The sequence below is a fragment of the Olea europaea genome, chromosome 1, assembly GCF_002742605.1.
Source record: "Olea europaea var. sylvestris chromosome 1, O_europaea_v1, whole genome shotgun sequence".
NCBI classification, from domain to species: domain Eukaryota; kingdom Viridiplantae; phylum Streptophyta; class Magnoliopsida; order Lamiales; family Oleaceae; genus Olea; species Olea europaea.
The window spans coordinates 5,224,921-5,297,009 of record NC_036237.1 but is presented as its reverse complement, the minus strand read 5'-3'; the positions used below and the strand labels follow the sequence as shown (position 1 = coordinate 5,297,009).

The window sequence follows — 72,089 nt, the reverse complement described above, 5'->3', positions numbered from 1 at the left end:
TTGACAGAAAGTAAAATTTAGTTCCAAAAATAAGTTTAAAAAAATAGTTAAGAATTATCCAAATATGTTTGAAAAGAAAAAGTTACAAGTTACTTTAATTAAGCATGGCCAACATGCCAGACGATGTTTGGTAACAAAAAGTGACTTAGAAGTCCTTTTTTTTTTTTTTAAGCTTAAGCCAAACATACTCTTACAGTCAATAACCCTGTTTTATTTGAAATTTTGTATTTAATGATACTGAAATAAATATTTTATGTATAGAATAAATTTAAAGAGTAGAATTCCAAAGAAACAGTTTCATTATATATATGCCTCCATTTGAGAAGATTTCATGAACAATTTAATTTTTAAATAGATAGAAATGAGTAATGGATAAGTAGGTAGTACTTGTGTGTCAATTAGAATGTGCGATTGAAAATGAAGTTTTACCATTTATGCTAAAAGGATTCCAAAATGCTACCTCCTTGTCTGAGGGAATTAATTATATATAGAATGCCACATCTTCAAATTATATATATTGATTTACGCTTTTTTCTAATTGGATGGAAACTGATAGGAACTAGCAGGAAAGAAAATGCATGGTCATGCAATCCATTATCAGAAAAATGACATAAAAAATCCAATCCATGTCTGTGCCTAAGGACCTATTTTATAGACGGCACAAAGGTATAAATGCAGTAGATTCCCTTCTATTTTCTCTTCCTAATGACACCAGAGACAAACTCTCCTCCCAATTAACACCTCTAATTCTACCCCAACGAATACTTGCTTGTATCACATATGCAGTTGCTCGGTGTTCTAGGAGATAAAGAAAAGAAGCAACGACACAGAATTTATGTGAACAGTATTTCAGCTTATTTTTCTTCCTCAATCTTCATTTCACCAAATGAGACTAAGCTCAAGCACATCTCAAAATCCTATGAAGAAGACCAGAACATTACAAGTCCCATTTCACATCTTTTTTTGAAGTATCAAGAACAAGACCTTCTAACAAGGCAACTCCGAAGGTGCATGGCAACAGAATTGCTCTCTTTCTTGTTTTGAGTTTTTACTTGCCGTAGAAAACAATCCCAGTCATTCCAAAAGATTGACCACCATAATCTCTTTCTAATTCATAAGGTATTAACTACCAATTACAAGGATCTACATCCTGCTACACCCTCAACTACCCCCCTCAACAACCTCCAGTCCTACCCCAGCGAATACTTGCTTGTATCAGATATGGCTCAGTTGCTTAGAGTTTAAGGAGATAAAGAAAAGAAAAAAAATGCAAGGACAGCTTATTTTTCATTTTTCTTCTTCAACACCGAGTATTCTCACTACCAAAAATTGTCATACATGTTGAATTATTCATTTGGCCAAACAATATTAAGCTCAAGCGCATCAAAATCCTATGAAGAAGACCAGAACATTACAAACCCTATTTCACATCTTAGCTTTTTGAAGTATCAAGAACCAGACGTAACATGTAAACCTCCAAAGAATGCATGGCAACAGCATCTCTCTTTCTTGTTTTGAGTTTTACTTACCGTGGAAACAAACCCACTCATTCAGAAAGATCGACATCATAATCTCTATCTAACTTGTAATGAATTAAGTACCAACTACGAGGATCTACATCCTGTTACAACTTCAACAGCACCCCACCCCAAAAAGGGGGGGGGGGGGGGGGAATGCTGAAAGAAAGGGGAGGGGGGGGGGGAAAAGTGAAAGAAAGAACCACACACATGCTACGTTGTCCAGAAGAAGAATCTCTGAGTAGAAGAGACAACAAAAGCCAAAAAAATTTATTGACGGCTTGAACCTAAGAAGCACGGATACAGATACGTAATTCGGGTATGATACGATACAGATACGTAGATACAACTTTTTTGAAAAACTTAGGATACGTCAATATGTGTTATAAAATTCAACGTAAATTTATTAATATTAAAAAAATTAATACAGAAGCATGATAATGAAAATAAACAAATTACCAAAGCACTTTATCTTAATCATTAATTGTAGAAACTTCATTTCCTTCAACATCAAAAACAGTTTCTTCATTATTATTAAAAATAACAATCTTCAACTTTGACTGATCTAATGATAGATTAGCAACTTCAAACAATCTAACACCTTCAAGAGTATGAAAAGAGTTTCCAACAATGTCCCACATTTTGGATTCTCTTTTTGAACAAAGATATAATTTATTTATTTATTTTTTTTTTTATAAAAGACGTAAATTGCTATGAATGAAAACCAATTCTTCAACTCGTTGTAGGGTTATTTTATACCTTCTCGTAGAGTGTATAAAAGAGTATGGCACTAGATGAAGAAGAAGGTTGCACAAGAAGTTTCAAAGCAGTATTTTATAGTAAAGGTGCTTGTTAATCATGAAATATCGGATACGTATCAAAAATCATACAAAAAATATAAAATAATTAAAAAACATGGATGGGATACGTAAAAATATATAAAATAATTAAAAAACAACTATCAGGTAGGTATCGGAGGGTATTGGAGAGTATCGAAGAGTATCGACGTATTGGATATGGGTACGTAACAAGTTTACAATTATCGATGCTTCTTAGGCTTGAACCGACTGCATGAAAGTAACATAAAGAACGTCTCAATGAGTGCTTAACAAATCTGAAAGCAGATACCAATTCACTTTTGTTTTCTTCTTTCAATTTTTTTGAAAAAGATGCAACCATGGTCTAAGATTCCATTTCCAACAATCTTCTTTGAATGCTTTAACCACAGACAAGTATGTTAAATATGTACAAGTACACATAAATTATGACAATTCTGATACGGGATTATAAAACTCTTAATGTTCAGGGAATGCTGTTTTAATGGAAAAAATGAATGGTATAATCTGAATAAGAGTACCTGATTAAGATTTCTCCAAGACTTCCACTGAATTGTCCATCACTGTACTCTTCAGCGTTTGCCAGCTGCCAAAAATATTTTACATCAATCATAAGATAGGCCTTAACAAATATGTACAGAATGAGGACAAAATCTCCCTCGAGGTGCTCTCGCTCCATTCATTTTTATTTATATACATGTTAAATATCTTTTCTTTTTTACTTATTTGTTATGTTAAATATATTATCACTACTGTGAAGTTTTACATGAGTAGTAAGTAGGTAAGTGAATGCTGCAATAGTCAACAAAGCTTTATAAAATCACCATTTTTAAGATGGGCAAATAATAGTTAGAATTGATTATACAAACATGAGTTTAATTAGTCAAATTATTAGTGAACAAGGAAAAATATTATCTAGATGAGTGCATAGACTGACCTTGAAACAATGATGATTAACTACTAATGAGTACACAGATGTTGAGCATGGTTGGGAGTGCTTAAAGCCCAATGGGTGTTTTTTTTTTTTTTTTTTGCAGCACCAACATTGTACGACTTTCATATGTTACAGCATGAAAATGACAAAAATTATTGAATATGAGCCTGTTTGGTAGCCATTTTCTTCAAAATGCATTTTTCTCTCTCTTCTTTTCAACCACACATTATTTATTAAAATAATATTACACGTAAATCAAAAACTTTTCCTTATTTTTCAACCACACATTTCACATCAATTTACTATTCTAAAATGCATTTTTACATAAAAATGTCTATCAAACACCCCTTATATTATCAATTTTATTACAAACGTTTTATAGAATGCAAATGTGCCAAAATGATTGATAAAGTTATACAAGTTTATAATCCAAGATGGGCTGAACATGGTAGCTCAATATCTGCAAATCAGCCCCATAATGTGAAGAATATTTTGCCCACTATATGTATATACATACTTGATGTCAGAAACATGTTATGATTTGAATAAGAGTGGAGATTACATTATAAATTTGAGGTTGGTTCCCATTACGTTACAATGAGACAACACTGTTGCCATGTAAAACAAAGATAAATTAAAGCTTAGACATATGAATATTTTGCCTTTTACACTTATTCTGAAATCATGAAACTTCAAAGCCAACACCCATACATAAGACCATATAGGCATGACCTAATAAACATAAATCTAAATGTATTTGAAAATATATAGAAATACCTGCAAGTTCATGTATGAATCCACAGAGACAAGAAAACCTGAAAGGAAATTTCAAATGAAAATAAAAATTATCTCATTATTAACTAGACAAATGGGATATAATTGTGCATATCAGTAGTCACACATACTATATATAAAATTAAAAAATTAATAGTGGAATGGTACCTTTGTATTCCATTCCCCACTTAAGTTTTACCATGACAGGCTTCCCAGTCAGATTGTTCAAGAAAGGTTTGGGATTGACAGGAACAGTCTAACAGTATAACGGATAAAGAAGTTTCAGAACACCACAAACTAATGTTATAGGGAACTAAGAAAATTACTTCATAATGCACTAATCAAAAGACAAGCAATTATTAAGAAAAATGTACTATTTTTCGGGCAGAAAAATTCAGCTGTGATAACATACCATATCTCGTCCCAGGCAAAAATAACTATCAGAAATGAAAAAATTACAAATCTTAATCAATGAAATGATAGAACTGTCATGTCAGGAGCTTAATATTCCTGTGAAGTTTGTAATCTGAAAGCAACAGCATACACTAGATACATCCTTTTTTGTCAGATGCAATTTCCAAGAACAAATTAAACAATTCTAAAAAAGTAGGAAAAATAAATCATAGGTTCTCTCCTACTTCCTTGTATGAAACAAAGAGGCACGCCAAAGACATATTTACCTCTCACTCTAAGTACCTGACCTCAATTTTGTTTGAGTGGAATTAAGATAAGAATGAAGAATATGTTTACAAGAAGACGAAAGTGGGTGGGTACGAACCTATAATACCCCCAAAATCTTTTATAGTCTTAATTGTGAAAATTAGGGCCCTAGTGCAAGACGATGAAAGTTAGGGGATCAAATTGCATATCGGCCAATAGCTGAGGGGCTACTAGTGTAATTTCCTGAGCTATATATACATACCACATTATATGAAATTCAACTTAAGTCATTCCTAAGGGAAAGGTTAAGAGTTTGAATCTTGGGGAACGCGACAAAAATACCATGAGGGGTAAGATAAGCTTATGCTCTCCCAAAGCGGAGAGTACGTAAATTAACGGCTTGGACACATATGTCGGATCATTACAGAACTCAACCCCTAACGCCCCAAAAATGAAAGAAGAAAAAGAAAATTAGAAGAAGAAAGACCTCATGATATGGGAGATTGGAAAACAGATATTCTCCAACAGGTTTCTACCCATTACTACCATACGGAAAATAACAACTCGACCTTCTGTCAAGTGACTGCAATAATAACACAAAGAGTCCGAAATTTTAGGTGGTTACAACACAAAAGTTTCAAACATTCTCTGACACAGCCTTCTTATGTAGAGCTAAACATGATTATAGAAGGCAAGAAAGCACAAATTATTTGATCTCCCCAAGTACTTGAAGAACAGGGCCCAAGTACTAGAAGTCCGCATTCCCCAACCCTTTTGAACAACATAGTGGACTTTCAAGAAATTCTACAAAGCTGGCCCCAGCTCCTGTTGCCAAAACACTAGAACCCAGAAATGCCAAGCTGTAATATGCTTACACATATATATTTAAATTCTCCATGCTTAAGTAAACACATGCTCTGTACAATCTGCTCCCTTTTCTCCCAACAGTCACACTCTCCATCTCCCCACCCCTTAAAACAAATACTAAAAAGCATAACTTGTGTGAAGTCGTTTTGCTTCCACAAGGCAAAAGCGCAAGGTTCAATTAAATTTGACTCTTCAGCCTCAACACAAACCAATAATGTAATTAATAAAAAATTTTAAGTATAAAATTGTTCTTACCGTAAACCATAAACATTAATAAAATATTTCTAACAAATTAGATGTATTATTGCAACTAGAAAAGTTGAGGTGGTGTAAAAGAGAGCCCAGGAAAGGCAAGAGTAAGGAATACAAGCCTTACCCGCCATGAGTTCTCATGCCTTGAGGTGTGCTTCAGTAATTCAAAATGTAAGCCTTGACAAGGGGCTGTAAGGCTCCTAATGAATCCGAACTCAAGAAACACCTAAGGCTCAAATCTCAGGACATCCGAAAGCGGCTGTAAGGCTCCGAATGAATCCTAACTCAAGAAACACCTAAGGCTCAAATCTCAGGACATCCTAAAGCACTGCACCAAAAGGGCACAAAGGGGAAAAATAAAAGGTTCAAGTGCTATCCTTTCCCCACATATCCCACTATTTTAATTCAGTTCGCACTAAAAAGTCCGTCAATTCCATTATCACTCGCACTGAACCCTGGAGCTACCTAATCAGCTGGAACTTTCAAGACTCTCAATTAACTGTTGTGGACCTAATTCTCAAATCAATAACTCCAAAGGCAAGTTGCACAAACCCCCAAAAAAAGGAAAACACCGATTCATTTGTGGAATTGCAAAAAGACCAAACAATTCTGAATTGCAGAAAAAAATGCAGCAAATTGTCTAGTATTACTAAAATAGGCAGAATCCTCACGAAGTCTTGAGACCAAACTAAAAAAAGTAAAAAGAAAATCTTGTACGACAAGCATGAAGCCCATACTCATGACAGGAATCGAAGTTTAGTAAATGCGGAGGAGCACTGACGAGTACTTACAGCCATTGGAGTGTTTCCGGTGGAGGGAAGACGAGGAAATATTTCTCTTCTGCAAGTTTTGAGGTTTCGAGTTGGCGTAGGGTTTTGGAGGGACCAAATAAGGCTTTGTTATCGGATTATTATTTCGCAAGTCATTATCCCTTGTTTGGTTTAGCTAAACAAGTGACATAAATTTAAATTTAAATTAATAATTAATTTAAGAAGACATTTTAAGGGGTTCATACATTTTATTAACTTTTCAACCCTTGTTTGAGCCCATTATTGAATTGAAAATGCATTTTTTAACATAGCAGTGATGAAAAATGTGTGGTTAAAAAAATAAAGAAATGTTTTAGATTTACGTATAATATCATTTTATTGAATAATATGTGATTGAAATAATGTCAAATCACTATTTAAGAATATATATATATATATATTTTTTTTTAAAGAAAACGGGTCAAATAGGGACTCAATTCATTTATTTAACATTGGAGGATTGGATTGCCACGTGACGTGTGAAAAATTAAAATCGCCTCGTTAAAAATTAGGAGAATATGAAGCAGTTTGACAATTTCGCTGAACAACAAGAATGGGACTCAAGGGTTAAAACCCTTAGTTGGACGTCGAAATAAGTTACATTTTAATTAAAATCTGCAAGGAGACACATTATGGTGCAGTTCCTGATCAGAGTTCTGAATATTTTGGTCAAAATTATCGGAAAAGTTTTACCAATGTCTCCAAATTTCATTAAAAATAGAAAAATAAAATAAATTTGAAGTTGGGTCACTTTGATAACATTTTAATGCAAGTTGAATGACCAATAACATAATTCTCCCACATCTACGACTTCTAGAAAATTTTCCCCATCCACCAATGTCGACAAATACCTATACCAAAACTTGTCTTACATTAATGACAGAAGAAGAGGCACGCTTTCTGCATTTATACATTATACCAAAACAAACTCTACCGGAAGCCTAAAACCACTAATCTAACCACAGCAGCAGAAATGCAGAGCACGAAAGTTCTGAAAGAAAAACGCCTTATTTAGTCCAAAACTTCACAAAAGCCAACAGGAATGCTATAAGTAGAGCCCAAAGAGTATTGGTTTCAGGTGCAGAGGTTTTCTTCGACGACGTTCCTTCTGCTTTTTCCCTACAACAAAAATGCAGAACGGAAACTTATTAGACGAAAGAACTCCACAAAGCACGAAAATCTGCGGAAAATGAGTTCTTTAAAGGTAAAACATTTTGATACTGACTGAAACATGAAGAGGTGCTTCATTATAGGTACTTACGGGTTCATAGTGTTATTTTCTTTCAGACAGTTGTCATTATAGGAGATGCTAAGCTTTTCCATGACTGCAGTGGACTCCGCAGAATTCAACCGTTCAGGAGAGTCACTGGCCTGCAAAAGCAAAAGAGACTGGATATAGATACAAGTACAACAACAGAGCTTCAATTCCAGTACCACAATGTCTAGTTCATTTTATTATCCCAGCATTCCGGATTAACAAGTCCATCAGTCCATATATGATTTTCAACCATGTTTATACATGCAATTCAAGAAATCTGTTTTTGACCATCAAATACTCCCTTCGGAGACTATGCGTGCATCTCAAAGATATGTTCTAAAATACCAGAGACAAAGAAAAAGGCAGATGACATAAAGAATGTATAAAGACACAGGACATGAATACAATACAACATGAACATGCGGACACATATTTTTCAAGAATGCAAGAGACAGATACCTCAATTAAAGTTATATGATAATATTTTTTTTATCATTTTTTTTAATTTTTTCAATAAAATTAAAATCCATTTTAGCTTTGATTTTGAATTTCGGAGATAAAATCTTCTGAATATGAGTGAATATTTGTTGTTGCTCTTTATCACTAGTGAGATGATATAAATATTAATGCATTAAAAACTGCATACAGTAGATACAATCATACATACACATAAACAAGAAGTTTCTATAATTTTTTCTCCCATTATGTTGATTCTTTTACGCAAATAGTTTAATAATTAAAACTTTATATTCCAAAATTTAACAAATCAGGCTTGACAGGTCTGATGTGCTATGGTATGTACTCAGCGTGTCACAAATGAAAAACATAGACGCAGAGCATGCTACATGGCGTGTCAAGAATGTAAAAACAACATTTATAGAATAGGACACACCATGTGGCATGTTAGAAACGTGATCCTGAGTATTCGAGGAGTGTCAATGTCCATATTGTTGGACATGAACACGGACATGCCACTCTAGGAGAAGCATCCGTGTTTCTCAGAGAAGATGACATACCAATTTCTGACTCCCAATTAAAGAAGACAAGAATTGCCTTCTACTACTTACCGTGGTTCCATCAGGCAAGGAGTGCTCGACTTCAACGTCTCTAATGCCATGGATATCAGGTGCAGTAGCTTCATCTGTTCCACAGCAATTTAAACTTTCCAAAGACAGGCCTTTGTGTTTCAGTGGTTTTTCATCCCTGAACTCACTGTTCCCTTTCAGCGTTGAACGGGGAAACTTTTCATCCACCTTTTCATCCATCAAACTAGAAATGCTTTCAAAAGATGTTCCGCCGTGTTGAGTTGCTCCATATCCCAAAGCTCCAGTGATGTCTCTTGATTCACTACATCCTCCATCTGCATCATGAGTTGTAGAAAGAGGCCTCATTGGGAATTTCTCCACAGCATCGTCAGCATTAACAGGAGATATTGCAGCTTCTGACTGTTTCAGTTGTTCGGCTCCATCTTTCTCTCTACCCAGACTCACCCTCACTACTGACTCCATACCTACTAGCTCTCCGTATTCTTCGGTTCTTCTTCCAAGTATTTGATCCTCATATGCAATTTGCTCATCACTAAGCCTCTTAGTCCCAGGTTCAGAAACTTCCCCACTAAATTGTGAAAAATTTTGCCTATCACATTCTTGATGAGTTCTGGGCCCAACACTACTGTTAGCAATATGTTCATTCTCGAACTCCTGACTCTTAGGTTGAGAAAACTGCGTACTAGCTTTTGAGACCTCTTCCATGCTGGTATCTTGAGGAATGAGTGCATCGTGTTTTGTACTCAGTTCACCTAATCCTTCTTTTTCCTGAACTGTCTGACTGTGCCAATTAACATCATTATCAAATGCAAAGGACTCAGGTCCACGGAATGCCCCATTAGAGATAGAAATGTGCTTTTCAGTTGTAACCTGATGATCATCAGGTGTGATATCAATTACAGCATGAGTTTTATCTGATAAGAAATCAATTTGGGGTTGAATAGAAATAGATCCCAGCGGGTATTGTTTCAGAAACTCAGACTTGTTATGCTCCTTCAGATATGACTCAGCTGGACCAAGCACTCTGTTCTCTTGAATAATCTCTCGAACAATTTCTCGCACTGTGTAAAAAGATCCACCAACTTCTTTGTGAGTGAGATTAAGTGATGGAAAATTCCCATTATTTGATTTCTGATATCTGCAAGCATTCAAGGAATAAACAAATCTCAGTGGCAATGTACTACTAAAAACCAAAACAAGGAGGCAAAAAAAACAACAGGATATAGAATGATCAAATTCAAACTACATAAAGAGTAGCAACATAGCAATCAGTTTTGGAGGTGTGCAAAACAGAAGTCTCACACTCTCACATTTGCTAGACATGTGGATGGACTTGGGTTTACAGGGGAGTTGGGCTACTCCACGCTATATGTTGCTTTGGGGATGGAATTCCATGTCCCACAAGTGGTAAAGATCCATGCCATAGGGAAGATACAAATTAAGTTTATGTACCCTAAATCAACACTCCGACCATCCAACTACCACACCCTCATGCTAATTGTTACACTTGTATGCAATAAAACATTAATCTTCTCGAAAATCTCATCTTAGAAAGTTAGCAGTTCAATCAGATTTGCTACATTCACATTGTGTTAAGATCTGCTTGTTGGCTTAGGATAACTACAATACTAGTAATATTTGACTAACTGTCTATGGTTCATTCACTGTTTTTTACTCAGGTATTTTTAAACTGTTCAACTCATGGCATCACATAATTGATATACCCGAGAAGGATTATATAAAAACAGCAGCTTGCTAGTTGTTAAAAATGGGTGTTTGTGATGGTTTGCACTTTGCAGGTTGAAGCATCCTGAGAGACAACAGAAAATAGAGAAATAACAAATTAATTGAGGAGCATGTAAGGCTAGTAAAATGTGATTGACCTTTAAAATGTTAATTGTGTTGAAAGCATCTCTTACCTCTAACTTACATATTTTCAACTTTGACAAATAAAAAAATTGTTCACTTAAAACTTATTTATTTATAATTAAACGATTTAAGATCAAACAAACGCGCTCTTGATAATGATTAAGGTCACACAAATACACGATCATCAGGGACAGAGAAATTACTTCGTTATGAAAGATTCAACCATTTCCTTCCTTTCTTCCTTTGAACGCCTGGTCCTCGACTTCCTTCCTCTTGAATCATCATTCACAGCAAGGGCAAAAGTTTGCCCAACCCAGCCACCCTTAGTCACATGCATGTTCTAACCACACCAAGATTTCAAACCTGCAAATATGAACAAAAAACTGTGACATGTTCCTTTTACTTGTAAATTTCTTGAGGGGGTGTCTGCTTATGCGTGTTTTGTGTGTGTTTGTGGGGACACAAATAATCCGGGGCAACACACACAAAAACGTTGTATATGACCGAGAGCGTTACTGCAAAGTCCTAGAATTCTTCACTAGATTTGAATCATTGATTTCAGAAAATAAATATATTTAGATAAACTGCAGCGCCAGCAAAAGAATCAACTGAATCAGATAACAAATACATAGCAAATAAAGTGCAGTAGCATTTTAATTAAAAATAAAAGAAACAAGAAAGAGTGAGCCAGCTAAGTACCAATATCGAATAATGAACATATCGAATAATGAACGAAACAAAAATAAATTAATAATAATAATAAAATTGAAATAATATACATTCACTGGCGGGACGAAGAATTTCATGTACAACGCAACTTCCAAACCCCAAAAGAAAACGAAGAAATAAATAACGAAGCAGATCAAGGAAATCATAAAGTAGCAAAAAAGCATAAATTTATTAAGGCAAAAATAATCAAGAATCACTTGAAGAAAAACTTACCCACGATTGAACTACAGCTGTAAATCGATATTCGAAAAAGGCAACTTAACACGGAAACGCAACTTTACCACCATTGCATATGTGGGAGAAAAAAAGTGAAAAACCCTACAGTCCAAAGAGTGAGCAACAGAAATCCACTAAATGTTGTAATCTGATTGGTGCTAAAAGTAAAGGCAGGCAGATTGTTGGTTATTTTAGAGGGAATTGGGAGCACATTTTACTGACTAAATCGAATTACAGTACAGATCGACAAATCCTAACTCTGATTTACGCGAAAATTATGCTATCTTTTGTTGATCTATATAATACTCATGGATGAAGATTTATGTCCGACTTTGTGTCGCCGATATTGGATTTAATTGATGATCCGAGTACATATACTACTTTGAATCTTTTTGAATTTGGATTAATTCTGTCTAGTTGTCTAGATTCAAGATATTAATATTTCTGTTCTACAATTAAATTCAAATATATGGGCCCGTTTGTTTTTCATTTTTGAAAAAATAAAAATAAAAAATATAATTTTTATAGGTCTCGCACAAAAGATGAAAATTCAAATTTGATTACTTAATGTGATACATAACGATCATATTTTTCATTTTAACGAGGAAAGAATGGGAAACAAACGCGGGCTATATATCCATTTGGATATTAAGCCAAATTTTTTTATTGATTTTGTTAAAAATGATTTATTATTATTATTATTATTATTATTATTATTATTATTATTTATTTTTTTGAGAATTTCAATTAAAAAATATGAATTATTTATTTATTTATTTATGTACAAAATTATTTTTTGAAAGCAAGGGGCAAAATGGAACTCAACGGGACTAAATGGGTCCATCAAAAGAATTGTCATTTTAAGCCCATATTTGGTGTAAACTCTAATGTCAAATTTCTAGTAAATTTTGATAAAATTGATAATTTATAAAATTAAAAAGTTACAATTATGATTAATTATTAACTTTAATTTCAAAATTTTATAGATTTTAATCAACATCAAACAAGGCTAAAATCACGTTCCGTTGACAATGATTATGCTGAACTAAAACTTGAATTCGTATAAAAGTAAAAAGTATGTATCAAGATACGAAAGAACTCATGATTTCTTTGATTTGTAGAAGGAATAAGCAAATTAAGTACAAAGCAAATAAAATACAACATACTAATCATCAACTATCCAGGGAGATTGGTAAATTTAGGGGGTGTTTGTTTTCCCTTTCTGTAAAAGTCAGAATGAAAAATATAATCGTCATGAACCCATACAAGAGATAAAAATTCAAATTTAATGACTTGATGTGATGGATAATAGTCATATTTTTCATTTTAGTAAGGAAAGAATACGAAATAAACAGGAGCTTAATATAATGAACCTGTTTGGAAGTGATTTTGAGAATTGATTTTTTGATCGTTAGGAGAAAAGTGGGGTCCACCTGTGAGAGAAGAAGTCAAACATGACGGTTGGAATAGTGAAATAACGGTCAAAAAATCAACTTTTTGGGTGAAAAAATCGGACCCAAACAGGCTGAATATCTTTTTCTTCTTTTTGCGTCTTGACAAGTAAAATACACAGTAACAATCATTATCACAACAACATACAAGCTCTTTAAAATGCCATAATATATAGCATATTTAAAGATGGTACCAGTCTGATTCAGATACTATGAAAGTACACAAATTTGCATTCAATTGGATAAGTGATAATTGTTGCCGCAGGTGTATCTTAGAGAAAATTCGGGGCCTCTGAACATAAAAGAATTCCAGGTTACACTTAGCAGAGGCCACTTTCAACGCAGAGAGTGACAAAGAATATCCAAGTAGCATATCAATTTTTGGTCAATTCCTTCCACCAGTTGCAAAAAAAGAAAATTGGTACATCTTCGATGAACCTGAATCACTTCTTTTCAGAGAAAATCTGCATCATAGAACTTCTTTTTCAGTGTGCTGCATAACACTTCTTTGCATTCCATTCAACCATATCCTTTCAGGTACTAAATGGCGAGGATCCAGAATATTTTAACTGGATTTAGTGAACAGAGAGCTCTTTTCTTCGTTTTTTATTTCCCCTGTTTCACTTCTCCTTCAAGTGATCATTTTCACAAGGAATGAATAACCATACTCACAAAAACCAATTTGGTCGAATAACACTGCCAATAACACAACAAACAATGGCTACAATACTGTTATAGCCAGCACTGATTAATCCATGATGTAAATTCCCTCAGTCAATAGAGCAATGCCATTATTGGACAAATATTTCGTGCATATCAATTAACTGTGAACCCTTTCATCCATAATGTTATATTGCCGCAATGTATGTGTTGGCTTCAGACTGTGTCAGAACCAAGCAAAAAGTCGGTCTCCAACTCATTGAACTTAGTAGAATTACACTGCGACAACACTTCAAAAATGTGGAATCGAGTTGAGACTTATAACTCTACATAACTGCAACCAGGTATCTTTCGAAGTCCCCTCTCGCTCATTTTGCCCCTTAAATGTGATACCTCCAACCATCTATTTGCTTCTGCATATATGTTGGACAAAAGGACATAACTACTAGCACTGTGAGGCTCAAGCTCAAAAAGTCGATGTGCTACTTTCTCAGCTAAGTCAGTGTCACACTGTAGCTGACAAGCCCCAAGAAGAGCACCCCAAGCACCAGCATGAGGCTCCACAGGCATCGATTTAATGAGCTCGTAAGCGGCATTCAGTTTTCCTGACTTACCTAGAAGGTCAACCATACATGCATAATGATCGGGAGATGGACTCAGAGAGTATTCATTAATCATTATGTCAAAATAACGAGATCCGTCGTCAACAAGGCCGGCACGTGTACATGCTGCTAAGATTACTGTGAATGCCACATCATCAGGCCTTAGCCCTTCATCTATCATCCTATCAAACAGTGCAACCGCTTGAACACCATTCCCATGCATGGAAAACCCCTGTATCATGGAACAGAACGAAATCAAATCACGTTTAGGCATTTTCTCAAACAAAAAACTCGCTCTCTCCATATTCCCACACTTTGCATTCATATCCACAAGAGCCGCAGCAACATGAGCGCGTCCAAGATCAAACGAGTTGTTACATATGTAAAAATCAACCCATTTTGCAAGCTTTAAACACCCCAATTGGGAACAAGCAGACATCAAGCTCACCATTATAAATTCATCCGGCCTAACATTCATGGCCCACATTTCGCCGAAAACTTTCATGGCCTCATTGGACTTCCCATTCTGCACATACCCTGATATCAATGCAGACCATGAAAACAAGTCCTTTTCTGATAACTCATCAAACAACAACCTTGCAGTAGCCATGTCACCAGCCTTGGCATACCCATCAATCATTGTTGTAAAAGAGACCTTATTTCTCTCCGGCATCTTATCAAACAAAATCCTAGCACCCTTTAATTCACCCAACCTTACCAACCCCTTAATCATGGCATTCCACGTAGCCAAGCTCTTCACAGGCATTTCATCAAATAGATATTTCGCCTTGAATAAATCTCCAGAATTTAAATAACCCACCATCATAGCCGTCCAAGAGACCTCATTTGTCACGTTCATTCCATCAAACACCTTGCGTGCAGAGTTAATCTCCTCACACTTACCATACAAATCAATCAAACTGGAGCCCACAAACACATCACCATCTGTCCCATACCTTACACTCAACCCATGAATAACTCTCCCTTCCCTCAAAGCGTTTGCATTAGAGCAAGCCTTAATCAAAGAGGGAAAAGTATACTTATCAGGACCCACAGTTGACTCCCTTTTCATTCTCTTAAAAACCAAGAAACATTCACTAATATCAGAATCCTCACAATGGGCTTTAATCAGATTATTCCAAAGATAAATATTGGGGCTAATAACTCGGTTAAAAATGCTGGTGATGTACTTAAGGTTGGTGGGCGGAAATTGGCTGCAGAGAGAAATAAATTGTGTAATCAGGAAATTGTCTTGCTCTAAGCCTGTGTAGATGACACGGGCATGCACTATGTTTAGTTCTTTAATGGTTTTGCAGGCTCTTAACAGGGATGGTATTGGTAATTGGAATGGTGATGACCGTCCGAGTGCAGAGGGGAAGCTCATCGGCGACTATATAATAAGGAACATTTGGAGCTGTTTCCGTCCTAGATTGTTGGGTGAGAAACTATGACAAAAGAAGAGTTAAAGGCCCAATTCCAATAGCCTATTCAAACCCAAGACAAAGGTCTAAACACCTGTTTGATTTGGTTAAAAAACTTGATAAAAATTTATATTAAAATTAATAATTAATTTTAACCATATATTTTATGGGTCCACAACTTTTATCAACTTTTAAATTATATATTTCATCAACTTTTATCAAAATTTATTGAAAATTTAATTTTTACAATACCAAACGGTGCTAAATATAAGCTAAAAAAATAAGAATAACGCTGTCCATCATCACTAGATATGTGATAGCGGGATCACAATTAAATTGTTGAGTACTTGTTTGGATTCCATTATTTCACATTATAATTTTTCTTTCTCTTATTTTCAACTACATAATTTTTCATGAAATAATATTTCACTTAAACAAAAAAATAATAATAATAATAAATTCCTTCTTTTTTAATCGTATATTCTCCCAAAAAAACACTATTTCATAAATTATAGTATCAAATAGGGTAATTAGCACAAAACATCCTTACCTTTCGATATTTTTGTGGAAAACGTCCATACCTTTTATTTTTTGACGGATTACATCCTTATCTTTACCTTTTTTTTGCGCAAAACGTTCTTCTGTCAACTCTACGTTAAAATGCTCCGTTAAATCAAAAAGGTAATTAGCACAAAAGGTCCCTACCTTTCAAAGTTATTGTGCAAAACGTCCCTACCTTTTATTTTTTAGCATAATTAGCAGAAAATGTCCCTGCCTTTCAATATTATTGTGCAAAATATCCTTACCTTTCATTTTTAGCATTTTTACCCCTACATTTCACCTTTCATTGTGCAAAAGGTCATTTTCATCCATTTTTTCAATAAAATGACGATTTTACACTCTTATTGAAATAAAACAAAAAGAAAAGAAAAAAATAATTAATTAATTGCAATCATAGTTCTAAATCTTTCAAAACATTACAAATAAATCCTAAATTCTCCACTACCGCCACTTTCCCAACCCCACCAAGCCACCACCTATAGATCCATATAGCACCACTTTTCGACTACAACACCTATCGGACTCCACCACCACCAGTGTCACCTCAATCTCCCCAATATCCTCCTCCATAGTATTGGTCACTAATCTGTCCGAAACAACTACATTTACGGTGGTGGAGTCCGGTGGGCATGGTGGCCGAAAGGTGGTATTATGTGGATTTATAGTTGGCAGCTTGATAGGTTGTGAAAATTGTGGTGGTTGAGAATTTATGATTTATTTGTAATATTTTGAAAGATTTAGAACTATGATTGCAATTAATTAATTATTTTTTTCTTTTCTTTTTATTTTATTTTAATAGGAAGGTAATATCGTCATTTTATTGAAAAAATGGATGAAAATGACATTTTGCGCAATGAAAGGTGAAATGTAGGGGTAAAAATGCTAAAAATGAAAGATAGGGACGTTTTATACAATAATATTGAAAGGTAGGGACAATAATATTGAAAGGTAGGGACTTTTTCTGCTAATTATGCTAAAAAATAAAAGGTAAGGATGTTTTGCACAATAATTTTGAAAGGTAGGGACCTTTTGTGCTAATTACCTTTTTGATTTAACGGAGCATTTTAACGGAGAGTTGACAGAAGGACGTTTTGCACAAAAAAAGGTAAAGGTAAGGGTGTAATCCGTCAAAAAATGAAAGGTAGGGACGTTTTCCACAAAAACATCAAAAAGTAGGGATGTTTTATGCTAATTACCCTATCAAATAATGGGGCCAAACAGGGCTTAATGAAAAAAAATGAATTTCAACTTTACTACATTGTGGCATAAACTAACGATGTACACAAGTGATGATAGTCCAAAAATAAGAGTATTGTTATTCGTCAATCTAGGTGACTGGGCTTCTCAATTCATTATTTAATGCAATACGATTTTATTGGACAATAAATTAAGAGTTCAAATATCACCTAGACTGATGTGATTAACAGTACAAACATTTCCAGTTTAACCATTGATTGCTTAAAAATTTGTGCCACATAAACTGAAATAAACGGTGTTATCCAATTCAGGTTAGACATATTAGAGAAAAATAAACAATAATAGAGATTTGCCTAGATCAAAACACTCTGGTAGATGACGTGAGGTAGCAAATTTTTTTTAAAAAAATTCTTTATCTAATATTAAATAAATTTGATTATGGTCATAAATCATTGGAGATTAAATTTTGAACTTGATCTTCTACTCAATAGATATTGATAATGTGAACTGAAAGTCTTTCTATTTAACTATCACAAAGATTGCAATTCATAGAATGTATTGAAGATATTCTAATAGTGAATAGGACTCTAGTGGTAATCACGTCTAGATGAATAAGATTATTTCAAAAATAAAAATGTAATTAATTAATCGAACGCAATAAGCAAAAGTGGACAACTCATGAGTACGTGCATGTCAAATCAACACAAACTCGTGGCAATTTTTCTCATGAACATTCTTGCAGTAAGTAATTTTTTCTCGTGAAAATTCTCAAATTTCATTCCTCCAATCCTTGAGATATTTTGTAAATAACAAAACCTTGCTTTTCTTCTCGTTTTATCTAAACAAATGATCCCTTAAAATCTAGAATATAAATATAATTATGAAAAATGTTATATGCCCATAATATACAAGAATACTTGGAGAAAGAGTGTCATTCAACATTTTTTAATATCTTGGTCAAAAGTTTATTTTTCCTTTCTTTATGAATTTTATAAAAGGCTACGTACAAAGTGCTAATATTGAAAATCTAGGGTTCTAGTTAACTTTCTCAAACGTTTTTCAATTGTAATTGAACTTTAATATATTTTTGAAATGCCATTGACATTTTCGAAATATTTCTCTATCATCATTGAACTTTAAAAATTATCCAAGTTACACCATTTTACCAAATATTATCCAATCCATCACTCTGTCTGTCTGCTTTTAAATGTTAACGAATTTGATGACATGAAACTTGAAATGGTGAATGAAATAATATTTTGTTAAGTTCATCAAGTTCGTTAACTTTTGAAACGGTAAGTAACAGAATGATGAATGAGATAATATATTAATAAATTCAACGGCAACTTGAATAAAGTTTAATGGCAACTGAATATATTTCGAAAAGTTCAGTGTAATTTAAAAAAAAAAAATAAAAAAAAAAATTAAAGTTCAACTATAACGGATAAACATTTGTGAAAGCTCCATAGCAAGATGGATATTTAACCTGAAAGTCCACGAGAAGTTCCAATACTGTAATTGCCATCCTTTTAACTCCACAGAAAATAAACAAGATAAAATCATCGGGATAATCTTTCGCACATTTGCTAGTTAGATGGCAATCACATGATTTTAAAAGGATTTATCAGCATGGAACCCAAAGAAATAAGGAAATTGGATCCATTATTACCAGGGACATTTACACTGTAAAGAATAAATGCTCAGATACTTGTGCAATGTCTAAAATAGTGACAAAAGAATTTCAATCAAATTTGCTTATCTGTTGGAGCTGTAATGCCTTCACAAGCGCTGGCTCGAGTCATGTATGTGCATTACTCGACCTCGTGTCTCCTCCTATGTATGTGTAGAGTCAGAATAATGTCAGTGGAAAGTATATCGATGCTGTTACAAAGAATGAAGCCACAGGTTTCTTCCAAGAGAAACATAGAAAGGCCAACTGGTTCAACTGTCGTATTAGAAGTCGAGAGGTTCATCAAGAAATTCGAAATCCTCTGGACAAGGTCTTCAGATTCCTATCCCTATCCTCCAAGGGTTTTCTGTTTGTATCCGTACTTCTGCCTTTCAAATAGTTTCTCTCTTGTTTTCCTCTTCTTGTCCATCTTTAGCCTGTATCTTTCTTCCCTCTCCCTCTCATATATTCCCTGCCAGTAAACCTCCCCCGTCAATGGCCATAACCATGTTTCATATGGATGGTCGTTATCATCTGCAGCCTCTGCAAGGTCTTCATCCATACTTTTCAATAAAGTAATATTGAAGTACTTCGTCCACATAAATCCTTTTCGCTGTTCAATAGGGTGTTGCTCTTCCAACAAACCTGACTGAGGATCAATATAAACCATCTTCCGTGCACTATGATAGGCCCAAACGTTGACTAGGAGTTCCAGAAGCCGACAGTAACAATGCTTCTTCTGGTTGACAATAAACAATCAAACATGAGAATCTTCTTTCCATTCGGAGAAAATTGTGATAGCTAGAGAAAATTGCACCATTAACAAGTTGGCCCCCACCCCCGATCTTTAAAAAGTTGATTCTCAACCTTTCATTATAGTTGCAGAATAAGTCTCCAATGACGGAAACTGTCCAAATCTCAGTTAAATTGTCATTCTTTGAAACTAGACCCCTTGACAACCATTATTTGAAAAGTCATTTTTCGACACACTTATTTTCAACCACAAACTCACATAATAAAATATTCTGCACTTAAACCCAAAACTTTTTCCTAATTTTCAACCACACATTCTCCTAAAACTCACTATTCAAATCATTGTTTTTACCAAATAATGGTTGTCAAATAGGGGCTAGGTTTTGTTTCATAATATAGCTTAGTACACAGAAAATAGAAACTATTCGTGTTTCCAAGAGGGCCATTGACTGTTTGACCAAGATTTGGATGATTTCTTAGTAGGGGTCTGATTGTGCAACTATAATCAAATGTTAAGGACCAACTTACTCCTTCAGCAATAGGTTGGGGACCAATAGTGCATCATTTTCCAACTCTTTTTGGCTCAAGAGTTTACCTCAATCACTGTAAACCCCAGCAAACAATCAGATGTGCTGCTTGAATTCACGTGCAAATGATTGAGAGAATCAACAAACATCCTGAGATTGAAATTTGTCAAAAGTTCATAATTAGTTTGATCGCCTTGAATGTAAAATGTTGTGTTAGGATATTAAGTATATCAATATAAGTAATGAATAAATATGCTTTCTGCCACCTTGAAAACATAACAAACTCCAGAAAGGAAGGGGTTGGCATCACCCAGCTGTGTAGAGCTGACCAATGTCCGCCATCTTCAGGCATGGGTGGAAGAGCTTCTATATTTGACGGCAAAGCATACATTAAGCGGAATGCATCTTCAAAGGCAGTTCTACACATTTGAAACCAAAATGAGGAAAAATGGAGTCGAATCATATACCAATCAAGAATTAGCAATTTATAACCGTAGAAGATAAAGAATAGTAAATATTTTATCTAAAGATTTACAGGATGCTCAGAAATCTCCTAATAAAACCCCAAAATTCCAAGGATTTTGAAATTAGTATATTAGTAATATTAGTTTTTATTAATTTAACCAACCAGAAAAATTCTTCACATGCCCTAAAAGGACTCTCCAACAGGGAAGGTAATAGAAACATATCCCTTGATTGTTAATTTATCTTTCCTCGTCCACATTAAATCTACTTTAAACGGAGACTACTTGCAGCTGGTGTCCACAGATATAATGTATTACTTAAAGAAAATCTTAATGATCACTAGATTGATTACAAGAACAACATATATTTCCCTCACACTTACCGGCACTTTCCGCCATTCATAATATCACACATGGACCAAAAAGTAAGCAGATCATTGCTTTCGACATGGCCACCATCCATGTCCGTGCAAGTCCAAAAGTATACTACATCCCCTACAGGTGTTTCTTGTATTGCTTGTTCTAAAACCTTTTCTGCTTTTTTGGATAAAGATACCTGAAATTTTTAAGATTCAGCAGTTGCAGCTAATTTGCAAATGGCAACATCGTTCATAGAATATTATATTCTAAGAAATAGTTAGACTAGAAGCAAAACCATCTTAGTTTTGCTGAGAACGTGACAAAATGAAGCACGTACCTTCCTCCCAGCAGCACGCCATGTCTGAAATCCTATCCAGGGACGCTTGTGAATGTTATCAACCCCATTAGCAAGTGCAAACATTCCTCCAGTCTCACAGAGGATATCGCGATAATATGTATCATTCAGGATAGGCAGCCGACCAACTGCATCCACATCATCTGACCTCATTCTCTGAGATCTAGTCGACTGATAAAATTAACAACAACAAATAAAGGAAGAAGACTTAATGATAAAAAAACACTAAATGCAAAAGAGAAGATAATTAAAAAAGTAAACTCGATTCTGCATAGTTGACTAGCAGTAAGTTACAATACCAAATAAGGGATTATTCATTCCATAAAGCATATATAAGTTGAAAATAGAGGGAAAAGTTGCAATTTAAGAAACTTATAACACAACGATCTGGTTCAGGGTAACTTACGAGACTTAGCCCACGGTACAAAGAACCGTGGTGTAGAAATGGCCAACCCCCAGCTCCATTGTAAATCTCATAAATGCATACTGGCTGCCCTGTTCTTTCTAGCTCACCTTCATCCCTCTCATTCGTTTCAAATTTAAGCTTTTCAGCTTTACGAGCAGTACGATATATCTCATCCCACACACCAATGTCTTTCTCCATTCTTTCCTCAATCTACAAGAGACGATGCAGGATTTAGAATCTGAAAGAAGAATGGGAGTGTAGAGTAAAAAACAGGGGGTCCAAAATATTGCATACATGTCTGAATATGGCCATACCTCCTGCGTTTCTAGCCTCTCCACTTCCTCAGAACTTTCTATTCCCCTCAAAGTATCCCAATCTAAAACAGTTGGGATATCCTCTTCCAGATCTTCAATGTCATTCCCAGAGATGTTCTTTAGTGGAACCAGGTTGGTCATTTCTTCCTCAAGGTCATCAACAATACTGGAAATTACCCCAGAAGAACCCTTAAGATACATGTATTCAGAATTACTAGATTTCTGCTCTATTTCATTCTCGAAAAGATTCCATTCCCATGAAGCCTGTTTAAGCTCTGAAATATGAACTGGCAGAAGAACATCAGATGGAAAATTAAAGGCGTTCTCCAGTAGCCTTGCATAACCAGTAATGCACTCTGCTGCCAACATGTTCTTGACTAGTGACTTTCCAGATGAAGCAATAGATTCTGCATCATCAGATAATTTTCCCTCATATATCAGAGTAGAGAAAGCATTCAATAATGCCCTGTCATCATGTTTTTGAAAAATTATCCCATGAACACCATCAACAACCTAAGGATTCAAAAAAAAATTTAGAGAAGTAAAGAAAAAGAGCATGAAGCTTCATACTTGAGCTAAAAAGACCAATGGCAAGGGAAAGATGAATAAAACTTACATATTTCTTTATTACAGGATAATCAGGTGCAACAACAGGTACCCCAAAAGACATGGCTCTTGTCAGCAATGGAGGAAAACCTTGCTCATCTTGGGAGGAACCATAGAGGATGATGTCAGACATCAGTATCAGACCATTGACATCATTATCGATGCCATAATGTCTCAGAGAACCATCAGGAACTCCCAAACGAGTAGCAATATCCTATAGACTTAAAATCAACGGTCAATTCTGAACTTATCCAAGTAAAAAGCAGACATCATGTTTTAAAAGCACCCATAATTTGATCTCAACTATTTGATTTGTAAAAGAAAACGGCTAATAAGGGAAGAGGAAAGAAAATTAAACATTTCAAATGAGGAAACCAGAAGCAACCATGGCCATCCGCCTGAAATACTGCCTTTAAAAGATGAGGATAATCCTCTAGCAAAACAGTTCCCAATTTTCATGGAAAGATTCCTTTAGTACTTTCATATTTTCCTAAGCCATAAAACAATGCATGAGAAAGTAAATAACCAGAGAAGTATTCAGGAATTGTATACCTGTAAAGCATCATTATAGCCGTTGCTGGAATTTCCACAAAGGAAGACAAATTTAAATGTCCCTCCATCATCTTTTACTGCCGCATATTTGATGAGCAAAGGTTCTATATCATGCATTGACACTGCATAATCCAAAACTAACTCATTGTAAAAGAAAGAACTTCCAATAACCAGAACTAGCATGTCATCCTTATCAAAACCATTTTCCTCCCGCAGCTGAAATTTAAAGTGGGATGCACTGTAGCTTTCTGCAGTATAAACATCTACCGGCGATCCAGGAATCACATAGAAGTTTCCAGTGTCAAGCGCACTATATAGCATCTGATGCAGCAAGGGAATAATAACTAAGAATTAAGAGTTTTCAAGACGACGACAACAACGCATAACAAATTTATAAGAGAACAAAAAGGACAAGCAGCGCTATAAATCATACAAGATGACAGACGAGGAACAAGAGATTTACCGGCAAAGAAAAATCTGGAAACACAACAACATCAGCCCTATGAAAAGCATTTGTCCAATTAGAAATAAGAAGGTCCCAGCCCCTGCTTTTATACAATGGAAGGCGATTTGCAAGTATATCTTCTTGAATGATCCATATGAGTGGCACAGAGCAAAACGGCTCCTGCATGAGGCTGCATAGATATAAAAACTCAAAAATCATAGCATCACAAACTATGTTGCACTGACAGGGGCAGCCCAAACGTAATTTTTTTAAAAAGTAGGACATGAACACCTCAAAGAAAAGTCAATTAAACTTTTTAAAATTTTAAAGTTAAGACTTCGTTAATATAGGAAAAGGCACGTGCCATGTCGAATGTCCGTAAACTATCCATTGAGAATCAAAAACTTAGAGAAATATATAAAAATAAGGACGCGGCATGTGACTAGTCGAATCCATGTTATAAAGTGTCCAAGGAGTGTTTTGTACGACACGAAACTATGCCTGTTAGACACGAAGAAACCACCCTAGTAGGAGTGTCCGATCATCATACACCATGAATGAAACAGATGAAATTAACTCTTCAGAGCGTCCTCGGTGTCATGATGGTACTAAACAAGCTAAGAGAGAAGGACATAGATCACTAAACAAACACTATATTGTCACATATTTCAATTTTATCCATTCATCAGATGTTAATACTGTTGTTTGCCTTATATTTTATACCAATGACAAGAATTATATCGTTCAATTTTGAGAACACAAAGCAAAACCTTTTAAACCAGTTGCACAATGCATTATCCCCGCTGTTGAGATTTTTCTCAAATATTATCAAACTGAAATTATTCCATGGGAAACACAGGCCATGAAGAACTCAAATAGAAGGAACACTTCATGGTGAAAAAAGGAAAGAAAACATAAGCATGAATGGAAATGTCAATTGAGGCAGAAAGAGCTGAGATGGTGGAAAATAAGTTGACATATATATCATTTGCATTGTATGTAGATAAAGGGAATAGCCTTTCTAACATATATATTGCTCAAGATTATGTTCATATAATAAACAAGCTTTACTATACAAGTAATCATAATTTCTCTTAACAAAGATTCAATATCCAGCCGAAGTCTAAGCCCCCGTTTTTTTTTTTTTTCTTTTCTCTTATTTTCAACCATACAATCTTCCATAAAATAATATTACACATAAATCGAAAAAATTTCTTTCTTTTTCAACCACACATTCTTCAAAAAAACACTATTCCAAATATTAAAATTTGGAAAAAATACGGATGCTAAATTCCTTGAGGATAAGCCAGATAGACTTGAATTGTAGCAACATGATTCAAATTGCTCCCCAGTTAGTATCAAATATTTGATTTACTTGGCCTTGAAGGTGAAGGTGAAGTAATATGTTATATTTACGAAGGTTTTCAGTCCCTTTTAAATGAAACAGAGACATGTCAAAAGAGATTAACAATGGCGAATGAAATTACGAAATGGAGAGTGTAAGATGCAATCGTGCAAATAGTGCCTCACATCAGGCAAAGGAGGAGACCCTTAATAATATAATTTTCATGGGCCAGTTTAATGCTACGACTATTCCTTGTATAGACGGGTTGCCTAATTTTATGTTGTTTCTTTCTTGTATAAATTGATAATACATTTCCTGGGTATTATCCGTGATTAATAAAATATTTGATTACTTATAAATAAATAAATAAAAAAGAGGGAAAAAAAATCATTTTCATGGGTCCCTTTACAGATTCTGTATATTAGCTGGCGCAATGTCACTCAGACATATATATAGGAAGTAAAGTTGAGATCTAGAAATCATGCAATCCAGCAGCCTTGGTAGAGAAAAACTGGGAAGCCTGATTCAGTGTCTTCTACCCTATGTTGCATAAGAGGAATAAAGAAGGTATAATCAGGGTGGAAATCTGTTACAGACGTCACACGGTATGAAGCACAAAGCAGCCATCAGCTGGAGCTTGGCATTGCATTGAACTTAACCCAAGATCGATCTGCTCATACAGAGTCAATTGATTGATGGATTATTTTCCTGTCTGGTATGGTTGATTGATTGTAACAGATAGTAATCTTGTTATAACTGTTTAGACAAAATGCCCTCTATGTTCTTTCTATCATTTAGAGGAAGGCAATTTGACTTACTCAGGTTATTTTTGCTCATAAAGTCACAGCGGATTGACGGGATCTTTCTCAGAACTGTTTGCATTCTTGATAATAAGTTTATAACCGATTGCACATTTTCATGTTATATTAGTCTTTTGGCAATGACATCTTTGTTCATTGTAAATGTTCAGAAATGAATGCATCTCTGGGGAGGGTTACCTTTCATCTTTGAATGAAGAAATTAGACACGAGGGAGGGAAAAAAAAAAAAAAAAGGAACTAAGTTCTTTGAGAAACTTTATTGTTAATAGATGACAAAAGTAAAAAATTTCTACGCTGTGATGATGTTCAAAGACCATGTATTTTGTAGCCTATAACAATATATATCTTTAGCAATTCAAAAGATGCATTATAACCAAGGACGCTCAACACGTAAAAACATTCCCTGACAAGTGTCATCAGTATGCTTGGGCAGTTTAACGGCCTGCTTGGCAGTTATTTTTTTTCACTGCCAATTTTGAGTGGCACCATTCACAAGAGGTTAGAAAAATCAATGCTTGATAAGTTTTCTAGAGCACTGATTTTGGCTGATTTAAAAGCCACACAAATTTGGTATAGTTTGAGCTCGATTATAATTAAATTTTTGGAAAAATATATTTTATAATAATAATTTTTTGAAGAATGTATAATTAAAAAATTAGAAAATTTTTGAATATACGTGTAATATTATTTTATTATAGGGTGTGGTTGAAAAGAGGAAAGAGAAAAATGAATTTTAGAATTGATGGAGCCCAAACATGGGCATAATTTTGACCATTTCTTTCAACTCACCAAATAGATGAATTTTGATTGTTTCTTATATTCTATTCTAATTTTATCCTTTATAAAATAGTTAATACAACATATTTTGTTCAAAGCTAACTTGTTAAAAAAATGCATAAAAAAAGAATAAATTATTTTTAAGCAAAAAAATTACTTTATAATTAAAAAATTTACTTATAAGTAAAAAATTATTTATAAGATAAAAGTTCACTTTTGTGTAAAAATATGTTCATAATGTGAGTAAAAAAAATTTATACAATAAATTATAAATTGTAATTATTCTTTTAAATACTTTTAGAACCGGCGTTTAATAAACTTCCGAGCATGGATTAGACTATTTTAAAACTCGCTACTAAAACCACCCATAACCGGTCCACTAATAAAGCTCAAATCCTGTACTTTCAAAAATGCCCATAACCAGTAGCCCAAAATTCCCAAGCAGGCCCTAAAGAATTTTGTAAGAAACTTAGCAGAATCTGTAACTGATTTCTCATGTGTTGAGCAAGTGTCTACCTTGAGATGGCATCCTTTACTTCAAGAGAGTCTGCAATAATTCCTTCAAAACTGCAAGCATGAAAAGGCATCACTCGTGTATGCCAACTGAAGAAGACTAATTTACAACATACAGCCAAATACTGACTGAATATGAATCTATCTAGGGTAATGAAAAGACATAAAAGAGCAGACATACATTGACCAATCAATATAACCATATCTTCCAGGGCTTAAAATTGAGACTTGACCTCCAATTTCCTCCCATATTGGCCTTGCATTGCCATCCTCCATTGCATATATCTATTAAAGAAACAATGAAGAGATTAAAAGCTGTTGAACACCTGCATTTACCAGACATTACATGGCACGCATGATTTAACCTTTTCACATGCATTTATAGTTCAAGGGGAAAAAAATTTGAAAAAAAAAAAAAAAAAAGGTCAACCACAACCTTAGGTACAGAATATGTCCCTAATTTGGATAAAGATTTATATCATATCATATGTGACAGGAACAAAAATCCTATGCAAGCATGTGCATCAAAATCCTGCGGGAACCAGGCTAAAGCACGTGTAAATACTCTTATAGTATCAGTGGATGCGACACAAGTTACTCTCAGATAATGGTAGTAAGATAAGCCAGGCTAAACAAGTCATTTAGCATGACTGTTCTAATACAACCTCTGTAGAAAGACTTGAAAAACAGTTTCCACCAGCATCGAAGCAAAGACTGAGTCCTCTTAGTTTTAACAAATGAGCTATTTTATATGCGTATGACTAGTACCAAACAATTGATAGCCTTTTTTTCAACCACCACATCTGCCATATTAACGTATTCGCAGAAAATCCTATATAATACTGTAGAATAATTAGAACCAACAAACAAGTGTTCTAACATTAATTCTCAATACATAGGATGGCTTTTAATTTCCTTTTTTCCTTCCATTTTTAATCTTAACTTCTCTTTCTATATACAAGGTGCAAGAACAATGCCAAAGGATCTGACATTTCCGATGCATAATGTATGTATTTATTAATAGTTTAACATAGTACATGATATGTCGATTTTCGAGATACCACACTATCATCGGAATTATATGCTGCAATAATGCATATTGTTATCGAACAAACCAAAATCACTTATATATACATCTAGTTCCTAAAGAGTATTTCCAGTTTTCTATTCTAAGTTGTGAATATGGGATATTCTCTCAAATTAAAAAGATAATGAAAGCAATAACCAAGATAATTACTTCTGTGTTTACAGCAGCAGCTAGAGAACTAAAATGTTACACAGCATTGACTCTGCCACATCAATTGTCAGTACGGCAATACAATGCCAAACACTGTAGGATTGATGCTGAAGCTTTTATAATATCTGACCAAGTTGATACACTAAACGAAGGAACATTTTCACATTGCAATAGATAGAAATAAAATGTAATGCTCGTCAAAACAATGTTAACCACCTTATCTAAAAGCTTAAATGGTTTCAATTTTGTTTTCAACACACTCATCCACCTACACATTGGAGTCATCCTTAAATCAAAAGACTAAAACACGTACAATTTTCATAAATAAGTGGCACGAGATTTGTCAGGTCTTTTGCCTATATCTAATACCATGTTAATCATCTCATCTAATATCTAAGACCTTAAACTATTAGAGAGGGGCTACATATATTCATATAAATCTTGTATTGAAAAAATAATAATAATAAATAAATGTGTGTGTGTGTGTGTGTGTGTGTGTGTGTGTGTGTGAGAGAGACAAAGAGCAGCTCAACAAAAAGAATTTTTTTTCTGTTTGAATGTCCAGCAAAAATTTATCAATCTTGATTAACAAGAAAGGATCACCAAGACCTGTTAGACACCATCACAATTGGGGGGTCACAGAGTAGTCTAAATATCAACATCCTAAAATAGTGGATGCTTTTAGGACAACAATGCCAATATAATGATAAAGCTCATGAAATGGCAGGAAATTCCAGAAAAATGAAATGTTGCACAGAAACTTCAAGGACAAGTGAACAAAAGAAACACTATCTCAGAAAATAACTTATCTAACTTCAAATTACTAGAATAAAGCAAAAGTCGCTTCTCACATGAATTTACAAGATAAATAATGCGTGATATAGTTTGAAATACTGAAAGTTCTAAAGTTGCACAACAAACTCGTATAGAAACTTGAATGTGCTTGGTATTGTGATTCTAGCAAATCAATGCAGTCTTTAAATTGATTGAGCCAACCATAAATGCTATGCACAATACATTCACTAAAATTACCTTAAGCAGATAACCAAGGCCCTTCAAATTCTTCATCACTGTATACAGCATCAATGTCGATGGATCTTTCTTCATGTTTCCTAAGATCTTGCATTCACCAAAACAAAGAATATTAATTAATTCCTTACTTCAGTGAACCATACAAATGCACATATATTTGGTTGAAAGAGATTTAATTGGAAAAGGTAAAGGAAAGACAGCTATTCTGTACTTAAACACAGAACAGTTATGCCAATGAGTTGTGATCAACAGGTGCATGTAGGTTGATGTAATTGAAACATGTCTGCAAGAGATGCTACACGAACACCACTACATACATAAGAATGAGAGGCAATTCAGGTGTACATTTCCTAACAGAAGATATTCATAGCACAACCTTTGCGGATAAAATTAGACTTCCCAACATATTGAGGTAGCATTAGTGGAAGGGAGAAAAGAAAGCCACTTGCACTTATACTCATCCTTTCCATTGTACTTCTAGAAGCCATAAGTGCTACAGAGAGGGACTGCAGAGACAAAGTAATCTTTTACCCCGAGAAAATGTGTGTGCGTGTTTAGAGAGACAGGAGGGGTGGGGGTCTAATTATCTGTTGTTGCTTAACGCCTCTGACTATAGAGTAATAAATCCTATGATGGACCGATATGGACACGTGTGTCCGCCACGTATTTTGTTGTTTCTTAGCGCCTCTGACTATAGAGTAATAAATTATAAGTCATTTAGCTTGATGAATGAACACAGTATAAAATGTGAACCAATACTCAACTAAAAAAGATGAATCAATAATTAATTTATAGAACGCCAATGATAGATTGATATAAATGATTTTCTCCCCATTTAATAGAAACTTTATTGTTCCCCTCCTAATTGCACCATCATGCACAGAAGACCATGCCTCTCTTATTCCTGTCGAACTCTAACTCATACAACCAACAGCAATCACAAACCATAAATTTAGCAATATGTAATCAATCTAGATGTTAAAAGGAACACTAATTGAAAGAACAGCCAGATGAGGTATGAGATACCAGTGGGTGCTACTGCCCACAATGAACTTTGGAAAGACTACTGAGCAATTCTTTTTCAGTTACCTTTAAACTGAATTTGATTTCAAAGTGGTTATTCAGAAATCTTAGAGGCAGGAAATTCGACATCTAGAAAATTTAAGATCTCTGGGATTTCTCCACATTCAGATACCAAACAGGTCCTGAACCTGTTGTGATGGATATTATGTCTTGATCGTAGTTGATTCAAAAAACTTGATCTAATACTCGGCAACAACGATGAACAAGCATGAAAAAACTCAAAAAATGGTACTCAAATGGCTAAATCCTCATTAGTTTCATTGCAAGAACACTTTTCTAAAAACACACTGTATTCAAAAAGGTTCAACTCTGCGAAGTACTGATTTGATAAAGAGGCTGTAATGGAATTTAAGAGGAAATCAGATGATTTTTCTTGATGGTTCGCATGTTGATCTCTTGTAGGATGTTCATGATTTGTTTTAAAATTCTCGATCCTGTAGTCTCAGATCATTTTCAGAACTATAAGTGGAATGGATAGCAGATTGTGGTTGGAATAGAAGCTCTGGTGCAGAAAAATCAAGAAAAAATTGAATTCTCATTAATGATCTACACCCTTGATTTTTGAGTTCATTTATTGTGCTTAAATGTGTACAGTATTCTTGAACTGATTAACTGCACAGAGCACCACTGCACACTACTATTGGACAGTAAGAGCGTGTCTGATGTAGGTTGTTTTGAGAATGGATTTAGTGGGAAAATTTTTTTTAAAAAAAATGAAGAATGTGTAATTAAAAAATAGGAAAAGATATGAATTCACGTACAAAATTATTTTTATCCGAAAATGGAAAATTGAAAATGAGTTTGACAAAAATGGGTTTCAAAGAATCTGGCTTGCCAACGGGAAGGGACTAAACTTAAAACACAATAAAAAATCTAACTTCGGTATACTTCCACATGGATACACATAAGCATAGAAATAAATATAGTCCATCACTTACAAGTCCAATCCTCGGATGCCGAATTCCGATCCTCAGCTGGTTGCGGAGCCAATGGAGCTGGCTTCCATTAAGCTGAAGCCTAAGCCGTGGCACGAACTCCAGCGAGCTACCCAATTTCAAGTCCTCCTTAACCGACCACCGCCGCCAACGCATTGTCTCGCTAGTCACTCCCTGTCGCAACACTGACATCATCGAGCTCTGTAAAACCATCGTCGCTATCGCGAATAAAAAAATGACTAAAATAATACATAAGATCCGCGATTTCCCTTCAAAGAAGAACAATACGAGCTTTCGAGCCAGGGGCTTATGGTAGTGAGATCGTGAGGATTTGTGTGAATACGGCAACGTTTTGGATGTCGAGCGTGAAATGGAGGCGATGCTGCTGTTGTTAGATTCATTGTGATTATAATTAACCGGGTTCCGTTTAAAGGGAAATCGGTCGCGGATCGAATGGACGGCGGCGGAAAAGGCAGAGGTGGTGTCATCGTCGTCGGAGTCCGTGGTGGTTGCTAAGTTGCGACCCATTTGGGAATTGGGGAGCGAGTTAACTGTTAACTCGATCGAATTGAAAAATGGGGAATGTAATGGAATCGGAAATTCACGCGGAGTACATTGTGTGAGTTTCTGTGGGAGTGATTAATCGTTTTTTTCTAAGCTTTGGGTAATGTGAGAGCGACGGATGACAGCGTAAATGTGCGAGTTTTTTTAGACTTTTTGGAGAGAGAAAATGTGAATAACGCGCTTTTAAGTTTTAGAAGAGAAGTAGAGGAGGATGAGTGACCAAGTCCATATCGGGGATTGGATTTGTCCGATATTCCTCGTATACGACTAAGCCTCATTCACCCCCATTAATTTTCATTTAATTATATTTTATTTTTTCCTTTTCTCTTTTCTATTTTCAATTACATAATCTTTGATAAAATAATTTTACACGTAAATAAAAAAAATTCTTTTTCAATCACTTATTTTTTCAAAAAAAATACTATTTAATTTTTTTTCATTTCCAAAAAATGGGGCCAAACGGGAGCTAAATAAGCCTACTTCTGGAAAATAATTTTAGCTCTTGTTTAATAATCATTATTTTGAGATTTTGATATTTCGAACAGTGATTTTTTGAAAAATATGTGATTACGAAAATAAAGAAAAATTTTAAATTTATGTGCATAGCATTTTATTGAGTAAATGATTGAAAATGAGTATTAAAATTAAATAATTTTGTTTTAAAAGAAGACAAACAGAAGCCAAGGGCTTGTTTGAGCTCCTTTTTGTCAAAAATGTGTTTTTGAATAATATTTTAATGAGAAATGTGCAGTTAAAAAAATAAGGAAAAGTTTTGAATTTACATGTAATATTATTTTGTTAAAGAATATGTGATTGAAATTGAGTCAAAACACTATTCAATAATACAATATTTTCCCCAAAAAAAAAGTGGCTCAAACCCATTCTTCTTATAATAATGCATTTTTGAATAATGTATTTGATGGAAAATATACAATTAAAAAATAAGTAAACATTTTGAATTCGCGTGTGATATTATTTTATTAAAAAATGTGTGGTTGAAATTATATCAAAACACTGTTTAAAAAATGTATTTTCTCGAAAGAATGGGGCTCAGCTAGGGGCTTAGTATACTGAGAGTTACTCCTACTATTTACTTGACTCATTTGATATTTCGAATAGTGATTTTTTGAAAAATATGTGATTAAAAAAAATAAAGAAAAATTTTAATTTTACGTGCATAATATTTTATTGAGTAAATGATTGAAAATCAGTATCAAAATTAAATAATTTTGTTTTAAAGGAAGACAAACAGAAGCCAAGGGCTTGTTTGAGCTCCTTTTTGTCAAAAATGTGTTTTTGAATAGTATTTTAATGCGTAATGTGCAATTAAAAAATAAGGAAAATTTTTGAATTTGTATGTTGTTGAAGGATCGACCTCCGATCGTGTATTTTTCGAGCTCAGTTTCACCAATCTCAACCTTATTAAACACACTCAACTATGGCTCCAACCCAAACAATGATTCTTACTTCGGTTGCTCAATTCAATGTGTTCACAAAGAACACAATATGGTGGATGCAATGAATAACCAAGAATAGAGGAAGACAGATTCAATTTTAAGGCTCAGGAGTCAAGAGAGAAAACAAGAGAAAAATGTGGGCTGCCTCTTTTCAATTGCACACACACGGGGCTTATTCAACAATGAGGCCGATATATAATTTTAGGGTATAATAATATAGTGGGCTCATGGACCAACTAATGGTTAAAGGGGGGCGGAACACAAATTGAATCGTCCAAGAAGTAAATGGGCCGCGAGCAACATTAACTATATTAAGTTACTTTAAACGACCCTCAAATTATTTTTCGGGTTGAGTCAATTAATCGAATGTGTTAATAAATATTTTAATCATCGGCCGAAGCCTATGAAATATAATCCGACTATCCGACACAGTTTAACGTCATCGCACGGGATTATTGGGTATAAAAAACCCAACAATCTCCACCTTGATGCCCAATAATCTGCAAGTAATCAAAACACAAAGTTTAAATTTGCACAATCAAGGTAATCCAATAAAATTGGTATATCGGACCTTACTTCGTGTTTCGAACCGAAACACACACCATACCTGCTCCATTACTCACCGGGGCTAAAGTCCAAAAAACTCCCAAGTAGGGACAAGTATCACAGCGAACAAATAATTATGCAATGAAGTTATTATTTAGGACACTACACATATCTTTTAAGAAAATCACGTTCACAAAGAATCAAAGATTAACACCAAGTTAATCAGCACACGGTCAAACACATATGCAACAAACGCATAAGTGACCCCACGCAAGATCTCACCACACTTATCCTATCTCATTTCGTGTTACTCCCACCTCGAGAACACATATCTCCTCTCATTGCCTACTATGCTCACTAAATAGATCGCTCAACTCATGTCCACGGGATAATCCTCTATCACCATATCACTTCTCCCAACCTACGTGGATAATGGGACTCCACCTTACAGAAGTGATAGAAGTGTCTCTCTCGCACTCCACCTGATCAAGGTCTCTTTCACAGATAAAAGATTCTACACATTTGATCACATCTCCACTCGTGATCCAAATGTCACACTCCACATCCCCCATGCATATCACCAATGCACCTCTAGGCATCTATACTCCACCTTACCAAAAGACATCTAACACACTGCTAATACATCCTAACCCACTATGTATGCAAACGATCACACCAAGTAATCACATTACCTCAAATTCATACAAACACACATATCAAACAAATTGAAATGCAACAAATTAGGCAATCACACACATGCCGAAAGGATCACACACAAATGCATATGCAGTGACTAGGTTTACTCTCTCAATAAACTTCACTGGGGTCATAACTCAACCCCTCAATCACATTCGTTTCGCCTCTCATCTTACCTTTCTGTTTATCCTTCTTCTTGAGACAATCCCTAATAAAGTGTCCAGACTTACTACAACTATAACACCGCTTACCACTAGACTTGTCCCGTCCCTTGCCCTTCATCTTACCACCTTCATCACTCGAGTCACTACTCGAATCACCACTATTTTGAGCTCTATCCAAATTCATTTACTTAAATTTCATCCTACTACTTATCATGTGTAACTCACCACTCCTCTTATCTACATTTTCAACATTTATTTCCATTTCCTTACTCCTAAATGAGTCTATGACAATCTTGGGAGTCAACATATCCCTACCATACTTAATGGCATTTTTAACTTCCTTATATGACTCAGGCATAGAATTAAGTAAGATTATAGTCTTGTAGGTTTCAGATACGATGTCTTCACAGTTAACAATATCTTGGACAAATTTATTGAAAACATCTAAATTGTCGTCAAGATCCTTTGAAAGATCCATTTTAAAACTGAAGAAACGCCCAAGAAGATAAAGTTTATTCGGAGCGGATTTAAACAAATATAGATCTTCCAACTTTTTTCAAAGATCTTTAGTGGTTTTCAGTTTTCCTACTTTTCTTAAAATAGCGTCGGATAGATGTAAAATGATTGAGGTATAAGCAAGTTCATCAGCTTTTTCTTTTTGTTCTTTTGAAAAATTAGCTGAAAAATTGCCTTCAATGGCTTTTGAAACCTTTTGTTGGGCCAAAATACCTTTCATTTTTTGTTGCCAGATTGAGAAATCACCTTTTCCATTGAAAAATATCAACTTCGAAATGCGAAGACATTTTTGAGAAACAAAGCAATCAATTGGGCAAATAGATCACACAAAGTAATCCTACGACCGCAATATACACCGTTCTAAATTCCCAAAGTTTCGTAAAACTCGTGGTCTTAGATCAAGGGAACGTTCAAACGGGTAAGGTCTAGGTATTCTAACAAAAGTAACAACACAACGGAACTTATGATGCAACAAGATAGGTATATCCAATCAAAAGAAGTTTCACGACAATTTTAGCACAAAGCACAATACGATAATTTATTCAAAAATAATTACCCAATCACAAAAGAGCAAGTAATCCTAATTTCTAGCACAAGCAATGGTTGTCAAGTAATGACAACCCCCAATCCTAACGATCACCCCACACGATGATCCACTAATGTTGAAATTTAAACTGAGATAAGCCAACATATCAGAGCGGACCTATCTGAGTCCGTAAGTTACGAGATATACGAATTTACTGCTTTAGGGCCACAATTTTTGCCTAAAGTAATTCAGTAAATATGTGGCAATTTCGACCGTTGATCCATCGAGGGCAAAATCATCCAACTTTTTCTATGTAACATGAAACAGAAAACTTCCAACATGAAAAATGTTAAAAATAATGTGAGAAATAAACTGCCTAAAGACGGCTTCCCCAGAATTGGCTCCACGCGCCATTGACTGAGAAGCCACGCGCCGATGCCAGAATCACGCACCACACACCCAGAACCGCCTCCACTTGCACGTCTCAACCCTAGTCTCCGTTTCACCAAAAGACGTCTGGATCGTCGGGAAATTGAGTTTGCAGGTGCGATTTTTGGTGGAAAATCTGGGCAGTCAGATTTTTTGTTTTCTGGTCGAGTTTTTACCGGAAATTCCACCCCAACCTCGCTTTGATACCAAATGTTGAAGGATCGACCTCCGATGGTAGATTTTCCGGACTCAGTTTCACCAATCTCAACCTTATTAAACACACTCAACTATGGCTCCAACCCAAACAACGATTCTTACTTTGGTTGCTCAACTCAATGTGTTCACAAAGAACACAATATGGCGGCTACAATGAATAACCAAGAATACAGGAAGACAGATTCAATTTTAAGGCTCAAGAGAGAAAACAAGAGAAAAATGTCGGCTGCCTCTTTTCAATTGCGCACACACATGGCTTATTCAACAATGAGGCCAATATATATTTTTAGGGTGTAATAATATAGTGGGCTCATGGACCAACTAATAGTTGAAGGGGGTGGGAACACAAATTGAGCTGTCCAAGAAGTAAATGGGTCGTGAGCAACATTAACTATATTAAGTTGCTTCAAATGACCCTCAAGTTATTTTTTGGTTTGAGCCAATTAATCGAGTGTGTTAATAAATATTTCAATCATCAGCTGAAGCCTATGAAATCTAATCCGACTATCCGACACTATTTATTATCATTGCCCGGGATTATTGGGTATAAAAAATCCAACATATGTAATATTATTTTGTTGAAAAATATGTGGTTGAAATTGAGTCAAAACACTATTCAATAATACAATTTTTTCCCAAAAAAAAGTGGCTCAAACCCATTTTTCTTATAAGAATGCATTTTTTGAATAATGTATTTGATGGAAAATGTACAGTTAAAAAATAAGGAAACATTTTGAATTTGCGTGTAATATTATTTTATTAAAAAATGTGTAGTTGAAATGATATCAAAACTTTGTTTAAAGAATGTATTTTCTAGAAAGAATGGGGCTCAACCAGGGGCTTAGTATACTGAGAGTTACTCCTACTATATACTTGACTCACTTGATGTATATTAAAATTAAAATTAAAATTTTAGTGTATTTTGATTAAAAAAAAATGATAAATTTCATCTTTGTCTATCATTAAAGTAGGAAAATGAGTTCTAGAGCATTATATTTTTTGGGAATGTGTGGTTAGATTTACGTGTAAAAAATTGTATTGTAAGAATATGTAATTGAAAATGAATTTGAAAAAAAATGAAATAATGGTAGACAAATAGAGTCAAAATATTTAATTAAAAAGTTGTGAATTCCATAAAAAGTGTGGTTAAAATTAATTGTTGACATTGACTAACCTACATCAAATATGAACTTAAGTTAAATTTTAATTTTAAATTCAATCTAACATCTGAAATTTTCTCGTTATCTACACATATCATAATTTTATTATTTCTCCTAGATTAGGTTGAGATAGGGATGAAAAAAAATTTCGCCCCGCCCAAGACAGGACAGACGGGGTTTGGGCAGGACGGGCATGGCCATCACTAGGCTAAGAGGAGTTATTTATAACTCACAAGAGAACAACACATCCTAATATTTTGATTACATTTTGGTTCAGAGGCATGCCTGATCAACACTGAACAAGTTCAACATGGACTAGGTCAAACCTCGCAATTTCTGTATAAGCTGCAAAGCTTGTTGGACACAATAAATTTAATTTTTACACATATGATCTTGACCTCTAAGTAAGATTTATTGTTAATATGTGATTTTTTTTGAGTCGATTATTTTTTATTTTTGTTTACTTCTATAATTATAAGACGAAATCGTCGCACTAGAGTTAGATTGAAAAAATCATCAAGAAAATGATAATGAATTTGAAAGCCTCGATCTATAAGGAGAAGAGGCGGAAACAGCATGACAGATACATTTTGAGACAGGAATTCAAAGTGAGGCAACAATTAACAAAGTCTATGAACTTCAGCTCAAGTTGTTTCTCGTTGAAGTGTAAACTCTCTGCTTTCATTTGTTGGGATGCTTAATAATTTTTCAAATATTATCACAAGTGGTGTAGCTTTATCATGAGCAAAAGGTGACTTGAAAGTAAATGGACAAAGGCTTAAGTCATACTTTGAATGTGATTTTTCGCGAAGAAAAGTAGTATATTCTTCTTGTGAATTCTGAGTGATCATATTTTAAAAGTCAAGGTAATGACTTTAAAAAAGTACTTGATGACTAGGGATTGAGAAAATAATCAAATCAAACCAAGTTGAGCGGTTCAATTTTATGATTTTGGTTCCTCGATTTTGATTTCGGAGCTAGTTCCATTACTAGAATCAAGAACCAAATTTAGTTATTATTATTATATATTTTTTCTTTTTACAAATCAGTGAAAAAAAAAACCCTTAATAAACTATAAGTATGAAATGAACAAAAAAAGGGTCATTTACATTTATATTTTACCTTATCATATATTAGATAAAACAACCAAGCCCCATATCTAAATTCTAATTCACTTGCCCCCAGGGCACATCTCCAAGTGGTAAAAGGGGAGGGTGGAGAAATTCAGTTTTAGTTGAGACTGCTGCGTCAAGGGTTCGAATCCTGAAATATGAATTTGATTCTTGAGTAAGTGCAAGTGTACAAGCAGCCTTCCACCATATACCCTTGGAGGCATAATCTGCGATTTACCTCTCTCACGCTGCTCCAGGGTAGGGACCCTCAAGGTTGGGATTTAACATTTTTAAATTCTAATTCACTTAGGGTAATTGGTACAAAACGTCCCTATCTTTTATGTTGATTGTGGAAAACGTACTTATCTTTCATTTTTTGGTATTTTTATCCTTATTTCAACGTTTGTTTGCGCAAAACATCATTTTCCCTATTTTTGAACGTAAAATGACCATTATACCCTCTTATTTAAAACAAAAAACAAAAAAAGAAAAGAAAAATAAAGCACAAATTGCAATCATACTCCCAGACGCTTTGATAAAAATATAAATCAGTCCAATAAATTATAAAAATTAAAAAATAATCTCTTTCTTCTCTCATCTCCCTCTTCCTCCACCACCAAAACTCCACCCTCCGACCACCTTGGGCACGGACCAACATACCACCTTGAAACCCTCACTTCTCTCTTCGAAATCCACCCAAGCTCCGACAATAACTCCAATTGATTTGGCTAAAAATTGAAGCCAAAATAGGCTGCCCAAAACATATTTAAACAACAAATTCAATAAAATTTTTTTCATTGCCGTCTGTAAGTTATAGAATATATTTCTGATTTTTTAAAATTACCTTGTGGTGATTGCATGAGGACGGGAATATTGAGAGGATTATTATCAGGCACAATAGCCAAAGGATTGGTTTCCTCCGGCACTTCCTCTCGGATCCTCCCCAAGTTGTTCCCACTATTCGCCACCATGGGAACGTCGTTTTCCGAGCGGCTATTGCTGTTTCCGATTGAGGATTCGACGAGAACTAGAGCATTGAATTCTCTACTCATGGTGGTGAAATTTTCACTTTCAGTACTACTGGCCATTGATAGATTTCATGTTTGTGGCTACTCGTTTCCCAAGCAATTTCTCTCCCATGGGGTGGTGGTTGTAGGCGAGATGGGGTTAGCACATGGATTTCTCTAATACGGGGTTTTGTAGGCGAGATGGGGTTGGTGGAAAAAAATTATTGAATTTGTTATTTAAATATGTTTTGGTCAGCCTATTTTGGCTTCAATTTTCAGCCAAATCGATTGGAATTATGGTCAAAGCTTGGGTGGGTTTGAAAGAGGGAAGTGAGGGCTTCAAAGTGGTATGTTAGTCCGACGTGGAAGGCAGCTGAAGGGTGGAGTTTTGGTGGTGGAGGAGCGGGGGAGGAAGAGGGAGAGGAGAGAAGAAAGAGATGATTTTTATAATTTTTTGGATTGATTTTTATTTTTTCAGAACGTTTGGGAGTATGATTGCAATTTGTGCTTTATTTTTCTTTTCTTTTTTGGTTTTTTGTTTTAAATAAGAGGGTATAATGATCATTTTACGTTCAAAAATAGGAAAAATGATGTTTTACGCAACCAAACGTTGAAATAAGAGTAAAAATCAAAAAAATGAAAGTTACGAACGTTTTTCACAATTAACATGAAATGTAGGGCGTTTTATGCCAATAATAGAAACTGGAACTACAAACTGTCTCGGTGTCAGTCAGTGACCATTTTGGAATTAAACCCACAAAAGCCTATCTCATTCTACTCAAAGAATTAAAAACAAGATATTGGCCACTGGGACCTCTCCTTTAAGTCGGTCAACGCAATTACATTCTTGATTTTTTTCCCAATATTATATTTCTCATCACTTCAATCAATCAACTAAACATAGTAATAATTTTCTTATTACAATCTACATGATTTCCCAATTGTCGTCCTTTGTCTATGCCCAAAAAGGAGTCTAATTGGTATCTTTTTTTTTTTCTTTTTTTTTTTTTTCGTTCCTTCAGTCACCGTTTTTTCATCTTTCAACCTATGATCCAATTCCAACCTATTTTCTCCATTTCTAATTCAGCTAATTCATAAGGGGTCCAAGTCCAGAAGAAGAAAACATATATGTATGACTTAGACAATTAGAATGAGTAGAAAATCAAGTTGGTTGAGTGTTTTTAGCAAAATGCATCTGACAGAGACTGACTCGTTCTTCCATCTCTTACAACTTGAAATTGGAGATTTGAATTTTTGGAAGTGGTTGAATTGAAAGAGATTGGAGACAACGGTTGAGCTTTTTGATTTTGCAAGAATCCCTATTATTTCATAACTTGTGAAGACAGGGGTGTAGGGAAATTGGAAAGACGGGGAAACATGGATTAATTAAGACCTGGTGGGGTCAAGGAAAAAGTAGAACACGGGTTTTATTAAAAATTGACGGTTCAAACTGGTGGATGACGGGTTGTTTCTTTAGCCATAAATTCGATCTGGGTCAAGTTCGATGATTTTCGGACTGAACCGGCCAATCCGGTTCGATTTTTATAACTATGATTTCTTATTTGGGATGGGTTCAACTGTTTCATTTACCATCTTCCTTTGATTTCTACAACTAGTTGATGCTTTTCTCTAACTTTTGTAATGGATTTATATTTTACAATATAAGCTAGATTTTATCTTGTTAGGATAAATTATGCAACTTGGATTTTATTTATTTATTTATTTGATTAGCTTTAATATTTGCAATTTAATTCAAATCATGTCCATTTTTGTGTTGTGATTACTATGAGTTAATTGCTTTCATCCATTGGATTTATCGGCGACTGTGTAGTGAATAGTGTGATCTTCGAGGGGTTGTCATTTGATTTAGACCCTACAATAATCACTAATCACTAATCACCATAAGAGAAAGAATAATGCTATTCGTGGTGAAAATTACCTGTAATCGTCCTACGTGACATACATGTGATAATTTTGTATTTTGATGCATTAATCAATAAAATAAATTATTATATTAATGTATCAAATTACTAACCGCTGCATGTATATCACATAGGGCGACTTCCGATAGTTTTCATTGCGAATATCATTACTTAAAGAGGAGAAATATAAGTGACCAATTTGGTAATTCTTGCTGGTTTAGTGCAATTGGTGTGTGTTTTTATTTATAGAACTATAGTAGAACAATGAATGAGAGCCAAATAATAGAAAATCTATTAATCAAGATCAAGTATCAAGAAGGCCTGTATATGGCATGTGTCACTATATCAACCTATAAGGTACCTATTCCAATGCAATAGCTTTTTCACTTGAACTCTCTTTAGTACCCTCATAGTTATGTGTATTAATTTTCATTCAAAAAAGGGATAACTGGAATTTATACAGAAAATTGTTTCAAACCAATTTTTATCTGAATATTTAAGTTGAAGCCATTAGTCAGGGAACGGGAAATTAAATCAAATTTAAGCCACTTAAGTACGTGAGATTGTTGAAAAAAAAAAAAGAATAATAACAAAATTTTTAAAATATGTTAGACTAGAAAGATGTGTCTTTTCATATGAAAGATTATGACTTTAGAAATTCTTATTTTTCAATGAATACGTCTCTTCCTATGAAGACAAATTCCAAAAGTTGTGTCCTTTGAGACACAACTTTTCAACAATTATATATGTAACCCCAATGTATGGAATTTTGTTAATTCATTCAATTCATCAATGCATTATTAGGTTCGTTGGTTTCCGCAATTAATGAGCATTCCTATAGCGGGATGATCGTTATATCTCGAGAGATAGGTGTCGAAAATTAGTTAGCACCCATGTGGAGCATTATCTTCTTAAGGTGAAAGAATCAAACTCTTCAACTGGACTCACATGTCATGTATTTATGGATTACACTTTACATAATTAATTTTGATTTGTCCAAATTTTGTTAACTTTATGCACGTACAATATTAGTTATTGAAATATAATTTATGCACGTGAATCTTTACAACAAAATAAACGTATAACTAAAGTTCCCATGGGCGAAAAACAATGATCAAAGGCGGACGATATGGTCCACTTATGGTCCTGTTTATAGGGCTCTATATATATATATATATATTAATAAAAATTAATAAAATGTGTGATTGAAAAAATTGTAAATTCCATGAAATGTGTAATTGAAAATAAATTTAAAAAAATGGAGGCCAAATATGAAATTCATCAAATAAATTAAGTAGTAAGAATTGGAATCCTAGCCTATGTTTTCTACCATTATTTAAAAAAAAAAAAACAAATTTCAAATTCATTTTAATCATAAAATTTCTTAATAAAATATTTTGTAAGTAAACTTTAAAATTTTTTCTACTTTTTAATCCCACATTTTTCAAGATTCATCATTCCAAAACTCATTTTGCTATGATGGGCAAAATAAGTTTAAATTGATAACACTAATAGTATATTAATAAAAAGGATCCATACAATAAATACTAATATTTTGGTAAGATTCATATAAAAACAAGTAACAATAGAAACTGAAAAAGAAAAAATTGGGACAGGACATAAATACGACGTCGTAAAATCGTGTAGCTAAATACTTATTGGGCCAAGTCCAACTACACACAGCCCAACTTCAAGAACTTCACGTAGATCACTAACCCTAAAATTTTCATTTATAGGAACACTGACATTTCCACCAAAAACATAAGCAGAAGGCGTAAGCGGATCCTTTGTATTTCAACCAGTCTCTCCCAATTGTGATAGATTTTATACAATCGGGAAAGTTTAGAGCACTTCTCTTCATCATCTGCGCGTGTAAGTGAGTAGAATCTGTGGCAACTGGTAGAGACGGGTTGGAACTACACTAAGGAGAGACGAGTTTCGTGAAATTGCTCTGTTTCATCATCTTTCAGATCCAGATTCAGTCCGAAGTTGTGGATGGTAAATAATTGGCTACTGAGTTCGTTTAGCCTTCTCATAATATTTTCTTAACCTCACTCTCATGGTTTTATATTTTCAGTATTGAAATTTCATTTGAATGTTAGAATTTAGATGAATATACTTAAAATCTCACAAGTTTTTGGCCTCTAAAAAATCCAGAATTTTCGGGAGGCATCTTAACACGCGTAGCTATTTTCTGTTTAGTGCGTTGAAAGTTAACTTTATTAGTTATTTGCATCTAGGGCTGAAAATAGATTGGATATGGACTGGATCAATCCATATCTTTCCATATCCGATCTGATAAGAATAATTCATTGATTCAATCCGATAATTCATGGGTATTTGATTGTTAAATTCATATTCGATTTGTTATGATATCAAATATTCGATTCAATCCAATAATCCGATCCGAAACATTTTACACATTCTTTTTTCATTGAAAGAGTCGATTTTCAATTTGATTGCAATATTTATTATAATTTACTAATTTTATGTTGAAATTTGATCAGTTTGACATTATTCAAAAAACCCATAAAATATACACGTCTCAAAATGAAAAAATTGTGTAATAAATTATGCTGTAATATATAAAATATATTATATTATTATAACAAATTGGATAGTTCGGGTTATTGGATTGAGACCCTAATTTTTTCGAATCAAAATTCAATTCGTAGATTGCCCTATTTGAAATTTTGTTTAATTAGGATATCTCCAGCCTTGTATCAAGTTAGTGTAATCCATTCTAGTGGTACATTAAAACACCACACCATAATATATTTTTCGAAAATTTTCATTATCTCTATTTTGCGGTTCATTTTATATTATAATAATTTTTAATTTAATCTAATTTTATTTTAATCTGATTACTAATTAACATATATTTGTAATATTGAACTTATTAAAATAAAATTCAAAAGCTACAAATTTTATAATTAGAAATTAAGAAAATTTTGCATTGGAAATGCATAAATAAATGAAATTACTAAAACTCAAAAGTTATAAGTTTCATAGGTAGAAATTAAAAAGAAATTAGCACTGGAACAACATTATTTTTGAAAGATAAATTTTAAAGTAAAATACAATATTAAACTAAAACAATAATTTAGTATTTAGGAAGATCATTTCTAGATCCTCCAAGAATTAAATGTCAAAATTAGTTGTTATTTTTATCATGCGTATTTTTCTTGCGTTAAATGTAATTTTTTTAAATGTGGTATTAGTTAAAATACAATATTTTGATACATTAAGGTGGTGTTTGAGCCACATTATTTTGGTAATAATGTATTATTGAATAGTGTATTGATGGAAAATGTGTAGTTAAAAAATAAGGAAATTTTTTTGATTTGCGTGTAATATTATTTTATTGAAGAATGTGTGGTTAAAATGATGTCAAATCATTATTTAAGAATGCATTTTTTTTGAAATAATGTGACTCAAACATGCCCTAAATATAATTTTTAATTTAATATTTTCGTTAATGATATCATTTGTAATTAAATAATTTTGAAATAAATTAATTGTGAAGAAATTAAAAAAAAAAAAAGAAACAAAAAGAAAATACTATTTATTTGGTGTAATTGTTGGAGATGACATTACTCTTTTAGTGTTTGAAAAAAATATGTAAAAAGTTGCTTGGATTTTGGAGATGACATTACTCTTTTAGTGTTTGAAAAAAATATGTAAAAAGTTGCTTGGATTTTGGACCAGATATATTTCCCTTCTGAGTATAAAAGCAGTCCTAGTGAACACTAGATGTTCTTGATGATAAAATGGTGATCCTATATGTCAAACATTGTGTTTATGCTCATTTGATTCTTTGGCGGCCACATCTCTTTTGAGAGGTGATCCTGTTAATCTTTTACTAGATGGATATGCATAGAAATATTACGGGTCTGTTTGGTAACGATTGTGAGAATTAATTTTTTGATAGTTAGAGAGAAAATTGAGTCCTATTTGTGAGTGAAGAAGTCAGAAATGATAGTTGTAATAGTGAAATAATCGTAAAAAAATTAATTTTTTTGAGCGAAAAATTGCTACCAATTGGAGGCTAAGTATGACTTTTTATGGTTTATGCACGTCAACCTCATAAATTCATTTGTATGTTGCTGTCATTTGAAATTTGTATAAGTTAATATGAAACAACCTTGCATCTTTTCCCCCATTTTCTTGTAAAACTTCATATTCTTCAAGAATTCTCAGTAAATCCAACCATCCTTCTGCGTTTCCGGCCCTAGCGTTCCGTTTTATAGTAGAGATAGCAGTGGTGAGTCTTCCTAGTTGAAATATTGCAGTCTGCAGATGCCTAATGCTATGCCCATTTCATTCGAAGAAATAAAGAACGCAACCATAAATTTTTGAGCTGACAGCATTTTAGATAAGGAGGCCTGGTCTTTTTTTTTTTTGATCGGTAAATGTGAATTTCTATAGATCAAAAACCATATACAAGTACACCGGGTGATCACATGAAAGAACAAAACAATACCACAAGGCATACCCGTGGCAAAAAGATACAAGATGATCAAAACACTAATAAACCCCATTAGCAAGAGAATCAAAGAGAATCAAAACATTCGGATACAAAACGAACATAGCTTTGTATACGTGTGTTTTGATTTTCCTAACAATGGATTCAACTTGCACTTTTGTACCATAAAAAACACAACAATTCCTAGCCATCCAAATGTAGTAGAGAGTAGTAGCAAAAGCAATTCGTTTAGCACGGCTCGGCCAACTCTTCCCCCGCACTTCTTTTTTCAACCATTTAAAAGAGCTCGGCAAAGTAGACATGGAACGCCTAATACCCAACCAAAATCTGATCTGTTTCCATACTTCGTTAGTGACTCGGCATCGAAAAAACAAGTGCTGGACAGATTCGTCCAGCACCTCACACAGTGGGCAGATTCGGTCCATCTCTAAGTGCAATAGCTTGTCCCTCGTCTGGAGCTTACAATGGGCAGCTAACCATAAAATAAACGCGTGTTTGGGAGTGATGGAACCATCCCAAACCGTTCTGGACCAGAGAAGAAGTCCCTCCTTTGGCCTGAAGTAGTCATAAGCTGCTGAAGTAGAGAAAATTCCAAAATCTGTTCAGCTACACAATCTGTCCAATGCTGAAATCTCGTCACTTTGGCTAGCAATAATGCTGTCCCGGATGTCAACTAGCTTCTTAATGAGTGGGGAGTCTTGTTTCTTCACGCTATACACCCAAAAATATGTCCCTTGAAGGTAGACTTCATTGATCCATTTAATCCAAAGTGAGTCCTTCTTACAATGGATATTCCAAAGTGTTTTAGAAAGGAGTGCTGAATTCCAACATTTCAAGTCCGTAAAATCGAGCCCCCCTCAACCTTAGGGAGGCAAATAGTGTTCCAAGCAACCAAAGGTTTCTTACCCCCCTTCCCCCCCAAAGGAAACTACGACAAAGACTAATGATTTTAGAAGTTATCGTAGCCGGGATAGGGATGATAGAAAGCCAAAAACATTCCACACCTTGAAGCACGGTTCGCACAAACTCAGCCCTACCCGCATATGATAGAGAGGAAGTCGACCAAGAACTAATATAAGATGAGATTTTATTTGTGAGCACATCATAAGAATCGACTTTCAATTTTTCCGCCGCAAGTGGAATGCCCAAGTACCTAAACGGCATGGAACCAATGGGGAGATTTGTGAGAGCTAGAATATCCTCCAAATCTTTACGATGAATACCCGCAGTGTAGATGCAAGATTTTCCAACATTTATATTCAATCCCGACATCCCTCCAAAATCCGAAAGGCAATTCAATAAAATATCCAAAGACATGACATCCCCTCTAGCAAATAATATCAAGTCATCCGCAAAAGCCAAGTGTGTGATCTTCAATTGAGCACACTTGGGGTGAAAATTGAAATTACTATTCGAAGTAGCCACCTTTAGCAATCTAGATAGGTATTCAAGGCAAAGAATAAACAAGTAAGGGGAGAGTGGATCACCTTGCCGAAGATCTCTTTTGCCCTTGAAAAACCCATGAAGGCCACCATTTATCGCTATAGAATAAGATGGAGAAGTCACACATTCCATAATCCAATCAACAAAGATATTAGGAAAACCCAACCCTTCAAGAACACATACAAAAAACTCCCAATTCATCGAATCAAAGGCCTAGTAAGGTCGATTTTGAGGAGGCACCGTGGAGCAACCCTCTTACGGTTATATTGTCTCAAAAGTTCTTGTGTCAAGTGAATATTTTCAATCATACTCTGACCCTCAACAAATGCGGATTGAGCTTGGTCAACAATAGAGTCAACCATAGGCTTCAACCGAGAGGCAAGTATCTCAGTGATTACCTTGTAAAAAACGTTGCAACATGCAATAGGCCTATAATCCCCCACCGAAGAAGAATGAGTACCCTTAGGTACCAAAGCTAAAATGGTGTGATTAATTTGCTTGAGAAGAGATCTCGAAACAAAGAATTCCTCTATAGCATCCATGAAATCATTACCAACGATGTCCCATGATTTTTTGAAGAAGCAAGAAGTGAATCTATCCGGCGCCGGGGCTTTATCATCCCCGATGCTAAAAAGAGCTTCTTTGATCTCTTGCCTCGTAATATCCCCAACAAGTAAACAAGCATTCTCCTCCGACAACATCGGTCCGTTGCTAAGAACATCCACTCTAACATGCTGTCCAACATTTTTTCTCCCCAATAATTCACTATAGAAATGTGTGAATTCGGTGCCAACCTCCTCAAGAGAGGTAGAGTAAAATTCGTCTTTCTTAAGTATAGCCGGGATGAAATTCCTCTTGACATTCCTCTTGGCCAAAGAATGAAAATACTTGGTACATTTGTCACTATTCTTCAAATGCACACACTTTGCTTTTTGATAATAGAAACTCCTTTCCGCTTCCCAAAGAGTGGAAGCCTCTTTTCTCAAATGAACAACTTCACATTTAAGATGAAGATTGTCTCGGTCATTGTGCAATTCAACATGAGCCGAATCGAGTCTATTGGAAGCACTTTCGGCTCTAGAGGAAATGTGAGCAAAATGTTTGTCATTCATTTTCTTAAGCAATCTTTTGAGGCTATGAAGTTTCTTGCAAAGAGAGTATTGCTTGGTGCCAACAAAAACTTAACTCCAACCAAGAGATACCAAATCAAGGAACTCCTCATGCAGAGTCCACATGTTGAAGAATTTAAATGGCCTTCTCTTTCTATCTACTTTCCCAAACAAAGTGACAATACAAGGGGAGTGATCGGAAAGGCAACCCGAGGGGAGGAAGTTAGCAAAACTATGAAAACTCTCAAGCATCCAAGCGTCATTTACCATAGCACGATCAAGTTTACTCCAAACGGAATTATTATTCCAAGTGAAGAATCACCCAATCGATCTCAAATCCGAAAGTCCAATATTTTGGCAACACATATCAAAATCTTTAATCTCATAAGGCGTGACATCGGCCCCATTACTCTTTTCATCAAAGTTAAGCACATTGTTGAAATCCCCAAGAACTAACCATGGCGAAGAGCAATTTAGGCCAAAAACTTCAAGATCATGCCAAAGGGGCCTACGAGGCACAATAGTATTGAATGCATAGACAAAACTAACAAAGAAGGTATGCGAAGTTACCTTGCAAGTAATAGAGCAATGAATAAGTTGTGCCGTAGCCTCCAACACATCCAAATCAACCTTCAAGAAATCCCATAGAATCAAAATCTGCCCCGCATCATGATAGGCAAAATTATTAGCAAAGTTGAAGCCACCAAATTTATTTCTCATGACTCTCGAAAGCTTCAAGTCATCCAATTTTGTTTCCAAAATCCCCATGACGTCAATGTCATTACGTCTCATCAAATCTTTATCCCCATTGTGTTTGAGGGGCGGGTTAGAGCCCCTAATATTCCACAAGGCAATCTTCATATTGATGAAGGGAGGGCAATGCCCTTCTTCTTACCAGATTTTTTGGCCAACTTCCCATCATCATCTACTTTAGCTTTTAGCTTCTCTTTCGAGTTTGGAACCAGCGTAGACATAGCATTTCCACCCTCCAAAACAGCCGGCCCCTTAGTGGGCTGGACATTGTCATTTTTCAGCAGCAAGGGGGGGTTATTCACAACAGATTTGTTGTTATGGACAACACCTTTCTTCCTGTTTCTAACCTCAACAAAAGGAGGATTAACTACATCAGTTTCTGCCCCTTTTTCACCAATTTTAACCCCCGGAATGTCACTAAAATTTTCCATAATTGGAGCCTGTTCTGGTCGATCTGAGGGGCTGAAATTCTGTTGGGTTTAAGACGTTCCAGCAATGTCATTCTGTCAAATAATCGAAATCCCAGCCTGAGGGGCAGAATTAAGTGTCTTCCCATCCTTCTTCTTTCCAACAATCACCGGGGGAGGCTTCTTTTAAAGGTTACAACTGTTTAACGTGTGCCCAAAAACTTTACATGATCCACAGAATTGCGGTTCATGCTCATACACAATCTCTTGCTCGCGTAGAGTACCATTTGGGAGCCTAATCTTGACAAATTTAACGAGCTCAACGGATGCATCCACTTCAACAAGAGCTCTAGCATAAGATAAACGCTCCTTTGAAGCCGTGACCTTGTCGGTGGATATAGACTTACCCACCTTAGTCACAATTTTCCCCAAGGATGTGGTGTTCCAAAATTCCAAGGGTAACCCCGGAAGATTAATCCATACAGGCATCGTGCTCACATCCTTGTCGTCAAAATCAAAATATTGCGACATGATTTTGAGCATGAGTGGTCTCCCATACACCAAGTAGGGGCCCCCGTGTAACACACTCAATCTCGCAACCTCCGAATCAAATTTGAAAACAAGCCATCCACTTGAATGCACAAAATACTTATAGCTCACTTTCCATGAGTCACACAATTGCAACAATGCTACTTTCCCGGGAAAACTTCCGGCAAAGTATCCAACAAGTCCATACCCCCATGTATTTTCTAAGTTATCCTCATCCGTATCATCCAAAATTACTTCCTCCGATGATGAGTGAAAAGCCATCAACTTAATATTCTCATCAAGTTTCCTATTATCCTTAAAAAGGTTTACCCAAGGTGCTTTAATATTCTTCATAGGATCACTTCCACCAACATTAGCATTTTTGTTTTCAGAAATAACCTCATAATCCGAACACCCCGTATCCGTGTCATGATCACCAAGTGTTAAAGAAACACTAGGAGAAGGAATACTAACCTTACTCTTCCCATCAACAAGGGGCAAAACAGGTCTAGCATCAAGAGAAGCGGCAGAAACATGCTGAATAGAAAGAGAATCCGAAGCAGCCCGTTGGTTAGCCATGGGTTTAATCGGACCAGGCCTAAATCTTTTCCTCAAAACAATTTTGTGTTTGCCCATGTTAAGCCAAAAGGGGCCCAAGGAGTCGGCCCAAGAAGTAGGCTCAAGAAGTGGAGGGACAGGCCCAGCCAAGCAGGAAAAAATGGCCCAAAACAAGAATGGGCCAGCACAACCAAGCACAAAGCCCAAGCAGCCCAACAATAGACAGCCCAAAAGAAATAAAGGCCTAGAAAAAAGATGAAGAAAATGCCCACAGGAAGGCCCAAACCAAGAACGTCCAGGCCCACAACAAAAGGACCAACCGAGACCCACCAACAGAAAATTCGGCCCAAGAAGGATAAGTCCACCAACCCGACCCAATAAGAGCAGAAAACGGGTCAAAAATAAGACCAGCCACCAACCCACTGAAATATGTCAATCCAAGTACCCAAAATCAGAAGCTAGAAGCTGCACCCAAGGAATAAACTCTGACCGAGGCAGAAAAGGGGGGGAGGAAAGTCAGACCAAATTCAAAAAACCAATCCCATGTGACATGTAGAAAATACATACACAAGCAGAGGGAACCAATAGTACACAGTAGATACAAAGGAACCAAGAACACCATGAACCATGAAGAACACCAAACCGGCCAAAACAAAACAGGAAACCCGACAGAATGCAAACTGAACAGAGAAACCAAGTAACCTACTGAACCAACAGCTAGATAAACACCAAACTGAGGAACAACAACACCCAACCAAGCAAAGGAAAACTGGATAGCAACAGGAACTGACCAGAACCGAAACAACCAGGTAAGAAGCAACAGCAAGAACCGAACCCAGAATTAATAAAACCTGTTTCTTGCAATAAGAGGCAGTCGAAGGTACAACCACAATCCAGTAACAAGCTGTTCGAAACAACCAAACCCAGACCAAGAAGACCAAAAGAACTCTAAACTGAGCAACATACCAGAAACTCACCCAAGCTGAGACAAAGAAGACCTGGCTAGGATGAAGAAAACTCGTAAATCACAAGAATTGAAAAATTACCTTACAACAACAGCACCAAAGATGTACAATCCAGAATGTTTCATCCAATTTCAACAAAAAGAAGTTAAAATCAGAATAAAGCTAGTGGAAACACCAGAAAAATTCCAGAAACAAGTGAGCACCAAAGTGGGAATTTCTCTCACTAGGTTGAGAGCATCTCTCTCTAACTCAACTGACTGAGAGGAGGCCTGGCCTTGGTCCTATTTTCGATGGATAGATTAATGATCACACTCAATGCTAAAGAAGCCAGGCTTGGAAATGACAGTTTGCCATCAAGTGGAATCCCAATGGAACGCCAGCGTGTACTTGAGAGTCTTGCGACTTCATTGTGATGTACTTTCCAATAAGCTGATTTGGTATCCACCCGAAGTTTTGCAGATGGAAATATGGAAGTGAATTTTTCGCCGCAACTTTGTCATTGAAGCTCGGTTAAATTTATTGTTCACTGTGACGAGGGTGACCACCTGCTTTTGGTATTTGAGTTCATGCCAAAAGCAAGCCTAGACTATCAGTTTTTCAAAAGCAGGTTGCATTGAAATAACTTCGAGCTTGTGGCGTGGGCCGCGTGGCTGCCTAACATATCTGTATATTCTGAACTAGCCTTGTATATTCATTTAATAATAATGATAATGATATAATTATAAGACGTTTTCAAAGTCTTAAAATACATATTAATTTATTTTCATTAATATTTTGTTTTAAAAATATATATATGTTTTAATTTTTGACCCCACAAAATAAAAAGTTTGGTTCTATCCATGTGTATATCTCTCTATTTTTATTTTAGGTTTTTGTAATTCATGGAGCATTATCTTAATATACCGTTTGAATGCCATTATTTGGTTTTTTTTTTCTCGAATATTATCGAGTCTTGTTTGGTAGAAATTAAAATTAAGATTTTAATCTAAATTAAAATCAACAATTAATTTTAATCACATATTTAATGGGACTCATAATTTTTCAATTATGTATTTCATCAACTTTTAATAAAATCTATTAAAAATTTGATTTTAATCCCATATTAAATGGGTGCTTAAGTTCTCACTTCACCTCTATGAGGTTGTAACCCCTACGACTCTAGCGTTGCCCATAGTTAATCAATAGAAACACTAAAATTTCCTCTAATTTAGCCCTTGTTTGGCCAAAAATGGATGGTTGTAAAAGAGTGAAAAAATTTCGATTTACATATAATATTATTTTATTGAAAATTATGTGATTAAAAATATGAGAGAAAAATTTAATTTAATTTGATAAGATTTAATGGGGGTCAAATCGGGCTTAATTTTTTAAAGAACAGAAAATGATATTGAAGGAATGCAATCTATAACGTTTATTGCATTATGATCCTCATCTTTTAAAAGAAAGCATTTACATCCTCGACATTTCACTTTAGTAGCATGCGTTCAATGATGAGTTTACCTTTACATTTATGTTCCATTTGGTACCCATTTTTTTCAAAATGTATTTTTCTCTCTCTTCTTTTAAACCACACATTTTTTATTAAAATACTATTACACGTAAATAAAAAACTTTTTCTTATTTTTCAATCACATATTTTTCATTAATTTATTATTTTAAAATATATTTTTACATAAAAATAGCTCCAAAAGAAAAAATGGGAGGGGGAAAAAAAAACACTTTATCGGCCTTAAGTCAACCACAAAATGGAAGTAGTGGTTAGCCTTTTTTTTTCGTTAACCATTACATACTTCAAATTTCTTATATTTTTAATTTGATGGAATTCATGAAAGAAATTCTTGGTTCATATAATCTGTACCGTTCATGTACCGCCCAATCAACGGTTCACATTCATGATCCGCGGCACTCAGAACTCACCAATCAGACCCATCACCGTATCCTATATAACAATAGCCACCCTCTACCCTGTTCTCATCCACAATTCAATTTCGAGAGAAAAAGAACGCATTCCTTACGTTTGTCTTTTGTACGAAACAATGGCCCCAAAGGCGGAGAAAAAGCCAGCCGAGAAGAAACCCGCCGCCGAGAAAACCCCGGCAGCCGAGAAAGCTCCGGCGGAGAAAAAGCCGAAAGCCGGAAAGAAATTGCCAAAAGAAGGCGGCGCAGCGGCAGGAGATAAGAAGAAGAAGCGGATGAAGAAGAGTGTTGAGACTTACAAGATCTACATCTTCAAGGTGTTGAAACAGGTTCACCCTGATATTGGGATTTCCAGCAAGGCCATGGGTATAATGAACAGCTTCATCAACGATATCTTCGAGAAATTGGCTCAAGAGGCTTCCAGGCTGGCCAGGTACAACAAGAAGCCGACCATCACTTCTCGGGAGATTCAGACTGCTGTGAGATTGGTTCTTCCTGGAGAACTGGCCAAGCACGCTGTTTCTGAGGGTACGAAAGCTGTTACTAAGTTCACCAGCTCCTGAATAGATGAAAAATTAGGGTTTTTACTGCTGCTTGTTTTAATTTCTTTTTAATAATGTCCTCGTTAATTATTAGGGTTATCAGTGTCTAAATGTAAACAAACTTTAGGTTGTTTATTGCTAATGATTAAATAATTGAATTTTTCTGTTCTTTATCTTATTTTGTTCCGTTTCTTGATTAGATTTTCAAGATAACTTTTTTATTCCGTATTTCTTGAGATTATTTCACTTTAAATTTCTGTCCAGTGTTAACTAATTTGTTGAGTTAATTTGTATTTTTCGCTGGCTGCTTTTGGCATAATTTTGAATGGGACCTGTTCGGTCATTTTGAAAGATCAAAGTTCATTTGTCTTCGTGAATGAGAAATTGAAGTTCAAAGTTATATATTGGAAGATGATTTTGTGTTGAAGGGAGCAATAACCACTTTATATATGATTAAATTTGAAAGGATGTAATCATGCTCTCTTCGATTGCGTGCACTGAGGGTGCAAATCAAGGATCAAAATTGTATATCGAGTTTTGAACTTGTTTTGCACGCGAATGCTGGATCAAATAGACTCCTTAGGAATGTCCACATTTTGCTTTTATTTCCTATAAATTGTTGAATATTTTTTTCTTCCATATGACTTTTCAATTGCTAAACTCCAATGTTCATTACCTGTGTAATTAATAATTATACACTCGGATTAATTTTAGTGCTGTAACTCCCAGCTATTATGCCTTTATTACAGCCTATTTTTACAGTATTCATTTTTTTTTTCCTCCATCAGACTGTTGAAATATAAATCAATTGAGCACACGTCAGCAATCTGCACATGGATGCTGCCAGCTGGTAGTATGCAGCTGCGGGACCATATTGGGTTGTTGTGACCATACTGATTCTCGAGTGTATGATAAGTGTAGGCTAAGTTAGTTATTTCTTTTCTTGCTCACCACTCTAAGAATGTATATAAAAAATATTGTACTCAGCACACTGTAAATTGGTAGAGAGAAAACTTTATACATTCATAAATTTACTGCAATTTCAACTTGGTATCTGAGCACCATAATGGCCAACGCTGGAATCAACGACAGTGCACAATCAGCTCAGCCAGCATCAAGCACATTGATGCCTCCAATGTTGGGAGGAAATCAGATTACATCATTTGGGATAAGTCTTACTCAAGTTCCACCAGTAAAGCCTGACAAAAACAACTTCTTGCTATGGAAGAACATGGTTATGCCCATCATTAAGGGCCATAACCTGGAAGGATTCTCTTGGGTATAAGAACATGTCCATCAGAATTCCTGGCAACACAAACCACTGTTTGACTGATGTAATTGTTGAACTGACACCGAATGTTGAGTACGGAAAATGGATGTCTACCAATCAATTAGTGATGGGTTGGCTTTATTCATCAATGACACCTGAGATCGGCATGAGAGTGATGGGATCTTCAAACTCCTGTGATCTGTGGAATGCAGTCCAAGAAGGCTTTGGAGTTATGAACAAGTCTAGAGTTACCTTTCTCATTGGTGAGCTCCAAAGAACAAGGAAAGGCTCAATGAGTATTGATCAATACCTAAACACAGTCAAGCAGTTGGCAGTAACCTCGAGATTGCTGGTAAAAGTGTTCCTCACAGTAACCTTGTGACCCAAGTGTTAGCTGGATTGGATGAGGATTACACTCCCGTTGTGGTTCAAATCAACAGCAGAGAGTCCATCTCTTGGCACGAGTTACAATCTGTACTCATGACATATGAAAGCAGGATTGAACATCTAAATGCTGGCCTCAGTAAGTTTGAACAAAGCCTCAACAAACTTTGTGCACAAGTCAAATGCGAGCAGAGGAGGTAGACCTAACTTTGGTGGTAGAAATAGCAGCTACAGGGGAAGAAGCTGAGGCAGAGGAGGCAGGCAAACTGGAGAAAAAGGCCTTTGTCAAATCTGTGGAATGAGTAATTACTCAGCAAAAAAATGCTTTAGTCGCTATGATGAAAGGTACATGGGTGCCAAACCTGACCGCTAATATCAGATCAATCTCTCAAGACCAGTTGCACTTGTGGCTTCACCAATCACTGTTACAGATCTAGCTTGGTATGCTGATTCAGGAGCAAGTAATCATGTTACTACTGAGAGAGAAAACCTGACAGGAGCATGTGATGGTAAGGAAAGTCTTACTGTTGGCAATGGCAATGAACTTCACATCTCACATATTGGCCCTAACACTTAAAACATTAAATGACAAGTCATTAATTCTTGGTAACACATTGCTGGTGCCATCAATTAAGAAAAATTTAGTTAGTGTTTCATAGCTAACTCCTTGTAACAATGTCTTTATGGAATTTTATTCTGATTCTTGTGTTGTCAAGGACAAACAAACCCAAGAGGTGTTGTTGCGGGGGAAGCTTAGGGATGGACTATATCAGATTGAGCACCCAAATAATCAAGCAAAAAGGTCTTCCTACCAAGTGTCAATCTATCCAAATGAGTCGAGTTTTTCAACTTTTGTAGCCAAGTCTAAAGTGTCTGATGTTCCCAAAAGTGCCTGAGAACCCGAGTCTAGTTTTAAATTGTGGCACATGAGATTTGGACATCTTATAAATCATGTGATGTCACAAGTGCTCAAGTCTTGTAATACAAAATTTCATGACAATGAAATCAATCATTTCTGCGATGCCTGCCAGTTTCACAAATCACATTCTCTGTCATTTAAATTGTCTACCTCACATACCTCAGCTTCCCTGGACTTAATCCATACAGATGTCTGGGTTCTGCACCTTTAAATTTTAGAAGTGGTTTTAGATACTATATCCTTTTCATTGATGACTATGGCAGGTACACTTGGATATATCCTATGAGAAACAAATCAGAAGCCCTAGATGCATTCACCCAATTCAAAAACTTAGTTGAAAATAAGCTTGACAGGAAAATAAAGACACTTCAATCAGACTGGAAGGTGAGTTTAGAGCATTCACCGACTTAGCTCTCCAATCTGGTATTGATATGAGATTTTCTTGTCCTCACACCTCAGCCCAAAATGGTAGAGCAGGAAGAAAACACAAACATATTACAAAAACTGGATTGACACTTCTTGCCCAGGCTAGTATGCCTTTTCACTATTGGTGGGAGTCCTTTCAAACTGCCACTTATTTGATTAAATGATTGCCAACACCAGTTCTCAAAATGAAATCACCTTGTCAAGTGCTATACGATGAGCAAGTTGACTATAATTTCCTAATAATCTTTGGATGTGCACGTTTTCCTTGCCTTAGAGACCCTACCAAAAACACAAGTTCAGATTTCATTCTGTAAAATGTGTATTTCTTGGTTTTAGCAACTCACAGAAAGGGTATAAGTGCCTCAGTCCAACAGGTAGAGTTTACCTATCTAGACATGTAGTTTTCAATGAAAATGAATGTCCATTTAAGTCGGGCTTTCTCAACAAAATTGAAAATTCTCTAAAACTTGAAACCATAATTCAATATCTGCCTTTTTATACTTAAATTACAACCCAATACACTCAACTGATGCAGCTCATCTTGACACAACCTCTGTAGTAATAGCTCACAACATTGATCAGTCGGAAAAATCTGAAGACATGGTACCAGAAGTCGATGAAAATGGAGGTTTAGAAGTATGTGATGAGCAGGCTCCAGTTGAACATCAGGATGAAATGGACAGTGGTCAAATGGAACATAGTGAAGCAGATGATGATCTGAGAATGGTGAAATTGGGTAAACTGATCATAGAACATCCTATGACTACCAGAGGTAAAGTCGGTATCTTCAAACCAAAAGTCTACTCAACTCAATGTAAAGAGTATCAACTGAACAGAGAAGAACCCAATGATGTATCTGAAGCTCTGTTAAGTAAAGATTGGAAAGGAGCAATGGAGGATGAATACAAGGTACTAGTGAGAAACAGGACTTGGAAACTAGTACCACCACTAGTTAATCAAAAGGTGATAGGAAATAAATGGGTATTTAGAACAAAAATGGACATTCTAGGGAAGGTAATAAAGTACAAAGTCAGACTGGTGGCAAAAGGATTCTTGCAAACCCCGGGTGTTGATTTTTACGAGACTTTTAGCCGAGCAATCAAAGCCTCTACTCTAAGAATAATACTTGCAATGGCAGTCTGGAAAAGGTGAAGTATCAGACAAGTTGACATAAATAATGCTTATCTAAATGGAAAGTTAGAGGAAGAAGTATACATGAGCCAACTAGAAGGCTTTGTTGACAAGGCAAATCCCACGTTCGTGTGTAAACTTGAGAAAGCTCTTTATGGGCTCAAGCAAGTACCTGGAGCATGGTATGAGAAACTGAAGAAAACACTTTTAAAATGGAAGTTTGTGAAGTCCAAAGTAGACAACTCCTTGCTCTGACTCAGAAACAAGTCATTTTTGCCTTAGTATATGTGATATAGTAATCACTGGAAATGATCATAAATTGCTACAGTGCTTCATTGACAATTAAACACTTAGTTTGCACTAAACGATATGGGTGAGTTACATCAATTTCTGGGAATTGAAGTAAGGAGATCTGAATCAGGCATGCATCTCGCTCAGATCAAATACACAAAAGAGTTGCTAAAAAGGTTCAGTTTTGAGAACCTTAAACCTTGTGCAACTCCTATGATAACAGGGAAGTACATCTCCAAAAATGAAGGTGAGAAGATGGTAAATCCTATTCTATACAGAAGTGCAATTGGAGGATTACAATATTTAGCACATACAAAGCCTGATATAACCTTTGCGGTGAACAAAATGAGTCAATTTCTACAGGCACCTTCAGATGTACACTGGAAGGCAGTAAAAAGGATCTTCAAGTACCTTAAAGGAACAATTGAGCAAGGCTCGTGGATTCAAAGAAATGACAGAATACAAATTTGTGGAAAATAATATATATTATTTAGTTTCCTATTTGGTTGTAAAATAATATAAATCATAGGATTGTAAATCCCTAATTTTGTGGGATTGGAATTAGGTAAATTATCATCCCTGATTCAGTGGGGATATTTATTTGTTTCCTTTATTTATTTGTTTCGATTTTAGCTTGTTGACCAATCCTATAAAGGCTCCTGTTTGTAACTGAATGATATATAGAAAATTTATTATGAATTACTAACATGGTATCAGAGCCGTAAGGCTTACAAGCTTCTGGAAAAAAAATCATTTTTTCTGATCTGATCAGATCTGATTCCTGGCCTTCATTGCCTACAATTTTTTTCAGATTTCACTGATACTGAATTCTGCTTTGTGCGATCTGCCTTAATTGCTTAAAGATCGTGTCTTTTTGTGGAGAATGTCAGAGGCTGTAGAGATGATTACTACAGCTCAATCAGAGGAGATTGTTCGATCCCAACAATATGGGGAATTGCAAAATATCCAATCTGCATATAGGTTAGATGGAAAAATTACCTTAAATGGTCTCAACTTGTTCGCACCGCGCTAAAAGGAAAAGGAAAGATCAGCCATCTCACGGGTACGGGATCAAAACTATAAGATCCTCGGTTTGAAGCTTGGGATGAAGAGGATTCCATGATTATGGCATGGCTGTGGAACTCTATGATTCCTGAAATCAGTGATACATGTATGTTCTTGGCTATTGCTAAGGATATTTGGGACACAATTCAATAGACTTATTCTAAAGCTAGATATGTGGCCTAAGTGTACGAAGTTAAAGTGAAGACAATAGCTGCCAAACAAGGGAGTAAAACAGTTACTGAATATGCCAATTAATTGAAATCTTTATGGCAAAAATTTGATCATTATAGGGTGATTAAAACAAAATGTCCTGAGGATGCAGCTGTTATAAAGGACTTCATAGAGCAAGATAGAGTCTATGATTTTCTTGTTGGACTTAAATCCAGAATTTGACCAAGTGAGAATCCAGATTCTTGGCAAGCGGGAAATTCCATGCTTTAATAAGGTGGTAGCATTGATTCGAGGTGAAGAAAGCAGAAGGAGCCTGATGCTTGAACCACAGAGCATGGATAGCTCTTCTATGGTGGCTCATGGTGACTATAACTCAGCCACGAATGAGAAATGAACACCTATTGTTAGAGATGGAAGGCTTGACCAACCAAAAGCTCAGAACCATGATTACAAGGATAGCTTGTGGCGCACTTACTATAAGAAAGCACGTCATAAGCGTGAATGGTGTTGGAAGCTTCATGGAAAACCTCCAAGCCGAGAGTGGGGAGAGAGGAGAACAGTCAAAACCATGGTCAGGTCCATGTTGCTGCAATACAGCAGAATGAAGCAGCACCACAGGAGTTAAGTGGTCTCAATCAAGAAGAGGTTGAAAAAGTGAGATCTCTTATTGGGAATCTTGACAAACCTTCAGGTACTTGTTCATTGGCGTATTCAGGTGAGTTTCCATCCTCTATTGGATTAAATGTCTCTGGTATAACCTTTGCAAACTCATGGGTTATGGACTCGGGAGCAACCGACCATATGACCCATTCACCTAAAGTTTTTTTCACATATACTCCATGTCCAAGCAGTAGGAAAATGGCCACAGCTGATAGTTCCTTGACCACTATAGCAAGTGTAGGAGATGTTAAAATAAACCCATTACTGACCTGAAAAATGTTCTCCATGTCCCTAAATTGTCCACAAATCTTGTCTCTGTCCAAAAACTTACTCAAGATTTATGTTGCAATGTGATTTTTCATCATAGTTATTGTGTATTTCAGGACAAGGATTCGGGGAAGATGGTTGGACATGCTAGAGAACGGGATGGGCTCTACTACCTTGAAACACCACCGAATCAGTCAAGCATTACCAAGAGTAATTTACCTCAATCTTTTGTTTCAGAGTCTTTTTTATCCAATAAGGAGAGAGTTTGGTTTCACCATCGCCGACTTGGACATCCTTCATTTAGAGTCATTGAAATTCTGTTTCCTTCTTTGTTTAAAGGTCTAGATGTTGAAAATTTTCATTGTGAAGTGTGTGAACTCACTAAACACAAGCGAGTATCTTTTCCAATTAGTAATAAAAGAAGTTCTATTCCTTTTTATCGTATTCACAGTGATATTTGGGGTCCTACTATTCCTAATGTTTCTGGGGCAAGATGGTTTGTTTCATTCATTGATGATTGTATTCGTGTTACTTGGATATTTTTACTCAAACATAAATCCGATGTTAGCACTGTTCTCCCAACTTTTTGTTCCATGATTAAGAATCAATTTGGAGCCAATATCAAAAGGTTTAGGTCAGATAATGCTAAGGATTACTTCAATCAAGTCCTATCTCTATTTTTTCAAAAAGAAGGAATAATACATGAGTCATCTTGTGTTAATATCCCACAACAAAACGGAGTGGCTGAAAGGAAAAATGGTCACCTCCTTGAATCAACCCGAGCATTCATATCCCAAAACAATGTGCCTAAATCCTTTTGGGGTGAAGTAGTTCTTACAGCCACACATCTTATAAATCGTTTGCCTTCTAGAATCTTGGGATTCAAGAGTCCAATGGAAACACTCTCAATATTCTATCCTAACCTACAAACTACAAATAATCGTCCCTAGGATATTTGGATGCGTGTCATTTGTCCATATCCATGGTCAAAATAGGGGAAAGTTGGATCCAAGGGCGTTAAAATGCGTCTTTGTCGGATATTCTTCAACTCAAAAAGGGTATAAGTGTTACCATTCTCCATCAAAGAAATTCTATGTTTCGTTGGATGTTACTTTCCATGAACAAGAGTCATATTTCACCACTCCTTATCTTCAGGGGAGAATTCGATTGAAGATAAGGAGGATCAGTTTTTCCTTGATCTACCATTTTTCGAGTCCAAATCAGTTTCAACTTCCTCACCTTGTTCCACTGTGCCGAATCCTGTATCATCCGAGTCCAAAAATCCCCAAGAAAATATAGATTCCGCTCGAGAATGTGAGATTTGGCAAGGGCAAGGTGTTTACGAGGAAGAAGATGATTGTCCCTGAATCTGTGCTAGTTGAAATTGAACCCTAGATGAGTAATAATGACCAGGACCTTCCCATTGCTATTAGGAAAGGGACTAGAGTGGGCTGCAAATGGATATTCACTGTAAAACATAAAGCTGATGGAAGTGTAGAAAGATTCAAAGCCCGACTAGTAGCAAAGGGATTCACACAGTCCTATGGTATTGATTATCAAGAGACGTTTGCCCCAGTTGCTAAACTCAACACTGTGAGAGTGCTCCTATCCCTTGCAGCCAATTTAGATTGGCCATTATTTCAACTTGATGTCAAGAATGCCTTCCTTAATGGAGACTTTGAAAAAGAAGTGTACATGGAGATTCCTTCTGGGCCAGAAAATTAAGCTACAATTATTAAAGTTTGCAGGCTCAGAAAGTCATTATACGGGTTAAAACAATCTCCTCGCGCTTGGTTTGATCGTTTCTCTAGGGCAATGAAGAAATTTGGCTATTTGCAATGTCAATCAGATCATACCCTGTTTATCAAACGATCAACTCAAGGAAAATCATCCATTCTCATTGTCTATGTAGATGACATCGTTCTCACGGGGTATTTCTTTGAAGAAATGGATAGACTGAAGAACTTTCTTGCGAAAGAGTTTGAGATCAAAGACCTAGGGAAACTCGGATATTTTATGGGGATGGAAGTATCTCGAACAAAAGATGGCATATCAGTCTCTCAGCGAAAGTACGTTCTGGATCTCCTAAAAGAGACAGGAATGCTCGGATGCAAGCTCGCAGATACGCCCATGGATCTGAATATAAAACTAGGAAATGGAAGAACATGACACCAGTCGACAAAGGGAGATATCAACGACTCGTCGGAAAGCTTATCTATCTCTCACACACTAGACCTGACATTGGTTTCTCAGTTAGCGTTTTGAGCCAATTCATGAACAATCCTATGGAAGAGCATATGGCAGCAGTCTATCGAATTCTTAGGTATCTCAAGATGACTCCAGGCAAAGGTCTGTACTTCAAGAAGAATGCAAAGAGGAGCTTAGAAATCTTCACTGACGCAGACTGGGTAGGCTCGATTACTGATCGAAGATCCACGTCAGGGTATTGCACCTTCGTATAGGGAAATTTGGTCACTTGGAGAAGTAAGAAACAAACTGTGGTTTCAAGGAGCAGTGCAGAAGCCGAGTTCAGAGCTATGGCACATGGAATTTGCGAGGGAATGAGGCTTAAAAGATTACTGAAGGAACTCAGAATTCAAGATGAAGAGCCATTACACATGTACTGTGACAATCAAGCTACAATAAGCATAGCTAAGAACCCTGTTCATCACGACAAGACTAAGCATGTTGAGATAGATCGCCATTTCATCAAAGAAAAGATAGAAGATGGGATAATTCTGCTGCAATATACGCCAACAAAACACCAAATAGCTGACATTCTGACTAAGGCGTTGCCTAAATCCAACTTTGAGGATTTAAACACCAAGTTGGGTATGATTAACATCTACTGCCCAGCTTGAGGGGGAGTGTTGAAAATCCATTAGTAATATAGCTGTTGTACAGCTACTATTTTCCTATATTCAATCTTTCCGTATTTTATTTTTTCCTTAATTAGTTGATTGAGTAAAATCATGAATTATGTACCTTGATTTTCTCTGTTAATTACAGCCTAAGAATTAGCTGAGTTGCTAGAAATAAGGGCAGAAATCACTCAGTCCTCTTGTATATAATGACCTCTTTGTATCAGAAGAAAAGTGTGGCAAATTCAATTCTTCAATTCAGAAATTTTCAGAATAGCCAGTTTATGCATAGTCCGAAAGAAGCTCATTTGCAAGCAGCCAACAGAGTGTTACAATATCTCAAAGGAACTCTAGGGAAAGGAATTTTATATAGAAGAAACTCGGGACTAGTACTTGAGACATTCACAGATGCAGACTATGCGGGATTAGTGATTGATAGAAGATTTACATTCGGATATTGCACCTTCCTAGGAGGTAATCTTGTCTCTTGGAGAAGTAAGAAACAAAATGTAGTAGCCAGGTCAAATGCTAAAACAGAATTTAGAGCAATGGCACAAGGAGTGTGAGCTACTATGGTTGAAGATCATCTTAGAGGACCTCAAGATCAAATGGGATGGACCTATGAAGCTTTACTATGATTTAACATTGCACACAACCCAGTTCAACATGATAGAACTAAGCACATCAAGATAGACAGACACTTTATCAAGGAAAAGTTAGATAGTGGCTTGATCTGTACACCCTATGTGTCCATTACAGGTCAATTAGTTGATGTGTTTACAAAAGGACTGAACAGTGCAATGTTTCAAACACTTGTTTCCAAGCTGGGAATGAAAAATTCCTATTCACCAACTTGAGGGGGAGTGTGGAAAATAATATATATTATTTAGTTTCCTATTTAGTTGTAAAATAATATAAATCATAGGACTCTAAATCCCTAATTTTGTGGGATTGGAATTAGGTAAATTATTAACCCTGATTCAGTGGGGATATTTGTTTCCTTTATTTATTTGTTTCCATTTTAGCTTGTTGACCAATCCTATAAAAGTTCTTGTTTGTAACTAAATGATATATAGAAAATTTATTCTGATTTACTCACATTGGATTTGCTCATGCAAACTGGGCTTCATGTTGATGACGGAGGTCGACTGCCGATTATTGTATTTTCTTAGGAGATACATTAGTGACTTGGTCATCCAAAAAGCAACAAGTTGTAGCCAGGTCCAGCATTGAATAAGAATACAGAGCTCTAGCACATGCAACTACTGAGATAGTTTGGACTGAATCACTGCTCAAAGAAATCAAACTGCTTCTTGAACCAATTCCCATATTATGGTATGACAATCTCAGTGCAAGTGCATTTGCCTCAAATCCTGTTTATGATGCTCGGACAAAACACATTGAGCTTAACATACATTTTTTGAAGGATAGGGTTCTTGAAAGGAAGCTGAATATACAATATATTCCATTGTCAGATCAAGTTGCAGATTTGTTAACTGAGCCTCCCACACACACTAGATTTTTACTTCTCAAGGACAAGCTTGGAGTAAAGTCGTTGACTCCAGCTTGAGGGAGGATGTTGAAATATAAATCAATTGAGCGCACGTCAGCAATCTGTTAAGCTGCACATGGATGCTGCCAGCTGATAGTATGCAACTGTGGGACCATAGCTGGTTGTTGTAGCCATATAGATTCTCAAGTGTATGAGAAGTGTAGGCTAAGTTAATTATTTCTTTTCTTGCTCACCACTCTAAGAATGTATATAAATATTGTACTCAGCACACTGTAAATTGGTAGAGAGAGAACTTTATACATTCATAAATTTACTGCAATTTCAACTCAAACAAACATGAATTTCTCTCGTACGGTTTTTAGTTTCTGTATGCTAAATTCTTTTCTGTCCAAAGTTTTGATGCTCCTGTTCTGATAGAATTTCAGTTCGCCAAAGTAAAACCTAAGTGCTCAGTTTTTACTAATTTTTCGTTGTATCCTATGAGATAGATGCTCAGACGAAACCTCAAGCATTTACTGTGGGGGCGATTCTATTTTAAAGACACTGTGTTTAGGCAAGCCTCAAATTGCAGATCTATTCTCTTCATAGCGGTTCATACATTTCTGCAGTTTTCATTTATTGTTAATTTTCAGTTTGTTTCTTGTTCAGTATGTGTTATCACAGTGTTAATTCCAGATCTGTAATTTTGCTTACTGATTTGTTCTTACTGTATATTTAAATTCTGCAAATCAATTTTGTAACATTTTCAATTGTTCAGATTTTAATGCACTAGTTTACTGGTTGGCCTTAAATATTTAAGAATAAACCTGCAATATATATTCACTATTAAGCAGGGATTCAAAACTCTGGTTCTGAGTATCAACTCTTGTAGTTTTTCAAACTCCAGTATTGGTAATATCTTGTTATTGTGTTTGTGTTTTAAACTTTCCATGTTCCTTTATTAGTAAGGGACCATAACAGAGTTGAAGTTCATACTTGGAAAAGACGGCTGGCTTAGGAAGTGGAACACGGAGACTTTTCAGCTATTCCAAGGTTTGGTCTTTAGTTGGCTGCGCTTTGGATCTCACCTATGATCTTTTGTTGTTCTGTGTTGAGAATAGTAGATGTGAATGTCTTTCTCCACCTTTCAGTTGAATAAAACTTTTGTAGTATAATGAAGAGAGTTGACATTGATTTAGCAATTGCAGCACCCTCTAGCTAATCTGATTGAATTACATTCTAAATTTCTGCTAAATTTTCATTGTTTCTGGTTAGATATATGAGCTCAATGGTAAACTGTAAAGAGAAAAGTATGGGTGAATAGTAATTACCTTCAAGTGCCTTGTTTTCTCTTTCAGTTGGCTGCAAGTTAATTTAACTGCTAACTCTGTCATAAATTTTTCTTCATTAGGTGTACATATCAGTCATACGATTATCAATTGTTGGATTGATACAATGTCAGTGGATTGGAATTGCTCCAACCATATTTGAAATTAAAATCCCTTTCTGCAGGCGTATAACCAATTTGGTGGTTATTATTCCATATATAGACCTAACTTTGGAGGTTTTCTTGCTTTGGTCATTCAGTCAACATCTCTGAAATCACGTTTGATGTTTGTGTCAGTATATCTTTTGAAAGCCTGACGTTGTTTGTCCATAGATGGGGCATCGTAAAACCGCTATATGTTATCTTAGTCAGGTGTCATTCTAGTTGAGGAAAACTAGCATTCTGAAGTCATATATATTTTGAGAATGGCTTGAAAATTTAAGTTTTACTGCATTTTATTGTGATTACTGATGGGTATCGGTCAATTCCCTTGTTTGGAGTTAAACTTGTTCCTGCAACTAATTACAGTTCTGAGAATTTACTGAAATGTGGACAAGGTGGGCTGTTATTATTTCCATTTCTCTGTTTTCATTTCTTTGGACGGTCCCTTTGACATTTATTTGGTATTGGCTATGGTTCAGTTGTGCAGTTGCTGACTTTATAGCAGTCATTAAGGTAGGAAATCCGTATTAACCATAAAGTTTGGCTGTGCTGAACAATTTTTGATGGTTTATATATGTAGCGTGCAGATTTATATTGAGATTCTATCTGCACGTCGAGGAAATTTGAATTTGATCCATCGAATGAAGCCCCCGTTTGTTTCCCTTTAAAACAAAACTTTTTAATTCTTATACTCATTTTCAACCATACATTTACGTAATAAAATATTTTGTACGTAAATTCAAAACTCTTCCCTACTTTTTAATCACACGTTCTCTATAAAGTCACCGTTCAAAATATCATTTTTTCAAAACAATGGCAATCAAACAGGGGTGAAATGGGCTTCCTGTCCTAGAACATGAGCTAAAATTTGTGCTTGCACTATCATGCAGATAAGTGAACTTGGTTGTCTGTTGATTATGTATCTTGCTTGATGTTTTCTCTGAAGTGATTTGTTTGCATCTATGCCTAATTTTGAAAAGTTTTATTCAAAGTTTCATTTGGCCAGGGTACTCTTTTTATCATGCCTTCTTTAGTACATATAAAATATCGTCGTGCTTTAGAGCACTTTTGATGATCGTATAACTTTAGAGCACTTTGTACATCTTTATTTTTGTTGCCCAGGCATGCCTGGAGTAGTTGATTGAGTCCTATGATTTTGATTTTCCCGGATATATCCGGTGTGCTTGTATATGTATTTTGATCAATAGAATTTTAAATTTCCCTTTAAAAAAAATAACTATGCACTGTGCAGATTTACATTGAATTTCTAAATGCACACCAAGGATATTTGAGCCTGACACATCAAAAGAAATGGGTTTTGGGCATCATGCTTCATTGTCTATCATGCAAGTGAACTTGGCTGTTTCTTATGATGTTTATATACATGCTTTATGTTTTCTATGAATTGATTTGCTTTGCATCTGTGCCAAATTTTAAGATTTTTATTTTAGAGTTGCATTTTGCTGTGGTTGTTTTACCATTACTTCATTAGTCGGGGAAGAATTGATCTCGACCTTGAAGTATGGATGATAAAATGTTCTGAGGAACATGTATATCTTCACAACCTCCACGGGAATGTGTGCTCCTAGTTTCTTTTGGTTTGCTCGTGACAGATTTGGCTCATAAGCGAACCTTGGTGACAGCATGATATCGATGAAGCTGGCGAGCTATTTAATAACTTGATTGGGGTACTCCATACAGAAAATTTGTTGTGGTTGAGACCTCAATGTGACGTCTGTATGGCCCACCGCCCACTCCTCAAATCGTTTACCCTTTGATTTCTTATATGAGTTCCATTTTTTTACTATTGCCAATTAGGTGATTTCATACTTTCATGGCACATTCTTGAGTTTATATAGTTTGACATTTGCGTCCACTACATCGCCTTGTCCTAAGTACGTTATTCTGATTTGATTATTTTGATTATACACTACTAAAAGTTACATTTTCTTCCGACAAATCAATGAAGTGAACGGGGTTGAGAAAAAGGATTTATGGAGCCGACTTCAAGCTATAAATTAATATGTTCCAAGCAAGTTATGAATTGAAAGTCTCAGTTTACTGCACATTTTCCTTCATTGGTACTACAGAAAGTAGCAGATTAGCATTAGTATTGGCCATAATTCTGCTGGCAGAAATGTCCAGTAGATTAAAGAAACTGAATGGTGATTCCAAAACAAGCATCAAGAATTATGGCACAGTTATACAATAAACCAGGCAAAACCAAATGTCTGAAGGCGTTGAGGGATAAAACAAATTCTAATAAGCTATTGATACTTGGATAATTTTGTTGTTACTAATTGTTCGATCAAGAGACTTCGTTATTTGGTTAAATGACATGCAAGTGCATTTTCGCCACTTAATCAAGAAAGAATCTTTAGAATTCGAGGAGATATCAATGGTGTTATTGGTTAAACATCATCACCCAACTACGATTGCAAGCAAAATGAACATCCAAAGGAGTTCTCAAGGCAATCTTGGTGAACTGCGCGTGTGGACCTTGATTTTTTTAACCAATGACATGGTCAACAGATTCTGACTTCACTAACACCTATGCTTGTAACTCTTTCACATTTCGACAAACTGCTAGAAGCATGTGACTTTCTGATAGGCCTCCGGGTAAATATACTTATTCTAGAAGAAACAAGAAGAGTGGGGAGTGAGGGCAGTAACCAATTCTGTTAGTATAGCAGGAAGGGGTGAGTAAATTCTGTTACAGAGACTATAAATAGGGGCTGAATAAAAGTGTTAGGCATGAGATAATTAAGTGAGGAAATCATAGTGTGGAGAGTCACAGCCCTTTTGAACGGCTGCTTATATTCATCTTTTCATTTCTTGTAATTCGGTCTACTTCAAATTAATACAAAGTTTCCTTTTCACTGTTACTTATCTTCTTAATACAGTTGAATCCTATCAATCTAGTATCAGAGCACTACAACACCAATCACCACCATGACACTAGCCGAAAGAGTTGGAGAATTGGAGCAGAAGGTGGATAATAATCACCAAGAGCTTCAGATGGGTATTGAATCACTCCGTTTGGAGTTCAAAATGATGCATGTCGGGATGGCAGAGAGGTTCGAAATGCTGATGCATAATTGGGATATCCACGAGAAGGAGCGAAAGGAGAAGGGTCCGGCAACGGAGAAAACCCCGATGATGACTGTTGACTCCGGGTTAACACAGTTAAGACCCTGCAGCAGCCGAAGCAATGAGGGAGGATCGAGCAGTGACTGGCGTGGGGAGTCTTGAGTTCGACGACTGGAGATGCCCGTTTTCGAAGGGGGGGATCCGGATGGTTGGGTGTTCCGAGTAGAAAGGTATTTTGGGGTTAATAGGCTCACAAAAGAGGAGAAGGTGGATGCGGCCGCCCTTTGTTTTGACGGCGAGGCGTTGGCATGGTACCAATGGGAGGAGAAGCGTAAACCGATGAGAAGTTGGGGAGAGGTGAAGACACAGCTGCTAAGACGGTTTCGACCCTCTCAAGAAGGATCTCCGTGTGCTCAATTCTTGTCACTTCGGCAGAATTCGATGGTCTGGGAATACCGTCGGCGGTTTGAGACGTTAGCCTCTCCATTGATGTCGGTGTCTGAAGAAGTCATGAAGTGTAACTTTCTTAACAGACTCAAACCAGATATTAGGGCCGAAGTCCAATTGCATAGGCCAGTGGGCCTGGAACAAATTATGGAGGTAGCCCAAATGGTTGAAAATAGAAACTCCATTATCCATTCAGCTACTGGTAATATTGGCCCAAACAAACCCAAAGGTTTCCATTATAACAGCCCAAATCCTCCTCAACCCACAATCTACCACACCAGAAACACGATTCCGGTGAACTTTAATCCTCTGCGCCCTAATTTCTCCCTCAAAAATTCCACCAACTTTAAACGCCTCACTAACGTCGAGCTTCAAGCCAAGAAAGAGAAGGGATTATGCTATAGATGTGATGAAAAATTTACAATTGGGCACAAATGTAAGAATAAGGAGTTGCAAGTATTGGTAGTTCGAGAAATGGAAGAAGGTGAGGGACGGGTCGAGGTAATACAGGCCGACGAACTGAGCTTCGGCGACGGCGAGGAAGAAGGAAGACCGGTGTTGGCCGAGGAAGAAATCATAGGCCCGGGTCAGTCAGTTGAACTCTCCATAAACTCTGTGGTCGGTCTTACAGCCCCGGGCACTATGAAGCTGCTAGGAAGACTTGGCTCGAAGGATGTGGTGGTTTTAGTGGATAGTGGAGCATCACACAATTTCATTTCGACAGAAACCCCATATCTAGTACAACAAACTACGGAGTGGTGATGGGCACCGGCTTAACAGTAAGAGGGGAAGGGATTTGTCGACGAGTGCCTTTGAAGCTGCTGGGGCTGTTAGTGGAGGAAGACTTCTTACCTTTAGAACTGGGCAGCTCCGATGTTATATTGGGAATACAATGGCTCGGGTCATTAGGAAAATGCAAGTGGATTGGAAGGCCCTGACTATGTCTTTCGATGCCGGAGAAGCTAAAGTGACCCTGTAGGGGGACCTAAGCCTCAGCAAGACCCCCGTATCATTGAAGTCAATGTTGAAAGCTTTTAAGGAGCAAGGAGAAGGCCTCTTATTGGAATTGGGAAGTATCACCATTAATCCCAGTTCTGTCTCAGACCTTCCGTAAGGAATCATTGCTGAAGTTCTGGAGGAGTTCAACTCAATCTTCAAATCTCCTACACAGTTTCCACCAAAAAGAAATTAGGATCATGCAATCACTTTGAAGGCAGGGGCAAAACCGATCAGTGTGAGACCATACCATTA

General features: G+C 35.8%; 6 protein-coding genes across 8 annotated transcripts in view; 1 reads left to right on the top strand and 5 right to left on the bottom strand.

Moving 5' to 3' along the window:
• LOC111380344 (probable small nuclear ribonucleoprotein F) overlaps nucleotides 1–6,759 on the bottom strand; it is a 7,149-nt gene extending 390 nt beyond the window's left edge. The window contains exons 1-4 of the mRNA XM_023003905.1: nucleotides 6,632–6,759; nucleotides 4,230–4,317; nucleotides 4,065–4,102; nucleotides 2,875–2,939 (exon numbers count right to left, since the gene is read on the bottom strand). Of these exons, the coding sequence (XP_022859673.1) occupies nucleotides 2,875–2,939; nucleotides 4,065–4,102; nucleotides 4,230–4,317; nucleotides 6,632–6,637 (197 nt within the window). The 5' untranslated portion in view covers nucleotides 6,638–6,759. The remainder of the gene's footprint in view (nucleotides 1–2,874; nucleotides 2,940–4,064; nucleotides 4,103–4,229; nucleotides 4,318–6,631) is intronic.
• Nucleotides 6,760–7,375: 616 nt separating this feature from the next.
• On the bottom strand, nucleotides 7,376–12,167 carry LOC111380223. Of its 2 annotated transcripts, none has more exons than XM_023003757.1 (5): nucleotides 11,765–12,167; nucleotides 11,026–11,185; nucleotides 8,975–10,091; nucleotides 7,911–8,020; nucleotides 7,376–7,768 (listed from the first exon to the last, which is right to left on the bottom strand). In XM_023003757.1, the coding sequence occupies exons 2-5, from the start codon at nucleotides 11,157–11,159 to the stop codon at nucleotides 7,657–7,659; spliced, it is 1,473 nt and encodes a 490-aa protein (XP_022859525.1). In that variant the 5' UTR covers nucleotides 11,160–11,185; nucleotides 11,765–12,167; the 3' UTR covers nucleotides 7,376–7,656. The 2 variants fall into 2 exon arrangements, with proteins under 2 accessions (XP_022859525.1, XP_022859580.1); XM_023003812.1 differs by lacking the exon at nucleotides 11,765–12,167 and adding an exon at nucleotides 11,602–11,724.
• A 1,111-nt stretch (nucleotides 12,168–13,278) lies between these two features.
• Nucleotides 13,279–15,940, bottom strand: LOC111380138 (putative pentatricopeptide repeat-containing protein At5g37570). Its single transcript, XM_023003652.1, has one exon. The coding sequence runs from the start codon at nucleotides 15,862–15,864 to the stop codon at nucleotides 14,197–14,199; it is 1,668 nt and encodes a 555-aa protein (XP_022859420.1). The 5' UTR covers nucleotides 15,865–15,940; the 3' UTR covers nucleotides 13,279–14,196.
• Nucleotides 15,941–19,204: 3,264 nt separating this feature from the next.
• On the bottom strand, nucleotides 19,205–32,588 carry LOC111380032. 2 transcript variants are annotated; one of them, XM_023003524.1, is made up of 14 exons: nucleotides 31,856–32,585; nucleotides 29,835–29,921; nucleotides 27,747–27,850; nucleotides 27,569–27,619; nucleotides 24,129–24,300; nucleotides 23,666–23,986; nucleotides 23,124–23,327; nucleotides 22,508–23,020; nucleotides 22,194–22,403; nucleotides 21,770–21,958; nucleotides 21,456–21,628; nucleotides 20,875–21,027; nucleotides 20,677–20,758; nucleotides 19,205–20,067 (listed from the first exon to the last, which is right to left on the bottom strand). In XM_023003524.1, the coding sequence occupies exons 1-14, from the start codon at nucleotides 32,378–32,380 to the stop codon at nucleotides 19,678–19,680; spliced, it is 3,174 nt and encodes a 1,057-aa protein (XP_022859292.1). In that variant the 5' UTR covers nucleotides 32,381–32,585; the 3' UTR covers nucleotides 19,205–19,677. The 2 variants fall into 2 exon arrangements, 1 of the variants encoding a protein (XP_022859292.1); XR_002700140.1 differs by having other exon boundaries at nucleotides 19,735–20,067; nucleotides 20,610–20,758; nucleotides 31,856–32,588.
• Nucleotides 32,589–39,764: 7,176 nt separating this feature from the next.
• Nucleotides 39,765–40,637, bottom strand: LOC111399383 (remorin 4.1-like). The gene is made up of 2 exons (XM_023027024.1): nucleotides 40,083–40,637; nucleotides 39,765–39,989 (listed from the first exon to the last, which is right to left on the bottom strand). Exons 1-2 carry the CDS (start codon nucleotides 40,324–40,326, stop codon nucleotides 39,967–39,969), a joined length of 267 nt encoding a protein of 88 aa, XP_022882792.1. The 5' UTR covers nucleotides 40,327–40,637; the 3' UTR covers nucleotides 39,765–39,966.
• A 13,748-nt stretch (nucleotides 40,638–54,385) lies between these two features.
• LOC111379952 (histone H2B) lies at nucleotides 54,386–55,048 on the top strand. The gene has a single exon (XM_023003423.1). It carries the CDS (start codon nucleotides 54,453–54,455, stop codon nucleotides 54,894–54,896), a length of 444 nt encoding a protein of 147 aa, XP_022859191.1. The 5' UTR covers nucleotides 54,386–54,452; the 3' UTR covers nucleotides 54,897–55,048.
• The last annotated feature ends 17,041 nt before the right edge of the window (nucleotides 55,049–72,089 follow it).

Bases quoted from the DNA above. Each gene is read 5' to 3' on its own strand.
- LOC111380223 (XM_023003757.1), bottom strand. From the start codon at position 11,159: ATGCATGTGACTAAGGGTGGCTGGGTTGGGCAAACTTTTGCCCTTGCT. The intron at 10,092-11,025 runs GTAATTTCTCTG...GAATGCTTGCAG, and splicing joins GTTGAATCTTTCATAACGAA to ATATCAGAAATCAAATAATG. The intron at 8,021-8,974 runs GTAAGTAGTAGA...TTGCTTTTGCAG, and splicing joins CCTTGCCTGATGGAACCACG to GCCAGTGACTCTCCTGAACG.
- LOC111380138 (XM_023003652.1), bottom strand. From the start codon at position 15,864: ATGAGCTTCCCCTCTGCACTCGGACGGTCATCACCATTCCAATTACCA.
- LOC111380032 (XM_023003524.1), bottom strand. From the start codon at position 32,380: ATGGGTCGCAACTTAGCAACCACCACGGACTCCGACGACGATGACACC. The intron at 27,851-29,834 runs GTAATTTTAGTG...TTTCTTTAATAG, and splicing joins GCCTTGGTTATCTGCTTAAG to ATATATGCAATGGAGGATGG. The intron at 23,328-23,665 runs GTATACAATTCC...TTAAGTCTATAG, and splicing joins GCTATAATGATGCTTTACAG to GATATTGCTACTCGTTTGGG.
- LOC111399383 (XM_023027024.1), bottom strand. From the start codon at position 40,326: ATGGCCAGTAGTACTGAAAGTGAAAATTTCACCACCATGAGTAGAGAA. The intron at 39,990-40,082 runs GTAATTTTAAAA...TGTTTTGGGCAG, and splicing joins CCTCATGCAATCACCACAAG to CCTATTTTGGCTTCAATTTT.
- LOC111379952 (XM_023003423.1), top strand. From the start codon at position 54,453: ATGGCCCCAAAGGCGGAGAAAAAGCCAGCCGAGAAGAAACCCGCCGCC.